This window comes from Pipistrellus kuhlii, unplaced genomic scaffold (assembly GCF_014108245.1).
Source record: "Pipistrellus kuhlii isolate mPipKuh1 unplaced genomic scaffold, mPipKuh1.p scaffold_m20_p_1, whole genome shotgun sequence".
Taxonomy (NCBI): domain Eukaryota; kingdom Metazoa; phylum Chordata; class Mammalia; order Chiroptera; family Vespertilionidae; genus Pipistrellus; species Pipistrellus kuhlii.
The window spans coordinates 86,915,530-86,987,618 of NW_023425404.1; the positions used below are offsets into that span (position 1 = coordinate 86,915,530).

A 72,089-nucleotide genomic window follows, 5' to 3' on the forward strand; every position below is an offset into this window, starting at 1 on the left:
CTCTGCGCACGAGTGTCTCCCTACTTCAGCGCTTTGCAGCTCCCAATCCGATCCGTGAGCCTCTCTCCTTTCTATTCAATAGTTGTAGATTTCCCACTCCACCAGCTTTCCTGTGTTTTTGGATGATGTCCGTTCTGTCTTTTAGTTGTTGTTTTGAAATTGTTTTGCGTGGCGGCAGCTTAGGTGCTTACCTAGGCCGCCATCTTGGTTTCTCTTTCTACCTTAGCTATTTTTAATTGCTATGCTACAAAAAAAATTTAAATATGCAATACCTAATTATTTAGTCAAGGGCATTAACCTCTCTTCCCTTAATTGTCAAATAAAAAATGACAACAGCCAATACACAGGGGTCCTCAAACTTTTTAAAGTGGGGGCCAGATCACGGTCCCTCAGAGAGCTGGAGGGCCGGACTATATGAACTACTAATTCCTACTGAAACACCTCAGCTGCGCTCACTGCCCAAAAAACCTGGCAGGCCGGATCAGACTCCTCTGCGGGCCGCATGTGGCCCGCGGGCCGTAGTTTGAAGACGCCTGCTACAACAATAGCCATCTGGTATGAATGAATCCAAATTATACTTTTTTTTGGTCAGAACAGCAAAAAATATAGTATATTTTTTGGTGTGCCAGAGAATTTTAGTAATTAGTTTATGTGTGCTATGAGATGAAAGAGGTTGAAAATCACTGTTCTATGTCATAAGGGACAAAACTATGGAAATGCTCCAGACTAAAGAAGAACAAAGAGCCATGACAACTAATCCGGAAGTGAAGGCAAAAAAAAAAAAAAAAAAAAAAAATGCTATAAAGGACTTTATACATTAATTGGAATAGGAAGGGTAAAGTATTGTATTAGTGTTAAATGTACTAAATTTGATAACTATACCATAGTTATTAGGGACTATTTTTAGGAAATACCTACTCAAATAGTAGGGATAAAGCATCATGAGATATGTGCAAAGAGAGACTGAGAGCACATGTAAGATCACAAATAACAAAATCAAATGAGGCAAAATGTTAATAGGTGAATCTAAGAAAAAGCAATTCAAGTTTTATATACACGATTCTTATTCTTGCAACTTTTCTGTAAGTTTGAAGTTATTTCCAAAGAAAATTAACTTTTTCAAAAGGCAATACGATATAGCAATGGTTCTCAGCCTTCATTGCGTCTGGAAGTACCCAGATATCTGCAGTTCTCCGTTTCCCAGATGACTCCAAAGTACAGACAAGGGTAGGAAACACTGACACAATGGGAGAGCTCGATCATTAAATTCAGACACAGCAAGTAGCTCTTCTACCCTCTGAAGAATAAGCACTGAAGGACAGGGAGTCAGAGTTATAAAGACTCCCAGTCTTAGCTCTGTGTGGAATGGCAGAAACTCTGGAGACATTAAACAGAAGTTGAATTTGTATGGAACTGGCCAACATGGACAGATTCCCATTCAGTGGTTCCCAAACAATGGAAAAAAGACATTTCCAGTACGATGGTAGGAATTATGCACAACTTAAAGCTGACAGAAACTAGAATGGTTTAACAGGCCCCAAAGTAACCATCTCTCATCTTTTTTGGCTTCACTGATAACATGGTCTATTTCAGTATGTAACTTTCAGAGCACAATGGAGGTAGCTGCTCTCTCACCAGGCAAGCAAAGAAGAATCAGTAAAGGAGGGATGTATGGAATTAGTCTCTTGAACAAGTTCAAGGAGCGAGCTAGCAATTGGCACATTTTCCCAAAGCACTTTCCTTCTCTAGAGGCTCAGTTCTGTCATGCAGAAATCACTGAGGGCAATCAACATCATAGTCCAAATACTGCTCACTTCAGCTCCACCCTGTGAGAGGATAGCCATGAAATGGTACATAATGAAACCTGGACGGGGGGGAAACAGGGCTGGGTGCAGAAGGTGGCTGTAAAAGATCAAAAGATAAGCAAAACATTCTTACCCACTGTGCAAGAGGTGGGATGGGTTAGTGGAACATATGAAATCTCCTATAGTTCTCAGAAATCATGAAAGTTTTAACTTCCACTCTGTCAATAGGAGTTAGAACAGGAGTTAGTTTGTTCTCCTCTCCTTTCTCACATCTTCTCCATTTTTCAGGCAGGACAAACTTGCGTGATATTTCAGTATCTCAAAACTGATAGGTCCAAACTGAATTTGAACTCATGCCCCTAGATGTGGTCCTTTCTTGCTCCCTACCTCTTGTGACCAATTCTGTTTTCTCAGTTGGCTGAACCAAAAACCTGGGATTCAACCTATACACCTTCCTTCCACTCCTTTCTCTCCCCCCCCCCCATCCAACTAATAATAAAATTCTGCCATTCTTCCTCAAATTCCCCAAACCCAGCCCCTCACTAGCTCCACCAGTAGTGCCTACTCCATGCTCTTCAGCTCTCTCCTGAATCATCCAATCCAACTCCCTGAAGCCCAGTCATATCCCCTCCAATTTGTCCTCCCCACCACAGCCATAGACACGGGGGTCTCTAAAACAGGTCCACTCATATCACATGACTGCCTCCACCCATAAGTAAAATCTGACTCTCAATGTCATGTAAGACTCCGGAGGACCCAGCCTTTGCCACTTCAACTTCTTTTCCCAGCCTTGTATTTTAAAATCCAGGCACAAGGATACTGGTATGTCCCTATACATTCTATCCCACTTCACACTCCTGGTACCTCCTCCCAAAAGCCTATCCAGCTACTAGGCTTGGCCTCTTCTCTAGAAAGTTGCCCTGACTTTATCTAGGTACCTCATTTAGGTTTCCATTCTTTTGTCACTACAAACACTGTATTGTATGAAAATTATCTGCTTAGGTGTATGTCTACTACACTAGGGCTCCACATACCTCGAAGGCAAGGCCAGCATAATGATTGTACCCCCAGCACCATGCACAAGTAGATTCTCCATATTTGTGAGATATAAGGAACTGAAAAGCATCTGTGCATTTTGAATATCAAGGACTTCAGAATTTGGCAAGAGATATAATTAAAATACATGCAAATTATGATGAACTGTAGATGGCACCAATATATAAATCATTGAAATCCCCCCAAATTATTAAAAACTACATGTTAAGGGATAATACAGAGTTTATTGAATTATATTTTTATATTTACAACTGAGATCACATCTACATACTATTTTGCTAGTCTATATGGTACATTATTTCTAACAAAATTAGACTTACATTGAATGGGCTCAATCATACAAACACACACTCTAATTGTTTTAAAACAGTAGTGCATACATTACATTATATTCCTCCTATAAAGCCAGCTTTAATTAAAAACCTCTAGTTTCAAAGATCAATCTGATTTTGAATATGAACTAAGTTGTACATTGTATAATTCTAAAATCTATTGTAGCCATTTTGTATAGTTGCTGTCTTATTGACTTATGGTATATAGTTTTTATAAGGACTCTGATGAGGGGTACCATCTCGTGTTAATTCCTCTTTCCTTCAAAAAAAAACCACACATTTGGCCAAGAGTTGTCCATTGTGGTACTCCGAGGACCCAGTGTTACTTCAGCAGCAGTCCCATTGCTGCGTGGAGGAAACAGAAGCAGTCTACATCCTCCTTTAATTCTACCACACCATACAACTTGCAAAAGGCTCTGAAATTAGAACATATACCACTTTACTTAAAAACATAGGGATGTGAAAAGTCAGTTAGAACAGGGGAAAAGGAAGTCTTAAATGGCTAGGAAAGTAAGTGGGCACATGAAGAACCAAGCAGCTCTGTCTGACATGTGTGCTTAAACTACATGAACTGTGGAGGCCAACAGCAGTAGACCTGCTCAATTCACCTTCCAAATTAGAACAAGACGAAAAAGCTCAGGCTTGAGTTTTCTACTATGCATAAGTTCCGCCAGTGATGAGGAGCTCATAAGCTGGATCTCTACTCCTTCTGCACAATACAATGCATGCACACAGCATGCCCAGCAGCTGTGGGAAGAAAATAACAATGGAAAAGAAAAGCTGAGAACCTTTATATGGCAAGTATATATTTCTTTGTTGGCAATGAAGTTGTTTCAAAGTCCAGAGACTTCAAATCATCAAAAAAGCAGTAACAAGAGTAAGAGAAGCAACATGTAATGAACACATTATTTTTTCAGAAACTAAGTACCAAGTTTTAGCTTCCCTCACTTACATCTAAGAACAATTTGTGAAGCTAGCCAAGAATCAAGGCTCTCCCTACTGCCATCCCCACTCCCAATCCAGAGCAATGCTGAAAAGGACTTTGTACAATAATAGAAACCTTCTCTATCTGAGCTGCCAAAACATGGTAGCCACTAGCCACTGCAACAAAAGAATTGTGTTTTTATTTTATTTAAATTAATTTAAAGTTAAAATATGTGACCACTAATTACCACATTGAATAAGAAAGTTCTAGAAAGTAGAATGATCAAGGCTATTTGTTGAGGAAATTTAATGGTGGTCTTTTCAGGCATATGGATTTGAAAGAGACAGGCTTTATAACAGTCCACAAATTTCAGTACATGTGAAGCCCAAAAGCTCTATGGCAGAACACCCCCCCTGGCCACCCCCCCAAATGTAATTTGCAGGTTTTGTTTCATTCACAATTATTTCTTATTTTTTAAACCCAGGTTTGACTCTGAGGTATTACATACATATTACTTTGTAAAGGTCACAACTCCATCATTTTATTTTAATAAGCCCTAATACTTCCGTAGTAGCAAATTGGAATAGTAATAAAGTCATGCCACATTATTTTGGATAAGCTAGATGATTAAATTGGATTAAGCAGAAAACTATTCTAGAATTTTGACCTCACAAAATATAAGGCATTTTTAAAAAATATATATTTTATTGATTTTTTACAAAGAGGGAGGGAGAGAGATAAAGTGTTAGAAACATCGATAAGAGAGAAACATTGATCAGCTGCCTCCTGCACACCCCTTACTGGAGATGTGCCCACAACCAAGGTACATGCCCTTGACTGAAATCGAACCTGGGACCTTTCAGTCCGCAGGCCGATGCTCTATCCACTGAGCCAAACCGGTTTTGGCAGCATGTGACTTTTTACAAAATATAAACTAACAAAAGATCTAAATATGAGTAAGTTAATTTCCTGTTCTACTTTTCATTGATACTGAAAGGTCTCAGTTATTTGGTTTTAAAAGCCCATCACAAGAGACAACAAAGGTCACTACAAAATACCCAGGTTGTGATATACTATAGTTGGGTAAAACATTATCACTGTAGGAAACTGCACAAAGCATATATGCACTCTGCACACTTCCAATATACCTGTCTAACAAAACTAAGTTTCAAATACAGAAGAAGTTAGAACCTGTTTTATTTTAAAGCCTTTTCTGTAAAAAAAAAAAAAAATATATATATATATATATATATATATATATATATATATATATATATAATTGCTCCTATTAATATAAGAAACTAGAGTTGCAGAACCAGACCTTGATTTATGTATATCCTACATAATAAAAGTATAGTATGCAAATTGTCCCCTCAACCGAAAGTTCGTCCAGGAGTTTGACCAGGGGGCAGGGCCAGTGGGGGAAAAGGAGGAAGGCCCAGGCCAACAGTGGCAGGTGGCTGGGGAAAGGGAGGGAGGCCCTGGCTGGTGGCGACAGGTGACCGCAGAAAGGGAGAGAGGCCCAGGCAGTGGCAGGTGGCCGGGGGAAGGGAGGGAGTACTTGGTTGGCAGCTGGCAGCCTCTAGGGACCCTATAGTGCACAAATTACATGCACTGGGCCTCTAGTCCTATCTAATAAAGAGGGAATATACTAATTGGCCCTCATACCATCACAAAAATGGCAGTGCCCACAGTCAATAAGAAGGGAATATGCTAATTGACTGCCATGCCCTCAAAGATGGCTGCGCCCAGTCTCCTCAGACTTGCCAGGGTGGCAGACGCGTGGCAAGGCAGGCCTGGCTGGTCCATGAACCTGCCTCTGGAGTCCCCAGTCCTCTCAGCCGCCCAGACCCTCAGGGCTGGCCCGAGGTGCAGACAAGCCTTGGATAATGGCTGCCCAGCCACTCAGGGCCGCCCGAGGCTCAGGTAACCAGGGCTGGCTGAGGCTTGTGCTGCTGGCAGTGGAAGCAGCAGAGGTGGGATGGGACATTGCCTTTCCCAATCTCTGGGTTGCTTCCTGCCCCTGAGGGCTCCAGGACTGTGAGAGGGGGCAGGCCAGGCTGAGGGACCCTCCCCCCCTCCAATGCATGAATTTTCATGCACCAGGCCTCTAGTAAACATATAGAACCCTTGAGAACAGAAAAATAATAACTGAAAGGAGAAAGATATTTTTAAAAGACTAAAACAAAGCTATTTCCAAACTGAAATAAAGCAATATATATATTTTTTTTAATTCTGTAAAGTTCTATTAAAATATCTCCAAGAACATACAGTTCGTATAATATTTTGAACAGCTCGCTCACTTAATCAAGTCAAGAAAATAAGGTGGCCCTAGCTGGTTTGGTTTGGTGGATAGAGTGTCAGCCTGAGGAATGAAGGGTCCTGGGTTCAATTCTGGCTAAGGGCACATGCCTGGGTTGTAGGCTTGACCCCCAATGAGGTCATGCAGGAAGCAGCCAATCAGTGATTCTCTCTTATCATTGATGTTTCTATCTCTCTCTCCCTCTTCCTTACCTCTGGTTTCTTGAAACCATTCTGGGCCTAGGACTACAAATGGAAATAGAAGATGTTGGAAACTGGTGCCTGGTATCTCAATCATTTTCACTTAGTGATTAAAACCCTTCAGGGCTGACATCAGAGAATCAATACACTCTGATCTTAACTGCTTGGCTAGCTGTGCTTACCTGAATAGCTGCAAATGCCAGTGCTGCCCAGATAACATGCATCATGATTTCTTGTAGCTTCTTCACAACTAGAGCCTCACACCCCTGAAACACAAAGTCATCCTTATTATATGTCTCTTTTAAAACTGAAAGCTACACAGTCACATACTACCACCCACTGGCAGAAATGGCAATGACAAAAACTAAAAGACAGAAAAAAGAAGGCCCATGTATTTAAAAATTATTTACAGTAAAATAAAATAGCTTGAAGGAGAAGCAGAAGTCATGGAGATGTAAACTACAACATATGGAATAGAGTCAATAATATTGTGATAACTACATATGGTGTCAGGTGGTTATTAGGCTTATTGGGGGAGATCACTTTGTAAGCTATAGAAATGTCTAACCTCCGTACTATACATCTGAAACTGATATAATATTGTATATCAACTATAATTGAAAAAAATTAATTTTTTATATTAAAAAAGCTATAACTATAATCTGTACATAATATAATTTAAATCCTTAAAGAAAAATAATTGAAAGGAAGGACTCAAAAGAATATCTGCATATCTATTTTCACAGCAACATTATTCACAATAGCCAAAAGGGCAAAGCAACTAAGTGTCCATCCATGAATGAATGGATAAGCAAAATGAAGTCTATCTATACAATGGAATATTATTCAGCCTTAAAAAATGGATGAAATTCTGGCTCTTGCTCCACATGGATGAATCTTGAAGACGTAGTTAGTAAAAAAAATAAGGCACAATATGACAAGTTTTATATGATTCCTTATATGAGGTACCTAAAATAATCAAAATCATAAGCAGAAAGTAGAATGGTGGTTGCCAGGGACTGGGGGAGGAGAACATGGAATGTTATTTAATGGGCATGGAGTTTCTGTGTGCAAGAGGGAAAGAGTTCTGCAGATGGGTAGTGGTGAATATATTCAATGCTACTAAGCTGTACACTTAAAAATGGTTAAGATGGCTTTTTAAAAAAAGACAAACAAAACAAGGCAGAAAAGAAGTTCCAGGTAGAGATGATTCAGAAAAAAACAGGTTATTAGGCTAGATTCAAATTTTAGCCAAGGAACTGAACTTACCTCAGCGTAGAGGTTGGAGGGATGGGCCAGACTGCCATTACAGCTGCTGGCAGTCTCTCTGCAGCAGCTAAGAGGGACACTCTGATTTTTGGTTTCTTTGAACCAGTCTGTATTTTCCCAGTCTGAGTAGTTGTGAATTCCACAACAGTGCAGCTATTGGAAAAGAGAATAGAGATATTACTCCTCACAAAATACATATACCTGTGTTGAACTTTAGAGTTCTGTGCTCTGCAGAACCTTAAGTTATTCTAGAACAGTGATATCACAATACAACTTTTTGCATTGTTATAAATGTTTTATGTCAGCATGTCCAACATGGTAGCCACTAGCCATATAAGGTTATTGAACACTTAGAATGTGGCTAGAGTGACTAAGGACCTGAGATTTTAATTTAAATTTAAATAGCTGCATATGGCTAGTGCCTCTAGGAATGTCAATATGAAGAGCACAATGCCCACAAGAGGTAGTTTATAGCTAAGAAAAATCTTCCTATCTTACATGTTAAATACCTGGTTCTGAGTTAAATACTATTTCCAATGACACAGTGTTCGAAATATTTTATCTAAAATGTCTGTGATTTGCTTTAAGATAATTTAGCAAAAGCTATGTGGGGGTAATAGATGAAACGATTACAAACAAAACACTGACAGTTTTGAAGATGGGTTTCTGAACATAAAAATCAACTATACTATTCTATTTCCATGTATGTTTCAAATTGTCCATAATTTTTTTTTTTTTTTTTTTTTTTGCAGTTTTGTCAGTTACTTTTTCTGGTCTTGCTTTTAAAAGACAGATAAGAAGATCTCCCACCTCCTCTTTAGTCCATCTGGACTCCCACCTTCCCTGTGGCACACACCTCTCTTCCATCCATCACCACCTCTTAGCTAATTAGTTTTTTTGGAGGAAAGTCTGATTCATTTTATCTTACTTTGACTAGGTTGTGATGGGAAACAACTTTTCAAGTGTGAAGATAAAAACATTGAACACATCATAAAGTTAACCATGACTGTGCAAGTACATGACTAATTTACATAGTAATAGCAGAGTAAGTTTCATGTTGACCCAACAGTGATTGGCCCTCAAAAACAAATTCACCTCAAGACTACTCACCTGTCTCTGTACATAATCGATAGCCCGGCTAGCAGCATCAGGATTGGTTCCATTATAGGTCTTATATACTTTCTGAATGCTGTGGTCAACCTCATTTTCCACCTGAATCAAAACAAACAATTTGGCCCCTCTAAAATACTAGTAAAAAATAATATTAGTCAAGGCTCTAACTAAGATGCATAAATGGCATATTTGCAAAATTGATAGACATCTCTGTAAATTTCTTATAAGAAGAAGTTTTATCCCTTCTTGGTTCTATACATATTCAGGTAAAGATTAAAGCATTTTATATCACATGATTAAGCTTCAAAGAAAAGATTGTGTGCAAAGTGTCAGGCTAACAATCCACTCAAAAGGGAAAAAGCAGTTGAGCCTTGAGACAGATGTTCTAAATAATAAATGGACTGCTGCCTCCTCCTCTTTTTTTAAATCCTCACCTGAAGGTATATTTTCCATTTAGAGAGAGTGGAAGTGAGGAAGAGGGGGAGGAGGGGGAGTGTAGGCAGGAGGGGGAGAGAAAGAGAGACAGAGACATTAATGTGAGAGGCAGGTGGACTGATTGCCTCCCACATACATCCCAAATCAAACCTGCAACTCCAGTCATGTGCCCTTTACTAGGAATTGAACATGCGACCTTCCAGTTTGTAGGCTGGCACTCTAACCACCGAGCTCACTGGCCAGGGCAACTGTCTTTTTATATATATATATATTGATTTTAGAGAGGAAGGGAGGAGAGAAACATCAATGATGAAAGAGAATCATTGATTGGCTACCTCCTTCTCCCCCCTCCTCCCTGCCCCCACACTGCGGATTGAGCCCACAACTCAGTCCTATACCCAGAATTGGAATTGAACCTGGAACCCTTCGGTCTGCAGGCCAACACTATATCCACTGAGCCAAACTGGCTAGAGCTGCCTTTTTTAAAATAAGTTTTCAGTGTAGTCTCAGAAGACCTAGGCATTTTCCTTTACTTAAGGAGGTTAAAAATAATGTAATTCAAAAAACACCACATGCCTGGCAAGAGTGGCTCAGTGACTGAGCAGTGAGCCATGACCCAGGAGTTCATCAGTTTGATTCCTGGACAGGGCACTTGCCTGAGTTGTAGGCTTGACCCACAGTAGGGGATGTGCAAGAGGCAGCCAATCAATGATTCTCTCCTATCATTGATGTTTCTATATCTCTATGAAATAAAAAAATAAAAATAAAAAACACATGGGGAGAAAAAAAACACAAAACACCACAAGATACTTTTGGGACAAATTATTAAACTTGGCCAAATATGCAAAAGTAATCAGCAGGTAAAAAAATGACACTTTCCTACTAATTACTGAAGAGTCACTTAACAAAGTTTGTACCTGATTCTCCTTACCCTTTGAAGATTATTAAACTTATTTGGTAATTTTATTACCGATGTCAGGATACTATAAAATTAATAACTAGATCATAGGTAGGAGCATAATCCACTGCATTCCTTTTTTTTTTATATAGTTGCTCAATACCTTATGTATCAATGATTTGAATATTAAATTAGAATATCGTACTTTTGATTTAAAACCATACGTTACAATGAGTCTATACCATGGCTCTAAAGTTATGCCCAAATTAATTAATTTAAAGAAACCCGTTTAGCCTTAAATGGTACTGTAAGTGGAAAGCAAAAGCAGGCAAAGTAGAAAGGAAAGAGGAAAGAAAATAAAAGAGAATGACAAGGAAAGAGGGACAAGAAGGGAGTGGCTGCAGCAGCTGCCTTGGTGTTCGAGTTGGCAGGTCACCTTGTTCCTTAGGATGAGGTAGAAGGTAGGATCACACAACTCACAATCATCTTTTTTTCTAAGGCATTTTTAAAAGAGGCAATGGAAAACAAAACAGAAATCAGGAAATTTGCATTTCCCCTCTTATATAGAGAATCTATGGGCAGAGGAAATTTGAACAAACTTCTTAGTTGACTAATTATTCATCTATAGCTCATTCTGAATAATTTAAAGAAAACTAAATATAAACAAACTAGAACATGAGTAGAATTAACACTTTGCTATATAAAACAAGACAAGAAATCTTGACATATGAACTTTAGATGTTTAATACAGTGGCTAAACTGAAGTATGGCAAAAGAAAATGTTTACTTTGATAAAATGAATTTGGCCTCTCTTAAACAACCTTTTAAAGCATATAAATTATAGTAGATAACATACCTTTGCTCTGTAAACATATCCCAAAACCACTACAACAACTTCTGTGACAAAAACTAAGAGTAGGATGATGACAAACTGCAAGGAAACATAGTCAAAAATTAAATACAAATAAAAATAGCACTAAATACTCTCTTGATAAAAAAATGATCTAAGATAACTGTTACAAGTTTAAGACAAGTGCTAATTCTATTCCAACAATAGGAACCAATCTATGGAGTTTCATGCTTAATTCAAAAGCAAATAACCCAAATGAAATATTCCCACATATTACGATGACACATCTGGTCAATGAAGTGCTGCTAACTTACCGTGGCCAATCCACAGCGGCTTTCCCGGATTGTGGCACAGCAGCCAATTAGCCCGATAATGAAAAGCAAAGCTCCTACAGCTATAATCACCACAGCAGGGATGAGAGTGTACACATCTTCAAAGAAGTGATCATAGTCATCGTAAGTGATGAAGACATAGGCTCCCACATAGCATAAAATGCCAGCTGCCCCCTGTGGAAAACAAGGGCAAAATGCTGGTAAGTTTCTAAGGGCTGCTGGTAAAATGTTCCAGTAGGTTATAATTCAGTGAGATTTTCCATCATTTTTAAATCTATCTGTATACTTTTTTTCAGAAACTGGAAAGTCTCCTATTATGCATTAGCAAGAATATTTACTTAAGTTGAAAAGTTTTTCAAACTCTATCTACTTTTCAATAATTGCTGATTTACTTAGAATAAGAAACTACAAATTTGGTAATAATGATGACAAGAATGAATCTCACAAACACCCCAAATGTTTATTTGTAGCTCAATTACAGTACCATATAAATCAAAGAAGGGGTAAGGAGGTGCCCTCAACAAATAAGGAAATTAGATCCAAGTTGCAGGGTCAGGATGTGACCCCAGCATTCTGACTCCAGAATCTGAATTTATTACCTACTAGAGATCCGGTGCATGAAATTCATGCACTGTGGGGCAGGACCCTCAGCCCAGCCTGCACCTTCTCACAGTCTGGGAGCCCTTGGGGGATGTCCAATTGATTGCTTAGGCCTGTTAGTCAGACATCCTTAGCGCTGCCCCAGGCAGGAGAGGCTGTGGCCACTGCCACTGTGCTTGCCAGCCGTGAGCTCGGCTTCTGGCTGAGCAGTGCCCCCCCTGTGGGAGTGCACTGACCACCAGGGGGAAGCTCCTACATTGAGCAGCTGCCCCCTAATAGTCAGTGTGTATCATAGCAACCAGTCATTCCATCATTCAGTCAATTTGCATATTAGCTTTTTATTATAGGATACCTATCCCTTTATGGGGAAAAAAATAATACCTAGTAACAATGATACCCATTACCAAAAAACCTGCTGTCCTAGTCAAGGTTGTGAAATGGTAAAGATTGAGGACTCATTTATAGCAAACTTTGCAAACCCTTAGGGTCTATTTAATCTTTAGAATAGTTCTCAAACTAATGTGAATAGGAATCATCTGAGGATCTTATTAAACTATGAGGCCTGGCACATGAAATTCATGCATGGGAACTGTCCCTAGGCCTGGCCTGCAATCAGGGCCATCTTCCCCAGCTGCCAGCAGCCGGCCCCACCACCCACCACCCCAGTTCCCTGTTCACTATCGGGTGATCAGAGCCTGCTGGCCAGGGGAAGGGACTGAGAGGTTGGCCAGCAGGCTCCAATCAGGTGATCATGGCTTTCGGGCTGAGGGCAGCTCCTGCATTGAGAATCCACCCCCTGGTGTTTAGTGAACATCACAGTGACTGGTCGTTCTGCTGTCTGGTCAATTTGCATATCACCCTTTTATTATATAGGATAGACTGATTTAGTAGGTCTAGGGTTGAGGCCTGAGATTCTGCATTTCCAACAAGTTTCCAAAGATGCTGATGTTGCTGATTCTTGGACTACACTTTGACTAAAAAGTTATAGAGCACCTGTAGGGAAAATGTTGCACTAAGTCAGAGAACGATATGCTGCTGCTCCAACCACCATTCTCCAGCTGCAGTTCTATATACATTCTCCTCTTGCATTATTGATTTTGCTATTATTATGTGCCAACTCACTGCTGACAGCCCAATACCACTTGCTTATGTGTGAATGACCAAATACAGTGTGAGGCTAAGTATTAAGACATTTGGTTTAATGAGTTATAATTTGTAAAGCACTTCGAGATTTTCACAGAAAAATAATTACTTCATCATCCTTTAAAATTTAACACCTAAATCATTAATTTTCCAACTACAAAATAGTCTCCACAATGACACAGGAAAATAATTCCTTTCAACCTGAAAACTTAGTTTATTTCTTAGGTCTATGGCACCCAGTAAGCTTGGGCATCATCAGTAAATTTTCTTACAATAGATCATTAGAATCATTATCAGCTCTGATAGAAAAAGACTACATTTATGTCAAGTGGAGAAAGTAACTTATGTTTTCTAAATAGCATGGACCTTTTTTAAAGACAACTAGAATAATGGAGGCAATTTTTAAAAAATATGTTATTTTTAGAGTTTCCATTCAAGATGATGGAATAGGTGTGGTCCATGACCACATCAAAATTACAACTAAATTATGGAACAATCAACCTGGAGAACCATTTGAAGACTAGCTAAACAAAAACCCTATAACTAAGAATAAACAGAAGTCATATTAAGACTAGTAGAAGGAGAAAGGAGACAAAATGGGCCAACTCCACATGCATGTGAGGCAGCTGAGAAACCAGAGGGATATCTCAGCTGCAAAGGTGTCCCCTAAGGAGCCAGGGGTCCCAGCCCTGAACTGGGGTCCCCAGCCCAGACCACAAGTGCTGGGAAGAGAAGCCCCCACAACATCTGGCTTTAAAAATCAGTGGGGTTTGGCTGGAGAGGGTCAGTGGCTGAGTGTTGACCTATGAACCAAGAGGCTGCAGTGTGATTCTGGGACAAGGCATATTTAGGTTTGATCCCCAGTGGGGGTCGTGCAGAAGGCAGGTGATCAATGATTCTCATCACTGATGTTTCTCTCTCTCTCCCTTCCTCTCTGAAGTCAATAAAAAAAAATTTTTTTTTAAATTTGTAGGGATTTTGTCCTTTTGGGTGAAGACTAGAAACCCAGCTATCCTCTTAAAGAGCCTCCACACAAACTCTTGCTCACAGACACTCACCTTGGACTTTGGTGTAGGGACAGTGGCACAGGGGATGCCAGATACATATAGGGAGAATCTGAGTTATGTGGTCAGGGCAAGTGCTGGAGGGATGGCCGCTATTGTCCCTGTGTTGAGCTCTCCTCCCTCATGGCCAATAGGCACCATCTTTCTTGTGTGGAGCACTCTCTCCACTTCAGCCAAATCTAAATCTCCTTTAGCCAAGTGAACACCACTCAATTCATCCTGACAACTCCCAGAAACCCTGCCCCACCACAAAGGTCCACAGGCCACAGGCAAGTGGCTGTTAGCCTTGGTGTACCATCACTTTTGCTAACTGGCATCAAGCTCTGCACTGACACCAAATCTAAATCTGCATGAACATCGTGAACACCACTCACCCCACCCTGCTGACTTCCTGAGACTCTACAACACCCAACTCATGATGTCCAAGGCTCTTTCAGAGGCTGACTGACGAACAGAGGATCAAATTAGTAATTTGGAAGACAAAGTATCAGACAACACCAAATCAGAAAGCAAAAAGTAATAATAAACGAGGGGAGTTTAAAGGACCTCTGGGATGACATCAAGCATAACAATATTCACATAATAGGGTTACCAGAAGCAGAAGAGAGAAAAACAAGAGATTTAGAACATATTTGAAAAAGTTATGAATGAAAACTTCCATATGCTGATGAAAGAAATAGATTTCCAAGTGCACGAGGTGCAGAGAACCTAAATAAGATGATCTAAACAGGTCCATACGAAGACAGATCATAATTAAAATGATGAAAAAATTAAAGACAAAAGAGAATCTTAAAAGCAGCACGAAAAAGTCAGTTAGCTACAAGGGAGCTCCCATAGACTGTCAGTTCATTTCACAACAGAAACTTTGCCAGGCCAAAAAGTAATTGGCACAAAATATTCAAAATTATGAAAAGCAAGGACCTATATCAAAGACTAATGATAACCAGCAAGGTTATCATTAAAATGAAAGGTGAGATAAAGAGCTTCCCAGACAAGAAAAAGTTAGAGTGGATCACCAACAAACCAGTATTACAATAAATATTAAAGAAACTTTTTTTAAGGGGGGAGGTAAAGAAACAAATATAAGTAATAAAATGGCAATGTATATATGTTACCTATCCTTAATCACTTTCAATGTAAATGAATTAAATCATGCAAACAAAAACATAGGCTAGCTGAATGGATAAGAAAACAAGACCCATATATAATCTGTCTATAAGAGATCCACTTCAGAAATACACGAACAGTAGGGAGATAAAAGGATATTTCATGCAACAAATTTTATATTTTATTGATTTTTTACAGCGAGGAAAGGAGAGGAATAGAGAGTTAGAAACATCGATGAGAGCAAATCATCGATCAGCTGCCTCTTGCACACCTACTACTGGGGATGTGCCCGCAACCAAGGTACCCAATGTACCCGCAACCATGCCCTTGACCGGAATCGAACCCGGGACCTTTCAGTCCACAGGCCATCGCTCAATCCACTGAGCCAAACCGGTTTCGGCAAAATATATTTTTAAAAATATATATTAGCAAATAGAATCTAGTAATATTATACATTAAAAGGATCATAAACAATGACCAAGTTGGATTTATTCCAGGGATACAGGGCTGGTACAACTTTTGCAAATCAATAAATATGTTATATCATATAAACAAAATGAAGGATTAAAATCACATGATTATTTCAATTAATGCAGATCATGAATTTTTGACCCACACTGCGGAGAATATGGAGCATGAGCAGAGGCTGGTTGAGCTTCAGTGTGGGAGACAAGCCAATTTGGGATCAGATTCGATCCAGCTTCATTCAACTACCAGCTATTTGATAATGACAGAACTCAATTAGGCGTAATTTACATCGGCACATCATTCCTTACATGGGAAGGACAGCAATTCCAGGGGAAAGCTGCCATTGTGGAGAAATTGTCTAGCCTTTAGTTCCAGAAAATCCAAGCACCAAAGTGCAGGACCATCAGCCCACACTAGATTAACTGCTCCTCAGCATGGCTGTGGGCCAGCTTAAAGCTGATGAAGACCCCATCATTGGATCCCATCAAATGTTCTTATTGAAGAACATCAAAGATGTTTGAGTTTGCACCAATGACATGTTCAGACTTGCCCTGCACAACTTTGGTTGACCTTCTCCCAGCCAGGCACTCATGCTGTTTCCTCCTCCCTCCTCTTCCAGATACTATTCACACTCCTCCAGGTGCTCCAAATAGCATATACAAATGAGCAGGACCAGGTGGGAAAGGGCATAGGGCACTGCTGCTACCTAGGTATTGTGCATGCTGTTTGGATGCTAGACTTACATCTGACAGAAGTTTGTGTTGAGCCAGTGCATGCCTTGGAAAGACTTACATAATACAAAAGGATGTCTTTTTTTTTTTAATCTAATGACAAGTTGCTCTAGTAACTCAAAGAAGTGAAGGAGAAAACAGCTGCCTCACTGTCCAGATATTGATTTGTTCAGATGCCTCAGGATACAATAAAATCACAAAAATTTTCTTAACAACAGCAACAACAAAAAAACATAGGCAGTAAAGTACCAGATATCTCATGTAGCAGTATTTTCAATGATGCTTCTTATAGGGCAAGAGAAACAAGAAAAAAGAAACAAATAGGACTATATCACACTACAAAGCATATACACAACAAAAAAAAGTATCATCAAAATGAAAAGAGAACTCACTGCTGGGCCACACAACCAACCAGCCTGAGGGTCCACCCCTCCCAATGTCTTGCCAATATTACTTGTGATAAGGGGTTAATTTCCAAAATATATAAAGAACTCATACAACTCAACAAAAGAAAGACAAACAATTCAAAGAGGACATACAGATGGCCAATAGACATATGAAAAATGCTCAAGGTCACTAATCATTTGAGAGATGCAAATTAAAACAACAATAAGGATACCATCTCACACCTGCCAGATTGGCTACTATCAATAAAGCAACAAACAAGTGCTCGTGAGGATGCGGAGAAAAGACAACCCTAGCACACTGATGGTGGGAATGCAGACTGGTGCAGCCATGGAAAACAGTATGGAGTTTCCTCAAAAATTTTAAAATGGAACTTCTTTTTGACCAGTGATTCCACTTCCAGGAATATATCTTAAGAATCCTGAAACACCAATCAGAAAGAATATAGAAAGAGGGGCAAGATGGCTGCAGCCCAATAGTATTTTACAGCTGAAATACTGTATGCTCACCTTGAAAAAAATAAGAGTATAGCTGACTGGACATATTTTGCCTAAGGTGCCCTGAAGAAGCAACACAGAGACTGGTAAGAAATGGGGAGTTGTGGAAAGATGGAGCCCGCCTAGAGCAAGTGCTCAGCTGAGAGGCCGAGTGATACTGGCTGAAAGCTCTCTCCCCTTGGGAGTATGGACCCCATCCCCATATAGGGATCCCAAACCCAGAGCAGCAGAGACTAGAAGGAGAGCTTGCATAGCATCAGGCAGAGAGATCCAGGGGAACTCTGTCTGAGTGGAAAGCTGGGTCTTCACCTTCTCAGTCAATGAGTACACCTACTGTTGGCAGCCCTAGAGGAAGTCATTCACCCTGGACTCTGACTATGGAGAAAGGCTGTGCTGTGGTGTTTGGCTCAAAAAAAAAAGGGGGGGGGGGGCGAGGGGGAGGGAGGGAAAGGAGTGGCTGAGGATTACACCCAGCAGTGACTCTTGAGTGACCCTGTTTTCCTGAAAGGCTTTGTGTAGACCCCAGACAGTGAATAAACTGTGTGGCGTGAGCAATGGGGAGAAGATTCTCCCACCTCCAATGAGGTCTCTCCCCCCACCTAGGGAACCACATGGACTCCTCCATCCTGTGGTGTTGGTTGCAGTGCAGATCGTGGATTTTGACCCACACTGTAGAAAACTTGGAGCACAAGCAGAGCTGGAAATCTCAGCCCCAGCTTTACTGAGACCAGATGTGCAGAGAGATCTGAGGCCTGCACGGGGCTGACTTTAAAACCCCTTCTGATTGAACTGGGCCCCCAATGATTGATTCCCCAAGACCCTAAACTAACCAACTTACAGGCATACCAACTTGCTTCCAGTGGCTGTTCCATAAAAATGGCCTGTCTTAGCTCATGCTGCTATAGACTTTCAAAATCTCTCAAAGGTTCATATACCCCAAACAAGCATCATCTGGCTTTGGGTTGTCCCATACTTTTTGTTAAGCAGACCCAAGACCAACACTAATGGCAGCAGGCCTCAATTCACAGCTTAGCTTCCCAAAGGAATATCCAAGCCCAGCACAAGTGGCAACCATCTGCAGATTACTTTGTTGCTCATACCACGTTGCATGAGACAGGGTACAGGCAGCAGCTGACCTTGGCCAGGACCAAGCCCCTACTAAGAGGCCCAGAACCAATAAACCTGGTGGCAAGCTTCAGAGAACACCACGATACCCAATATCTCCACAAACAACACACCCGAAGGGCAGACTCAGCAGGCACCAGAGTCCTGCTGTAGCAAAATCTTCTTCCATAGTGTTAGCTCCTGCACAAAAGCTACTCCACTGTAATCACTGCTGAGCCACACAACCAATCAGCTTGAGGGTACATCCCTCCCAATGACTTGCCAACAGCAATCAGGCTCAACTATGACAGGAAATTACACATAATCTATACAGGAATGCACCTGAAGCACCTGCCTCAGATGACTACAAAGATTGTGTCAATGGACACCACAGGACATCTACTACATCAAGGCACTTTACCAAGACTAGGAGTCATAGTACCTCTATCTAATTCATATAAACAAACACATGGAGGCAGCCAAAATGAGGAGATAGACACTTGTCCAAAATGAAAAACAGAACAAAACTCCAGAAAAAAAAAAATTTAAAACAAAATGGAGACAAGTAATCTACCCAATGCAGTTCAAAACACTGGTTATAAGGATGCTCAATGATCTGAGAGAACTTCAACAAAAAGATGGGCAACATATAAAGAGATATAGAAATATAAAAGAGAACTAGTGAGAAATGAAGAATACATTAGAGGGAATCAACAGATTATATGAAACAGATGACAAAATCAGCCATTTGGAAGACAAGGTAGTAGAAAACTCCTAGTCAGGATAGCAAAAAGAAAAAAAAAATCTAAATAATGATTATAGTTTAAGAGGCCTTTGAGACAATAGCAAGTGTACCACCATTCACATCATAAGGATACCAGAAAAAGGAGAACAAAAAAATTTTAAATTAACAGGAAGAAATAATGACAAATACTTCCCTAACCTTGTGAAAGAAATAGACATATAAGCCCAGAAAGCACAGATGTTCTCAGACAAGATGAACCAAAAGAAAGATACTCTAAGACACAGCATAAGAGGAAATCTTAAAAGCAGCAGGAAAAAGGCAGTTACATATAAAGGAGCTCTCATAAGACTTCCAGCTGATTTCTCAACAGAAATATTTCAGGCCAGACATGACTGGCACAAAATATTTAAAGTGATGAAGAACAAAGACTTACAACCAAACTTAGTCTACCAACCAAGGCTACTTTCAATGAGAAATAAAGAGCTTCCCAGACAAAAGAAAGCTAAAAGAGTTCATTGCCACCAAACCATATTATAAGAAATGTTAAAGGACTTCCTTTAAAGGAAGAAAAATAAGAGATAAAAATATGAATAATAAAGTAACAATGACAACGTATCTATTAACAATTAATTTAAATGTAAATGAGTTAAATGCTCAAATCAAAGACATACAATGGCTAAATAGAGAAAAAAGAAAGACCCTTACATATGCTGCATAGAAGACACCCACTTTAGATCAAAAGACACATACAATAAGGGATGGAGAATGATATTTCATGAAGTGAAAATAATAATTTTCACAAAGCTAGGGCAGCAATACTCAGATCAAAGTAGATTAAAGCAAAGGCTATAACAAGAGACAAAGAAGGACCCAGCAATTCTATTTCTGGGTATTTATTTAAAACAGTAATTTGAAAAAGACATATACATTCTGATGTTCACTACAATGTTTTTTACAATAGCCAAGATGTAGAAACAACCTAAGTGACATCCATAGATGAATGGATAAAGAAGTGGTATACAATGGAATATGACTCAGCCATAAAAAATAATGAAATCTTGACATCTGCAACAGGGTTTCATGCTAAGTGAAATAACAGGGAAAGACAAATACTACATGATCTCACTTATATGTGGAATCTAAAAGAACATAGTAAACGAACAAACAAAACAGACACAAACTCATAGATATAGAGAACATTTTGATGATTCCCAGATGGTAGGGGGCTTAAGAGGTTGGGTGAAAAGGGGGAAGGAATTAAGAGGTACAAATTGGTAGTTACAAAACACTCACAGTGATATAAAATACAGCAAAGAGAATATAGCAAAAAAAAAAAAAATTGTAATAACTATGTATGTTGTCAGATGGGTACTAGATTTATCAAGGTGGTCACTTTGTAAGTTATATAATTGTAATCATTACATTGCATACCTGAAACTAATATTGTGTGTCAACTGTAACTGAAAAGTAAAAATAAAATTATTTTAAAAGAGAAAAAAACAATGTTTGTGGTATATTGGAAGAAAAACACACACATATCATCACATACAGTCATTTAAAAACCCCACCAAAATAATGTTTAATCTCTGGGTGGTGAAATTATAATAATGTGGGGTGTTTTGTTGTTGTTTTTGTTTTTAATACTTTTTAATGTCTTCTTTAAAAAGTAAATAATTTGAAATTTTGGAAACATTAGCTGTGCTGTCAAGTTTGGAAAAACTATCCCAGTTGTACTGTGTTGGGTTGGCATTATACAGAAATTATCAGCTGTATCAGTCAAGAAATGTTCAACATAATTTTTTCCATTTGTATAGGAGTAACACACTGTTTTAAATATGTAAAGCCTTAATCTACATGGATTTGATTACAGAAACTAATATTCTTTAAATTATGAAAAAAGTAAATATATCACCTGCATAATCAGTAATGTTTAAAATTATGTCTGACACTGAGACCTTGCTATTCTCTCACAATAAATTCCTGTCTGTCCTTAACCATTTATACTAGTAAAAGGGTAATATGCTAATTAGACCGGGAGACATTCCGGACAAAGCCAGGGTGGTGGGGCCGAGGCCAAGGCCGAGGCAGTTAGGGGCGAGCAGGCCAACGGGGGAGAGGCAGTTGGGGGCAAGTAGGCTTGCATTGGGGAGGGGGGGGGGGGGCACTTGGGGGCGACCAGACCATCAGGCAGAGTGGTGAGGGCCAATCAGGCAGGCAGGCCGACAGGTGAGCAGTTAGGGCTAGTGGTCCCGGGTTGTGAGAGGAATGTCCAATTGCCAGTTTAGGCCCAAACATCCCCCAAGGGGTCCCTGATTGGAGAGAATGCAGGCTGGGTTGAGGGATTTACCCTCCCTCCCCCCTTGCACAAATTTCATGTACCAAGCCACTAGTCAGCATAAAATAGTCATCTGCTTAATCCTAAATATCAAGTATCTCTGTCAAACTGCTCGATTTATCACTTTTCTTGGGTCTATCTGGCTTTGATACATCTTTAGATGTTTTCTGATTATCTAACACAATTCTGATTCTTTCAATATACACTATCTTTTCTCCCCAGAAATTTTACCTTTCAAGGAAACAAGTAAAAAAAAAAAAAAATCCTACTTCTTGCCAAAACCGGTTTGGCTCAGTGGACTGAAAGGTCCCAGATTTGATTCCAGTCAAGGGCATGTACTTGGTTGCGGGCACATCCCCAGTGGGGGGTGTGCAAGAGACAGCTGATCGATGATTCTCTCATTGATGTTTCTAACTCTCTATCCCTCTCTCTTCCTCTCTGTAAAAAATCAATAAAATATTTTTTTAATCCTACTTCTGCCATCATTAGCAACATCATTATCATCATTATTGCCACTATTCTTTTTTTTTTCCTGAATGCACAATGGGGACTTGGACTAAGAATATTAAAATACAAACTCCCATTCAGAAAGGGAGGGGTAACTACATAGCAGTCTCTGGTGCATGGCACTGGAGCAGTCCTTCTTTTGGCCTGGATTGTGTGCTTTGTGAGGAACTCCCTAATCCACTGCTGCTTACAGTCCTTTGTCTTGACCACCTGGGAGGTTATTTTCTGTTTATTAGCCTTCAGGCCACACTATTGCTGAGCACTGGAAATATGCCCTCTCTAGGCCATATAGCTTTGAAACTACCTTGCTATTCTGCAAATTTTTTCCCCCTCATATTTCATTGTTTTTTAATATTTATTGTTCAGATTACAGATGTTCCTCTTCACTTAACCCATAACTCCCCTCCACCTAGTTCCTACCACACCCCATGCCCTCATTCCCCTCTACTGTCCAGGTCCATACGTTAAAGATTTTTGTCCAGTCTCTTCCCTTGCCCCCCGAGAATTGTCAGTCAGTTCCCTTTCTGTGCCCCTGATTCTATTACATTCACCAGTTTATTCTGTTCATTAGATTTTTTATTCACTTGATCTTTAGATTTGCTTGTTGATAGATATGTATTTGTTGTCACTTTGTTTTTCATAATTTTTTAAATGCTTCTTAATTTTTTTAAGCTTTTATTAAAATATATTTTATTGATTTTTTTACAAAGAGGAAGAGGGATAGAGAGTTAGAAACACCAATGAGAGAGAAATATTGATCAGCTGCCTCCTGCACGCCTGCTACTGGGGATGTGCTGGCAACCAAGGTATTATACATGCCCTTGATTGGAATCGAACCCATGAGTCCACAGGCCGATGCTCTAGCCACAGAGCCAAACCAGTTAGGACCATAACTTTTTATCTTCACCTTTTTCTTCTTCTTCTTCTTAAAGAATACCCTTCAGCATTTCATATAATACAGGTTTGGCAGTGATGAACTCCTTTAGCTTTTTCTTGTCTGTGAAGCTGTTTATCTGACCTTCAATTCTGAATGATAGCTTTGCTGGGTAGTTATTCTGGTTGTAGGTTCCTGCTATTCATCACTTTGAATATTTCTTGCCACTCCTTTCTGGCCTGCATAGTTTCTGTTGAGAATTCAGCTGACAGTCATATGGGTACTTCCTTGTAGGTAACTAACTGTTTTTCTCTTGCTGCTTTTAAAATTCTTTGTCTTTTGCCATTGGCATTTTAATTATGTGTCTTGGTCCTCTTTGGATTCCTCTTGTTTGGGGTTCTCTGCACTTCCTGGACTTGTAAGTCTATTTCTTTCACCAGGTAGGGGAAGTTTTCTGTCATTATTTCTTCAAATAGGTTTTCAATATCTTGCTCTCTCTCTTCTGACACCCCCATAATTCGAATGTTGGTATGCTTGAAGTTGTTCCAGAGGCTCCTTACACTATATTCATATTTTATGATTATTTTTTCTTTTTGCTCCTCTGTTTGGGTGTTTTTGCTTCCTTGTATTTCAAATCTTTTATTTGATTCTTGGGATACTCTAGTCTACTGTTGGATTTCTGTATATTATTATTTCAGTCAGTGTATGCTTAATCTCTGACTGGTCCTTTTCCTTTTTTTTTTTTTTTTTTTTTTTTGCATTCTCACTAAGATCCTTGAAGGTCTCACTAAGTTTCTCAGAGGTTTTTTAGAAGATTCTTGAGTAATCTAATAACTTTGGTTTTGAACTCTATATCCAGTAGTTTGCTTTCCTCCATTACTTTCACTCATGACATGTTTCTTTGTCTCTGCATTCTGGCTGTTTCCCTGCGTTGATAGAGTGGCCCTGTGTGGTAGGTGTCCCATGGGGCCCAGTGACTCAGCCTCCCCAATCACATGAGGTAGGAACTCTTGGTGCATCCCTTTGTAGGCTGTGTGCACAGTTTACTGTAGTTAAGCCCAGACTGCTGTTGGTATCAGGCCAGTTGGCTGCTATGATCAGCTGTGTCTACACTGGAAGTTCTGTTGCACAGGAGACACCTTTATGGGGCAGGACTTGCTTCAGTGGGGCTTTGGTGCTCACTGAGACTGCCACTTGAGTATGTTGCTTATGGATGTGAAGAGTTGTAATCCATTATGGTCTCACACTGACCCCTGGGAACACTGGCTCTTGGATCTCCAAGGTGCAAAGTCAGCCACTGCCTAAGGCCACCAGCAGGAGCAACAGAGAGATCTGCAGATTCCTCCTCTTTGTTTTGGGATTTGGAAGTGCCCAGATGAGGTCCAGCTGTGAAACAAGGCTGATTGCTGCTGTTGAGCCTTGGACCTTCTTTTGGAAGTTCTGGGGCTCTCTCACCCAGCAGCAGTTCGACAGGTTTTAAATGGGAAAAGGACAGGCCATTAATATGCAAAAGACGCTGCACACAGCTTGGGTGGGGTTGTAAATTGGGTGGGGTGAGGTCTCAGGGAATCACTGGGGAGAGCAAACAGCAATGGCTGCCAGTCAGCCCTGTACCAGAGAGATCCCTGTGTCTCCCCATCAGGCGCCCCCACGCAGGAACAATAATTTCTGAGAGAAAGCTGTCCTCAGGTTCTGGCCTGATGCCAGACAGGCCAGTTTCTCCCCGTACGAGTCTGGATCTCCAGAGCCTCGCCTGGGACTGGAGTTTAGAGCAATCAGGAGCTTGTATCTCCCTCCTGATTGAAAAAAATGCAACAATGCACCCTGTTGCCAGCCCTTTCCATGCCCACCTCTGCACCTCCTACCTGTCTCAATGTGCTTTTTTCTTTCCTTCTAGTTGTAGAACTTCCATTCAGCCAGCTTTCCCACGGTTCTGGACGATAGTTGTAGTTTTGATGTGGTTGTGAGAGGCAGCAAGTTCAGGTGTCTACTTATGCCGTCATCTTGGTTCTCTCTATTGTGCAAGTTTTAACACCTCAAAGATTTTATTAACAGACAAAGTCCTTTCATGTTAGCTCATGAATTCTTTTGCAGTACAATTACCTCAAAAACTTTGAGCTACTAACTGACTTGCTTCTTAGTTCCATGTGCCAGTAAATCAAACCCAAAGATCTTTACTAGAATTTGTCTATAAATATACTTTCTTTCTCATTTCCTCAAAGACATTTTTAAAGAGGATATTAAATCATTTATTGATTACACATGATGATGGATGATGCAGCAGGGGAAACTTTAACAATGCTTACTCTGCAGCAGAAAGGAGTGATCTAATGAATGTACCTCTCAAAGGCTTTTGTTATCTTATTTCCTGCTAAGACTAAAATCATCTTTGGATATTGACATCTTATACCCTGTGACCCTACCACAGACCTTGAAATCTACCATAGCCACCCACTGCAAAGGTCAAATCTTTGATCTTGTCTGTACCAAAGATTACCAGCCTTTGTAATCTCAATTTCAAACATCCCACTGTTTGATCATGACACTCTTTCTAACATTCCAATGATTTTTCTACCTCAACCAGGACCTACAAACCACTGACCCTAACCCCTTCAAAGTGCCCCTCAGTTCCCTCATGTTTTCTTTTCTTGTGTATGTGCGTGTGTGATTTTGAGAGTACATTTATAAAAGCTGGGGACAGTGAAACAAAAAAGGACCAAGGGTAGAAGAAGAAAGAAAAGAGAGACCAGAAATGTTATGGGAAACACATGAGAGCAAAGGCAGGGCTGCTGTCAGCCCCCTGGAGTCAGAGAAAAGGAGGCCTTGGAGACAGGTTCAGAGGGTTAGCCTGGAGAAGCTGCTGCTGCTGCCCATTGGTCCTCTGCTTGCAAGTCTCATGAAGTCCCTTGGAGTTTAGAAGATGCATGAGTGTGGGGTAAGAAGTGGGAAAAGGGAAAGGCCTGGGCGTACTTCTAAGAGGAGAATGCACTAGTTCCCTCATGTGTTCATCTCCCTCTTTCTCTGTATCAGATTCTGTGGTCTCTCTTCAAAAGCATGCCCTTATATAAACCCTCAATTCTTTTGTTCCCATAAATTAGTTGTACTTCCCTGGGAAAACTTAATCCCTAGCTAAATGTAGCTCTCTGCCTATTCTATCCTGAACCCAGGCAACTATTGTTTTTCCTTTAAATTTTTAAATTACAATTTACATTCAATTTTGTATTAATGGTCAGACAATCATACACTACACAACATTGCCAGTACTCACATGCGCCATACACAGTTATTACGTTACTGACTATATTCCCTATACTTTACATACCTGTGACTATTTTGTAACTAACAATTTATACTTCTTAATCCCTTCCCCTTTTTCATCCAGTCCCCTAAACTGCCTCCCCTCTGTTCTGATTACTATAACTTTGTAGTATAGTTTGATATCAGGTACTGCGATACCTACAATTTTGTTGTTTTTTAATCAAGACTGCTGTGGCTATTCTAGGTTTTTTTGTGGTTGCATATAAATTTTTTGAATCATTTGTTCTACCTCCAAATACTATTTGTATGTATAGAATTTTTCATATGAGCAAATGATAATTAGTAAAGGTGCCACATTCTAAAGCTGTTTCTAAAGCCAATTTAAAAGGTGTCTGACCTTCTTGTGGTGCTTCCTACTCATAGGAGTTTTCATGTTACTATTACCTCTTATACAGATGAAAAACAATAGCCTAAATAGATGTGCCAGAGCATAATTTCTACAAGCATGGACAAAGCTTTCTCTTGCAGTTCCTATAAAGTGTAAGAGACTTATGAGCAAAATTAATACTAGCCAATTGGTTTTTCACATAGGGTAGATTAAATAAAGGTAATTTTTATAACATGATTAAGTACTCAAATAACTTTACCCTGAATATTAAAAAGTACTGATTTAAACTTGCTTTAGATGAAGCCTCCTGGGTCATAGCAAGTGACCTACCCAAGTAAGAGTCCGGTATGACTTTGGTACAAAGGTGTAGTTTGTAACTGTTTCAACAGCATTCAATATTTAATCATGAACCAAACACTACTAATAATGCTCCATCGACCATCGTGGGTCTAGCACTAATATACTTACATTTTAAAGCTATGCCACTCCATAAAAACAAAGAGATCTAAGGTGTTCATCCTTTCCCTTGCCCAAAATTATCTTTCATGCCACAGCACTAATGATGAGGAACTCTGTTTCCACTGGACAACCTAGAGGATTTTAGGACCGGTTATGTCCCCTTTTATTGTGTGGCTTTCCACAGTGACTTTCTTAAGACTCCACTGTCCAAAATAACGTATCCTAAGTCAATGTAGTGTGGAGCCTACATATGTCAAGAACATACCATTTCCACATCACAGCTCACTGAACCAACTCCCAAATTAATTAGGATATCAAGATATTAAAAGGTGCAGTTTAAAGATCTTGCCAAAGCAATTAAGCGTTAATACTTAACCACAATCACCATTTCCACCTGATAGTGAGGAGCCAGTACACAAAGTTAAAAAGTTTCCCAAGGCAACCTAAAATAGCTTTTAATATGCCCTTTGCAGGGAATATTTGTTTTTTTCAATTATTCACTAAGGCCTTAAAAGGAGGGAGAGAGCCAGTATATAAGGATACACTTATTAAAACTGAAGAATACATTACAAATGTATTACTCCCTCATAATGGCCTAATTTTTTTAAATGACAAGTTAAATAGTGCATTTTAAATACTAGTATAGGTTCTATACAAAATTAAAATCAGTATGTTTTAGAGAAAGTGACTCTAACATAACCTAATAAGGTCCTTTCCCTTTCCAAATCTTTTGAAATCACTTTGCTCTAACACTCAGGGCTCTAAGTATAGAACAACTTGAGTTTGAACGCAGGCTCTGTTACCCCCTTAATGCCCTCAGGAACCCTTAATGCTTTCATCTGTAAAAAAATGTAATATTCCTGCCAGATTGATGTGCGAACACTCCATGTAAAGTGCGTATCACAGTGCCTAGGTGTAATAAGCACTCAAATGTTAGCTATCATTGCCATCATCAAATTCCAACGTCTGTCCCTAAACTAAACATCTGGGGGGAGACAAATCTAATAATACTGTTTTCTAATAAGTTAGGTTGCACTAATCTGCTCTATGCCATAATATTTTTCCCTGCATATCTGCTTAGCTTCCTTATCACAGCTCACAAAAGCTTTACTATCCTTCCTTGCTAACTTAGATAAAGGGTATTTTTACTACATAGTATAACTTTAGGCTTGGAATAACCCACTAAGAAATGCACAACATAACCTTTTTCACTGAAGAAAGGACCAAAAGTACATATGCTAGCACAATTTCCAAAGATTCCTAAGCAATCACTTAGAATTAACTGATATTTAAGAGTAAATAAAAATCTAATTATTTATTTAAAGAAAATGGCCCTGTATTTCCAATATTTGATTCCATTCCCTGAGGTTAAATAGCCTAGAATTCATCTGATTCTTCAAAATTAAAAGTCATGCCAATAAAAATCACAAGAAACTAACAGTTACAAAGTGAAGTCTCTCCCTAAGTATCTTATTAATAATAGAGTATTATTCGGGGATCCCTGAAAATACTTTTTAAAAAGGCTTGTAACTCAAACTAATGTATGAAAAACACTAATTAGAGAAGAAGAAATCATGAATGTAGTGATGGGAAGAGGGGAGTGGTATGGATGGAGGTGGATAAAAGGGACATCTGTAATAGTGTCAACAACAAAAAATCATGGAAACCCCAATGTCACGTGAGAGATTCTGAATAGGTACTATCAGTCAGGGCTCTTCCCATCACACCATAAATACCCAAAAAGACTATTACATTGCACATGTATGTATAAGTGCCTTATTATATATGCTACACTAGTGGGGATATAAAAAGTTTCCTCCTTGAGAGGAGAGGGGAAGATGGGAGTTGTAAGAAGAAAATATTTTTTTCCAAACTAGGTATGTGTGTGGCAAAAATTTGGGGACATACAAAGCATAGGAAGTTCGAATGTTCCAGGAGTATCATGGGACTGTGGAAAGAGAAGTCTGTCCAGGGCAGCAAGTGTTTAAGAATATGGCCAGTTATTGCCATTGCCGAAACCGGTTTGGCTCAGCGGTAGAGCTTCGGCCTGCGGACTGAAGGGTCCCAGGTTCGATTCCGGGCAGGGGCATGTACGTTGGTTGCAGGCACATCCTCGGTAGGGGGTGTGCAAGAGGCAGCTGGTCGATGTTTCTCTCTCACTGATGTTTCTAGCTCTCTATCTCTCTCCCTTCCTCTCTGTAAAAAATCAATAAAAAAAAATATTTAAAAAAAAAAAAGAATATGGCCAGTTATGGGGAAGGAAAGGTGTTTGAGGACATCAAGAGATTGAACCTTACTTTACTGCTAATGTTTTAGGGGCTTTGTTTGTTTTATAAATAAAGTGATGCAAGAGAAGAATGCTTAATAAGCTTTATCCAGGTGCAAAGGTCCAGAGGATTAGATTACAAAAGTAATCAATACAGGTTTTTACAAAAGTCCCTGGTGAGATAAGAACTTGAACTAGGATGAAGTGGCTATATACATGAGTTTGAGTGTGTTTAAAAAAAACTCATAAGCCACCATTTATTGAAAGAGAGCCCATGGATTTTTAAATCTTGTGACACCCGAGTCATATTTAACCAAGGTTTATAATCAGGTTTTCCACACCCATGACCCAAATAGTTTTATTTTCTTGGCCAAAGGGTTATTTGACTTAACAAGTCTAAGCCATTCGGTTTGGGGCTGCTAACCGGCAACCAGTTCTCCATTCACAAAGAGCTCTAAGTCCAAGTCCTCACCGAGTTGGCAGCGCCCCCGCTTGTGCGCACCGTTTGCTCACAAGCCTGGGCCCCGGAGCTGCAGGCCGACAAGGAGAGCGGAGCCTGGCCCTTTGGGGGATAAATAGCCTCTTTCCAGCCTGCGGTCCGGGAGGAATCCGCACGGAAAGCTCTCTGTCCGGCAGGCCGCTCCATGGAAGAACCTGAGGCCAGGCCGAGCCCCTCCGCGGGAAGCCCCCCGCCCAGGGGCAGCCAAGCGCTGAGGCCCGGACGCGGGGGCCGCCAGGAGCCCCTCAGGGTTTCCCTCCTCCGCCCTCCAGGCACAAGGCCTGGCGTCCCTCCGTCCTAGGCCGGGCACCCGACCCAGAGCGGCTGCTGCAGCCCCCCCAGACCGCTCAGTCCCCGCCGGACCCCTCAGACGCCTCCGCCGAGGCCTCGGCGCGGCACCCCGGCCGCCCCCGCCCACAGCCGCGCTCACCCAGAAGATGAGGTTGAGAAACACCAGGACGGTCTTGGAGGAGGTGATGCCGCACTGGCCCATGGCGCCCGCAGTCGCTGGGGCCCTGCTCCGGGAGCCGGATGCGCCCGCCCAGCGAGGCCTCAATGGCGAGGGCGCCTGCGGGCTGGGATCCGCACAGGCTGCTAGCGGCTCCCCCAGCCCCTGGCGGCCCTGCACGGCCCGGCCGCCAGCACCTGGCTCCTCTGCGCAGCCGCTCAGCGGGGTGGGGAGCGGAGGGGGAGGGACGCTGCTCCCTAGCAACCGAGTTGCACCGGAGGGGAAGCCTCCGCCAATCACTCCCTCTGCGGGCTGCAGGGAGGCCATGCCTCTTAAAGGAGCCGAACACTCAGCTACTTTTGGCCTCTGGCCACTCTTGGATGCAGATGTCTCATTAGGGAAGTCCTATGGGAGGAAAGTCACTCCTCATAGCGCCAGCCCACAGTAGATAGTCTTTGTCCTAGCCCCGCGGTCCGCAAACTGCGGCTCGAAAGCCACATGCGGCTCTTGGGCCCCTTGAGTGTGGCTCTTCCACAAAATACCACGGCCTGGGAGAGTCTATTTTGAAAAAGTGGCGTTAGAAGGAGTTTAATTTTTTTAAAATTGGCTCTCAAGAGAAATTTCAATCGTTGTACTGTTGATATTTGGCTCTGTTGACTAATGAGTTTGCCGAACAATATCATAGCCCATTTTCCCTGTCAACCCTCCGACCATGGTTATTGACATCAGTTCACCACCAATAGGAATCCCCAATTCGGGTTGCAGTGAAAAAGTGGGCTTTATTCAATGCCAACAGCTATCATGATACAGCACAGTTGTGGGACAGCATGACTATGGAGCAACTCAATAATGTTACAACTCAATTATGAAATAGCACTACTGTGAGGTTGATCCTGGCAAAAGGCTACCCTCGGGCAAGGCCCTTCTCTGGCTAGACAGCTCAGGTCGGAGCTGATTCAAGCTGGTCTGCTTCAACTCACCCTGCTGTGAGCTGCCCTGACAAGAGACCGATGGCGTTTCAGCTCCAATCAGAAAACCTCACCCTGCAGTATCCTTCGCATAAGAGAACTTGGGCTCTCACAGCCAATGGAAAACTGACATATAAAGAGAAGTCCCTGCCCCTGGCCACTGATTGGTTTGTTCTCATGTAAATAAGGACTCCAAATCCTCACTATATAATTGGTCCAAAAAGCACTGTCATGATTGGTTGTATGTAGCTTTTCTAATTGGTTAGTGAAGATGCTAATAAGGCTATAATAGTATGGCTCTGATTGGACAAAAGAAGTTTCAGTCTTATTGGTTGAAATACTATTCCAGGTACTCCTTTTTAAGGGCTGGCTCAGTTGGTGGAAACAGCTTAGGGAGGCAGATTAGTGCAGGTTTATCCCTGAGGTTGGTTTGCATGAGAGGCCCCTGTTTAGAAATGGCTGCTAGGCTCTATTTTTACATTTGAGACCAGTTAGTCACCAGGACTCCTTTTTGGTAAGCTATTTTCTTTCTCAATATTGACACCACATAAGGAGGTAGCAGACAGTAATCTCACCCACTCCACATTGAGATTTTTTTCTAAGCACTATTTGGGAAAAGTGCAATGAATATCAACAAATAGTTATAGATAATTTATTTGCCGTGTGCTAGGCTCTCAGAATAGACGTTGGAAAGGAGAAAAAGCTCGTGATGGAGCTGGCAAGGCAGAGACATGTTTGTGTGGGAGTATGGTTGGGGCAAGGTAACACATCAAGTCTATTCCCAGGAATGACATTTTGGACCCAGACTTAGAGAAATATATTTTTGCATTGGGTATTGAGGATTAGAAAGATGAACAAGCTAGCCTAGAGCCAAACAGAGTTCAGATTATTATAATTACTCCTCTTTTTTTTTTTTTTTTTTTTTTTTTTTTTTTTTTTTTTTTTTTTTTTTTTTTTTTTTACCATAGCTCCCCTCCACCTGGTACCCACCACATCCTCTGCCCTTACCCTCTCCTCCCCCACTGTCCTCATCCATAGGTGTACTAATTTTGTCCAGTCTCTTCCTGCACTCCCCACATCCCTTCCCCGCCGAGAATTGTCAATCCACTCCCTTTCTATGGCCCTGATTCTATTATATTCACCAGTTTATTCTGTTCATCAGATTGTTTATTTACTTGATTTTTAGGTTCACTCGTTGATAGATATATATTTGTTGTTCATAATTTTTATCTTTACCTTTTCTTTCTTCTTCCTCTTCTTAAAGAATACCTTTCAGCATTTCAAATAATACAGGTTTGGCAGTGATGAACTCCTTTAGCTTTTTCTTATCTGTGAAGCTCTTTATCTGACCTTCAATTCTGAATGATAGCTTTGCTGGGTAGAGTTACCTTGGTTGTAGGTTCTTGCTATTCATCACTTTGAATATTTCTTGCCACTCCTTTCTGGCCTGCATAGTTTCTGTTGAGAAATCAGCTGACAGTTGTATGAGTATGCCCTTGTAGATAACTGTTTTTCTCTTGCTGCTTTTAATATTCTCTCTTCGTCTTTTGCCCTTGGCATTTTAATTATGATGTGTGTTGGTGTGGTCCTCTTTGTATCCCCCTTGTTTGGAGTTTTCTGCATTTCATGGACTTCTAAGTCTATTTTTTTCACCAGGTGGTGGCAGTGTTTTAGGTGTCCTTTAGGGCCCAGTGGCTCAGCCTCCCCAGTTACCTAAGGTGGACACTCTTAGTGCACCCCTTTTGTGGGCTGTGTGCACAGTCTTGTTGTAGTTAAGCCTTGATTGTTGTTGGTATCACTGGGAAGAATTGACCTCCAGGCCATTGGCTATGCGGATCAGCTGTGACTAAATGGGAGCACTTCTGTGCTGGAGACACCCTTATGAGACAAGACTTGCTTCAGTGGAGCTTTGGTGCTCACTGAGTCTGCCCCCTGAGTGTGTCCCTTATGGATCTGAGGAGTTGTAATCTGGATGGTCTCACTCTGACCACTAGATACACTGGCTCTTGGATCTCCAAGGGAGTGATAATTTAGCCTCTTTCTAAGGCCACCCAGCAGGAGCTACAGCGAGATCTGCAGATTCCTCTTCTTTGTTTGGGATTTGAAGGTGCCCAGCTGAGGCCCAGCTGTGAAGCAGTGCAAGCAGCTGTGGGGCCTTAGGCCTTCTTTTGGATGTTCTGGGTCTCTCTGACCCAGGTGCAATTTGTTAGGTAATTTTAGTTCCAAAGGACCAGACCATTTATATGCAAAAACCTCTGACACATCTTGGGTGGGGTGGGGTCTCAGGGTGGATCAAACAGCAATGCTGATCCTCGGCCCTACTCTAGAGACCCCAGGTCTCAGTGTCTTGTGGTATTTACTGCAAGCACCTCTGAGAGAAAGCTGCCCTCATGTTCCACTTGATGCCAGACAGTCCATTTCCCTCCCATATGAATCTGAGTCTCCAAGGGTCTTGCCTGGAACTGGAGTTCAGAGCAGTCATGAGCTTGTGTCTCCCTCCAGATTGAAAAAGCCAGCTGTGTATTCAGTTGCCTGCCATTTCTGCATGCGCACCTCTGAACCTCTGTACTTTATTTCTGCAGCTCCTGTGAGCCTCAGTGTGCTTTTCTCTTTCCTTCTAGTTGTAGACTTTCCACTCAGCCAGCCTTCCTGTAGTTCTGGATGATGTCCGTTTTGTCTTTTAGTTGTGGTTTTGAAGTGGTTGTTCGAGGCAGCAATTTCAGGTGTTTACCTATGCTGCCATCTTGGTTTCTCCCTCTAAAGTTATTATTGATAGGTTCTAGTTTGTCAACATTTTTATTCTTTAACCCTGTGTTCCTTCTTTGCTTCCTATTCTTTCTTTCTTCCTTCCTTCCTTCCTTCCTTCCTTCCTTCCTTCCTTCCTTCCTTCCTTCCTTCCCTCCTCTCTCCCTCTCTGTTCTTTCTTTCTTTATTTATTTATTTCTCTTTCTTTCTTTCTTTCTTTCTTTCTTTCTTTCTTTCTAAGCAAACCCTTTAGCATTTCTTGCATTGTTTGTTTGGTGGTAATAAATTCCCTTTGTCCTTTTTTGCCTGTGAAGCTCTTGGTTTCACCTTCAGTTTTGATTGATAGCCTTGCTGGTTACAGTATTCTTGGATTCAGACTCTTACATTGCATGACTTTATATATTTCATTTCATTCCTTCCTGATCTGACTAGCTTCTGTTGAGAAATCAGTTGCTAATCTGATGAGGGTTCTTTTGTATGCAACTTTCTGTCTCTCTCTGGCCACTTTTAAGATTCTTTGTCATTGGTATTTGCCAATTTAGTTATAATGTGCCTTGGTGTCTATTTTTTGGGGTTCATTTTGCTTGGTCTCTGTAAGCTTCTTGGATTTGTGTGGGTTTTTCTTCCTTATATCAGGGAAGTTTTCTGTCATTATTTTTTCAAACAGGTTTTTATTCCTTGTTCAGTTTCCTCTCCTTCTTGCATCCCTATTATGCAGATTTTGTTCATTTTGTGTTGTCCCAAAGTTCCCTTAGGCTCTCCTCCCATTTTTTAAGTTTTTTGTTTTTGTTTTTGTTTTGTTTTGTTTTGTTTTTTCTAGATGCTACTCTGCTTGGGCATTTTTATCTACCTTGTCCTCTAGCTCACTGATGTGGTCCTCTGCTTCTTCTAGTCTACTGTTGATGCTTTCTATGGAGTTCTTTATAGCAGTGATGTTATTTTTTTTCCTTTCTTCTTGGTTTTTCTTCATTTCCTCTTGGTTCTTACACATATTGTTGAATTTGTCTTCCATTCTTTTCAGCCACCTTATGACTATTTCTCTGAATTCTTTCTCTGACATGTTTCTTGCCTCCTTTTCATTTACTTACTTTTCTAATGATGCCTTCTTTTCTTTCATATGTGGGCTGTTTCTTTGTCTCCCAATGATCTCTCTTCTCTGGGTATCTGCTTATGTAGCTTTCTCTCTCCTGCGTTGATTTAAAGGCACAAAATACAACACAACACACAAAGGCACTGAACACAAATAAAAGTCACTAATAACCCCAAATAAAAGTGACCACCAGAGAAAAGAGAATTAGGGATAAGAAAAGAAAAAGGAGTGCAAAAGTGATATTGAGAAAAGAAAAAACAGTAAGAGAAAAAATAAAGAGAATAATATTTTTTTATTTTATTAAAAATAAAAGGGGGAGAACTATTTATAGGGGGGGAGGGGAGAGAAAATCCAATAGAACAACTACTAATCCCCAAAAAATGCAGACAACTAACACCCAGAGATCAATGCCAACTACAAACAACAACTAATAACAAATGAGTAGAGGAAAAACAGAAGCAAAAACAAACAAACAAACAAAAAAACACAACACATAAAAACAAAGAAACAAGAAAACAAAAAGAGAAACAATTTCATAAACAAGCACAAGAAAAAACCAATTTATTCAATAATCAAGCAAACAACAACAATAGGACAGAGATAAAGCAAGACAAAATAAAACAAACAAGCAAAAAACAATAACACCAGCAAAAAAACAACCAAGCATACAAAGAAAGGGGCAGAGAGGAAAAAAATTGGGTAGTGAAGAAAGAGAGAGAGGTGTATAAACTTAGAGCAGGGAATCGGGAATTAGATATGAGTAGGGTGAATTTTTAACAGGGAGTAAAGAGAAGAAATAGGGAAAATCTAAATCAGAAATAGAGTAAGAGAAACAGGACAAAAAAAGGGAAAAGTAAGGAAGAGAGTGTTGGCATAAAGGTAAAGTTGAGATATAAAGAGAAAATGAAAGTAGAATATAGAACACTAATCCAAAAATAAAATAAAGAGAAAATAAAATGAAACTTTGAAAAATGTAAAATAGTAGTATTAATACTGATTATAAATACAAATATAATAAAGAGATAAAAGCAAGTGTGGGGAAAAATAGTTTCTTAAGTAAACGATGAAAAAATAAGCATGTATAATAGTGAAGGTCATTCACTTCCTCTACTGTTCTGTTTGGCACGCCTGTTTCCTGTATGGTAGTCAGGACAGTACAGAAGTCCCCTGCATTCCACTCCTCCTTTTGTTGTAAGCCACAGTCCTGATTTTCCAGCAGGCATTATTTCTTTTTTTCTTAGACTCCTTTACACAAGAGTCAATTTGTGATTCAACCCCTGGGTGGCAGTGTTTCTGGATTGACCTCCAGGGCTATAAGTCCTCTCTAGCCAGTATTTAGATTTTGTTTTCCCTGTTGCACTTAATACTGGTTTGGGAGAATGGAGTGCCCCAGAGCTGGTTCTCTGATCATTACACCCTGCTCTGATCCCCAGGTTCCACAAAAACAACTTTCCCCTGCAGTCCCTTGGAGTGTCACCAATTGGGTCATCCTATGTACTGTTCTTAGTAATCAAAAGCAAGGATTTAAAGAGAAAAAAAGAGCCAGAGTAAGTGTGTGAACTTGTTACTTTTACCCTCAGGCACTCAGTGCAACTCTGTAAACGTCTCTGTGCACTTCCTTTTTCCCCTGATACTAGGCAGTGGGCACACTGATAAATTTTCGGGCTGCCTTTTTGAGCCCAGTCCAGCTATGGGTTGATTTTTAGAGTTCCCCTCTGCTAGCTGCCCTGCAGATCCCCTTTCACATTTGCAGATCACATTAGCCCCAACAGCTGCAGATTTTATGAGGCGCAGACTTCCCCTGAACCTCTAGTTCTTGTTGTGCACATTTCTCTCTCCAGCCTGGATCACAGATTTCACATTTTCCTAGTTGAAATCTGATATTTCTGTGAGAAGGTGCAGAGCTCATCCAAGTCCATGAATTCACACTGCTTGAGAGCTGGTGTTCCTGGGTTCACAGCTGTTCCCTGGGTGTTGTGGTTGTAGTGTCCCAGGGATAATAGGCTTCCAATAATAGCCACTCACCCCTTCAAGATGGTGAGGTCTCCGCAGCATAGCTGGTTGCTCTGGGAGAGATTTCAGCAGCAGTGGAGCCTGCCTGGTCAGGGGAGCCTATTCCAGCAGTCCCCAACACTTCCTTGGAGTATAGCTGTCCTTCACCCACAAATATATACTCCCCATATTTCCCCACACTCTCCTTTCGTTCTCTCATTCACACACCATCTTGCAGTCTGCCTTCCTGTTGGCAGCCATCTTCCTTCCCCTCGAGATTTTCCTTCCATTGCTTTTTAACTTAAAAAGTCCTTTATCAATAAGAAGTAAAACAGATACTGACTTAGCATTCTTCCTAGTTCTTAGGGTTTTTTTTTTTGTCAATGTAAGAAATGGTCAAAACCTGTAAGAATTTTTATGAGTTTATTTGAGCCAGAGTGATTTCAATTGCTGGGAAGTAAAACCTCAAGAGATTGAGAAAATGCTACACAAAAGGACATTTTGCACCTTATTTTATACATTACAATCAAAAGAGGAGGTGTAAACTCAGCCAGCATGGCTCAGTGGTTGAGCATCAATCTGTAAACCAGGAGGAGGTCATGGTTTGATTCCTGGTTGGAGCAAAAGGCCAGGGTTGTGGGCTTGATCCCTGTTGGGGGCATGCAGGAAGAAGCCAATCAATGATTCTCTCTCATTGATGTTTTTATATCTCCCTCTCTGAAATCAATAAAAATATATTTAAATCAATATTCTTATGACACACCATTTCTTTTACCTAGGTGGGCATAGGATAATTAACAGTCAACAATTAACACAATAACAATAACAATGAGAGGGATTTGTGGTCTTTGCATGTTTGTATTTTGAATGGTCCTGAGGGATCCAGAAAAAAGAAAATTACTTTGTTATTATGAAGACATTTTATCAATATATTATCTTAGATGCAAAAAGACAGATATGCTCAGTTAAGATTGACCTTTGTTAGAGCAAAGTACTGCCCTAGGACATGAATGCCTGCCATGAATAGCTTTTAGTTAGAAAGTTTTAATTTCAGACCATCCTATGTGGTTACTTTCTGTCTCTGAGTTTGTAAGGCAACCATGCAGCCTCCCCTGAACTTGTTGGGTTTAATATTTGGCCTTTTTCATCCACATTTTCTTTTTTCTTTCCTTTGCAGCATGTAGCTTTTTGATCATGTTTGGATTTGTTTTATAGTGTGATTAATTACTTTCCAAATAGCTAACCAATTGTACCAGCACATTTTATTGCATAAGACTTGCCTTTCCATACAGTGATTTTTTTTTAATTGATCTTTTTTTTTTTTCTTTTCTTTTTTTTCTGAGAGGAAGAGAGAGGGATAGAGAGTTAGAAACATCGATGAGAGAGAATCACTGATCAGCTGCCTCTTGCACACCCCCTACTGGGGATGTGCCCGCAACCAAGGAACATGCCCTTGACTGGAATTGAACCTGGGACCTTTCAGCCTGCAGACTGACGCTCTATCCACTGAGCCAAACCGGTTTCAGCTTATTCTATATTTTTATAGATATTTTATTTTTAGGTTATGTTTACCCCAGGAAGGAATATTCCTGCCAAAAAGGACTCCTTGAAGTTAACTGGGTCCAAAATCATAACCAGAGACTCCTAGCCCTTGCTTAGGTGCTTAATTTCTAAGAAAAGCCACACACTGAGCTGCCAGGTTGCTGCATTATGCTCCAGCTGAGCCCACCCTTATTAAAGAGTACTTTGTAGCATATTTTGACCAATGGGCTGAGACCTGCCCTGTCCAATTAGAAATACAGAGCTATGTGTTAATTTGCATCTTGCTGACCAATCAGAACAGTTCTATAACAACCAACCAGAATGTATAATTTTTACTAATCTGGGCAGTGCTATTTGCATTCCTCATTTGCATAGAAATGGGCCAATCAGGGACCTAGGGTGGGAATTTTCTCTAGAAAAGCACATTTTCAGTTTTCCCTTCAGGCTGCCCTTACCCCAGTTTGCAAACAGTTCTCTTGAGTAAAGTTTCTCCCTTTACTGCTCCCCAAATTGGGAACTGCTGTTGGCATTGGATTGGGAGAAAGAAACCTTTGCTGAGTTACCTCTACTGTTACATTGACATTCCCCACCCTTCATACCCATATCTCATATGTTTAGATAACTTCTCAGTTTCAACAATTTCTGGGTTTCTTTCCCTTATTCATTCTTCATGACTTTGAGAACCATTTTGTGAAAGTGAAAAAAAAACCACAACACATTAAGATTTTTAATTCAAATTTCATTAAAATATTTGAGAAAACAACATGGTCTTTCTACATAGCCTGATAGCTCATCTCTCTTTTATAGCTTTTGGGAAAATTTTATATTTTCTCATATTTAATTGTTTAACCACTCCTACAAGTATGTGACAGGTGCCCAGAAAAGTAGAAATAATAAATGTACATATGTGTACGTTATATAATACTATCATTTTTAGTGAAAGAAGCTGCCCTTTAAGAAGTGCTATGGCTATGGTGTCTATTGGGGTCAGCCTTTAAATTAATTACATGAGTAAAACAATTTACATAGTATTTACAGTTGAATGTATAAGTTTTGTGTATATTCGCACAAGCATGAAGCCTGGGTTGAGTGCTTTACAATCTTGATTACTATGACAGGGTGGAAGTGGAAGGATTGAAAAGCATATTATTAACACACACACACACACACACACACACACACACACAAAAGGAAGGAGAAGAAAGTTGGCAGTTACTTCTATGGTATCTGGTGGTCTCTCAGTTGCCTCTTTAGCTCCAGAAACAGTTCTGAGGGATGACCTAGTAGGGTTATGCTGGGTGGGTGGAGCTGGAGTTTTCTAATTTGACAAATTTAATGTTCCTTACCTGAAGGGTTGGGATGTAGGGAGGCAAATCTGCTCTAGGGCCACTTGAGGGAAAGCTTTTGAAGGCAGATAATGCCTCCCTCTCCTCATCTGATGCCCTACTCCTGGTCAGCTGTCCTCCAGGGAGTCAGGGATCAGACTGCTTATTCTTGCACATCCTTCCCTTCCCCACTTTTCTTGCATCAGGAAGCCTTCCGTTGCTGCCCTCATCTGTCATGGTTGGAGGGATTGCCCATAGGACCCAGACCTATCTATTGGCACAAAAACAAACAAACAAACAAACAAACAAACAAACAACAACAATAAAACAGGCAATATACAAAGGCTTGTGAAGTGATGGGAGAGTCAGCCAAGCTAGGTTTGAATCTCAGCCCTACCACTTACTAGCTGTGCAGCCTTGGCCATGTTCCTTACCTATTCTCAGCTTCCATTTCCTCATCTGTATTATTGATATAGGACTATAGTATTATATGTGGGAAAGCCTACCCCACAAAACCTGTCTTGCTTGTTTTCCCATCAGTAAAATGGAGATAATTCTAGAACCTAGCTCACAGAATTGTTGTGAAGATAAAATTCAGCTGATTCATAAGAAGCTCCCCTTGGCTGGCTTTCTAGAGAAGACAGAATCCTTCACTCTCAGAAATTCAATGCATTCAATATTGACCTTTCTCTGGGGCCTGGTGACTTTGACCTCCAGAGTGTCCCTTGATGTCTTATTCAGACAGACCCCTGATGAGCCACCAGGACACAAGTACTCAGAGGGGACCCCCATCCAAGAGCTCAGGCTGGAACTCTTGTCCACTGTGCAAGGCAGAAAGAATTCGCCTGAAGTTGGTTGGAGGTCTCCAGAGTGGGCAGAATCATGGGTGCAAATGCTGGAGGTGGAGCCAGCAGGGCCTTGCCCTTCAAACATCATCCCTTCAAAACAACTTTTCCTTCATTCTTCTAGGGCTAGATAAAACTTCTCAGTTTTATCTGAACCATCTAATGCTTTCTTCTTTCCCCAACTTCTTTCTGAATGCATCGGGTGTGCTCAGCTTTTTAACAATGCAATCTAAAAATTTGCACAAATTTTACCCCACTGATTCTTCCTTCTGGCTACCTGTTGAGGAGTTGGCAGACAAGACCCCATTCTATAGATGAATAGAGTTCACAGAAGTTGAGAAATCTGTTCAAAATTCCTTCAAATCTGGTTTCTGGCTTCCTGGAGGCAAGCAGTGGATATGGGTAGTTCACACTGGTGGCCTTTCTGACCCTGCCTAACGTGTCAAGGCTCCAGCATCTGTAGGGCTATAGAGCATCTTTGGGCCCAGAGTGGGTTTCCAAAGGCCTTTGCCTTTGCCTGCAGGGTAAATAGTTGTTTGGCCCAGCCGATGGGACCAAAGTTCATTTATTTTAAACCATTCCCCAGGCACATAGCAGGCAGGAACCTTTGCACCTTGCTCCCCTTCCAGCTGGCACCCTCTGGAGTTGGGGCAGGACTCTGCTGGCTTTGCCCAACAATGGGTTCCAAGCAATTGGTAGTTAAGCATGATAGCACACTGCAGGAAATGCTTCCTCTCCCTCAATGCTCTATAACTATCTTAGGAAGAAGTTCTTTTCTGCTCTCCCTTGAGCTCCTATAGTACTCCCAGTGTCCTTGCCACACATTGGTGGCAGAATGGAGTGGAGAGTAATGGACAAGAAGTCATATAGGGTTCAAACTCTGGCTCTCATAGGATTCAAACTCTGGCTCTGATTATTTCAGTAAAAAAAAAAAAATGGCAGAATGGAGCCATCTTATAGGTTGGTAGTGAGGATGAAGTGAGACTGGGTCGAAAGGAGCACTAACCGTTGTTAGCACTCACTCAGAAGGCTACCCTGACCTTCTGGGGCAGGCTGAGGTGCAGGGAGGTTGAGGAGAAAGAGTCTGAGGGAGAAGCTGAGCAACTTCAAGCCCTAGGTGTTGAGGGAGGGAGGCCTGCAGAGCATGATGCTTCAAGGTTGAGTTCTGTTCCCAGCATTAGGTAGCATTAGTGGCCCAGGCAGCCTGGGGCTGGAAAGACTATGCAGCAGGATTGGAGTAGTTTCAGACATGCCCCTGGGTCTCTGCTAGAATGTGGGCAGGGAGAAAAGGCATTTGGGATGAGAGGGATTGGAAGATGGAACTGTCATGAGCTTTGCAGTTTTAACTCTGTCTCTGAGTTCTAGGACTTCAGCTCAAGTGTGGGCTGGTGAGTGATAGGTAGACCCACAGAGTTTAGAGGTCTGTCCCTTTGGTAGAGATCCAGAGTCCCTTTACTCCTGGGGCCCCTGGTAGCCTCCAACCCCCTTATAGGTTTCCCAGGAGTCCAGCACCTCTCCTAAGCCCACTGTGATTCTTAAGCCGAGACAAGACTGGTGGCCAACACTGCACTATCTTCTGGTTATTTCCATGCACTTTCCAGAGCATGTGGTGAGTTATCTGAGGTCTCCAGTGCTCAGGCATCCTGTTTCATCTAGAAGTTTGTAACTTTGAGAGAACTGAATGTTGACAACTTTCTCCTGCCCTCCACCCAGTGTAAAATTCAATTTTTAAGTTTCAGCTGTAATTGCCTTGAGCCCTTCTTAACTTGTGCCCTGCCAAATGCAGTTCTTGGCTCTTAAGGTACTAATGAAATCCCTACCCTCACAGAACACAGGCTCACTTAGAAGGAAGCAGATGTTCTGGGCTTTGGAGGGCAAAGAGCTCCTGGAGTAAATGGTCCACACTCACAACCCCAGGCTTGCGGAGGACTCCTCTTACCGGTTCATTCCAGGTAGGAGAGATCTACATTCTCCGTGGCCTGGGTTAAAAGAAGCCAGGTACAAGGAAGCTAAAAACCTTATCCAAATGTCAGTGATCCATCACCTCTGGACAATCCAGAGTTAAAGAGAAGGATGATCTTGCTGAGAACCCACCAATGGAATCCCCAGAAATGTATTCCATGCTGGGTGAAGTGATGGATGGGAAACAGGATAATTTCTCTCCAGGCTTTCTAGTTATACCAAAGAATAAAATGACCCCATTGGAAGAACACAAAGTGTATTTCTCTGCAGTCTGACAAGGGCAGTGGTCGACAAACTGCAGCTCAAGAGCCACATGTGGCTCTTTGGTGCCTTGAATCTGGCTCTTCCACAAAATACCAAGTGTGAGCACGCACGTACAGGGAGATTGAAATTTCATGGCCCATGCACAGAAGTTGGTTTTCGGCCTGGGAGAGTCTATTTTGAAGAAGTGGTTCTTACGCCGAGCCACACTCAAGGAGCCAGAGAGCCGCATGTAGCTTGTGAGACACGGTTTGCCGATCACTGGATTAGGGCAAACCTGAACAGATCCGATCGTGCAGACTCATATCCTTCCAGGGCTCCAGGTTGGCCATCCATGCCAGCAGAGCATTAGACAGCAATCCATGCCTAGTGCACTCCATCTCTGTGACCTCTCAGCCATGACTGCCTGCTTCTCTTTTGTTCCTTTCCCCAGGAAAGGCAGATCCCTAGGCTCCTTTCCAGAGAGCAGGCTGAGAACCTCAGGCAGAGCCTGTGTCCCTGGGAGCTGTCTCTTGGGGTCTGTTGCTAACCTTTTCTCCCAGGCCCAGGCAATACAGAGAAAGCTTAGAGGCCTACACTGAAATGGGTTTGCTTACTTAGTAACACGGAACTCGAGTCTAGTAATCACTTTTCTGAAATATGCCTTAAATAGCATGTGTGCAAAGTCCAGAGTGCTTGCTTGTGGAGAAGATCAGAAATGCTGGGCTGGACACAGTGCCCAGTGGAAGGGGCTTAGAACTCTAAAATCTGGTCTAAATTTAGAGTTTGGATGTTTGCACTTTCATCCATACTCCTCTTAATCATATGGCAGCTATTGCTACCATTGCCAACTGCTGACTCTTCCTGCCTAAGCCAGGTGGTCTCTCTGCTACATTAATTAGCTTGTTGGCCAATGTCGTTCTGTTGATTGAGCTTTGTCCTGAGCACCAAAAGGGGTAGGTCCCTAGTCAAGGAATGTGTAGGAGGTAACCAACTGATGTTTCTTTTTCTCCCTTCCTCTCTCTCTCTCTCTAAAAAAAATAAAAATCAATAAAAACATAAAAATTAGCTAGTCTGCCTTTGTATATGGAATCTGTGAGACCATATACCTTAAGGCATGTGAATTCTGTAGCAGATGATGATACTCTACAAAGCCCTAACCATGCTCATACTGTCTGCCCAGCTTGGAGATTTCTACTGGGGTCAGCCAGAGCCAGCTAACCAAGCCTCCAAACACACAGTACAAATCCAGGAAGGCTGTACTGTGACTGGCCACCAGGGAGCAATCTCACACAGCAAAGCTGCAGTCTTCTGAGCTCTGGGGAAAGTAGGCGGCTGTCACTTTCTTCCCCCAGGACTAGTTTTCTCAGATTAGGAAGGGAATGAACAAAAATTATGGTCCAGATTAACATCGATTATAAAATACAAGAGGGCATGCATCCTAGGGGGTGAAGACATAACTGTGTCCACAATCAAATCCTTCCCAGCATGTCAGAATGGGAGAAGCAATGAAAGGACCCACAGAGTCCTACTCTGGTTTTTAGCATATTTTAAAATGAATTTATTTACATAGTAACATGATGTCACAGAGAACACAGCCAAGTACCACAGCAAACCAAAGGGCAGCACCACCTGGTGACAGAAGGGGGCTTTCAGTGGTAGATTTATACAATTCTAAAATAAGTAGAAAGGTGAGGCTTCAGGAAAGAGCAATAGAAACAACATTTTCAAATATAAAGTATAGGCAGAGCAATGGGGGGTGAAAAAGATTGGAATGCAGACTGTCATGATTCAAATTACTGTGAAAGACGACATCTTGCTTCTGCCCTGATGTCGCACACAAATGCCATGCATATCAATAGAAAGTCCCAAACCAGTGTGTCCACACACAGCATTCTTTAAACTTGGTAAGGGAAGGGATAAATGACTGGTATCTGGAGTAAGTTTTCTGAAGCAGTGTGGTATATCTTTTAAAAATGCTAACCTAAAGACTAGGGCTCATTCAGCATTCAAGTTATCATGGATACAGACACATACACTTTCCACACACCATTAGGGCAAAGTGACTTGTTCATAATACAATAATATTCATAGCAAAATATATGACTCTCTACTTCTGCTACATTAAAAAATTTCCAACCTTTTTTGATTCCCTGAAAGTTTCTTAAAGAAAACATGGATGTCGGAATGCAGGCCCCTGCAGTCCACCTAGGTGGCTGATGCAAAAACGTATTCTAATTTCAAACAGCGGCAGAGAGGATGTGTTTAACAGCTGTATAGCACCTTGTACATTCTGGGCACTTAAAATACTAAATAACAGTGATGATGAGTGGTAATCACCTCTGTAGGAAGGTTTATAAAAGCTATAATATGTTAAGAAATTTCTCAAGAGTTTTTTAAACCAGCCTATTGAAACTACCATCTCCTTTAAAAAAAACTCTCAGCCTCAGTATCACATGGATATGAATGATGTTTCCAGGCTGAAGTTCATGCAAGACACAGTCATGACAAGGGGAGAGGGAATAGTTTCTTCTCCTTAAATACTAAGGAACTTCATAGGCTGCCCAATGCTTTCCTCCGTATCAGCTCCTTCCTCTTTTTGCCCCCTAACATACAACATGACTTGTAAAAAAGATTCTTTGAGGATGGATTGCTTTATTAGCCAAATACCTTCGATGTATGTGAATTCTCCTTCCATTGCATGCCATAACTCAACCTCATCACTTCAGAAACATCAGGACAAAAAGACCCAAAATAAAAAATCTTTGGTACAATTTCTATGTAGCCTCTGCACTGCAGCTCTTTTGCTTCCTTCATGGCACATTTATGGAATCCCCACTTTTGGCGCTGCTGTAAGAATGGACAGCTTAACCTGGGTGCAGACTTCAGGAAGAGCAGCACTTGAATTTGTCTTGGAACAGCACTTTGGGCCTTTGAGAATATGAACTTCAATGAGGTAAATCTAATAACCCGGTTTCGTGGGCAGCCATTCTGTTCACTCATTAGGCTGGGCCAGAATTTTCAAACCTTTATCAACTAGTGAGGGGAATAAAAACATGTCAGACTTAGCCTAGGGAGTCAAGTTCCCCTCTTCCCTCTCCAAGTACATTCATACTTTATTTATACATCTAGAAAAATTTGGGATATAGTATCATAAGCCCATTCCAATTTCTAAGACTAAGCTGTATTTTTTTCCCTCCAGATCACTTCTGGTAAAATCTAGAGGGAAATTCTAGTAGCAGGTTACTTCCTAGCACCAAAGTATTCTTAATACCAATTTGGGAAGATGAGCGCAATCCTTCTATATCCTACTAGGCTTCAAAGATCTTTTATAGGAATCCTGTAACACTAAAAACTGAAATACAATTTTAGGTAGTTTTACTCCCAGATATTTTATGAATATTTCTAGAGATTTAACTCTCAAACTTATTCTGAATTTGGAAACAAAACTGATCTTCACTTAAATCTACAATGAAAAGCTACTCAGACTCTTAAAATCCTAACAAATCTATTTTAATTTTAGGTCCCTAACATCAGTAGTGTGAGAGTTTGTGTCCCCTTCTATACCTGACCCAGTTCATTTTCAGAGGGCAAAACTTGAAACCCAAGGCCATACTCCTGCCTTCCAATTTTAACTTAGCTAGGGATTGGTGGACCTATTCATGATTCTTTTTTTTTTTTTTTAAACCCTCACTCAACGATATTTTTTCCATTGATTTTTAGAGAGTGAAAGGGAGAAGAGAGAGACACATTGATTGGCTGCCTCCTGCACACACCCCCGGGAATTGAACCTGTGACCCTTTGGTCTGCAGGCTGATGTTCTAACCACTGAGCACAAACACCCAGGGCTCATGATTCTTCAGTGTTGATTCCACATATTACAACTGCTCTTTTCCCCATCCTGCTGTTCTTCATGAACTAGTGCCTGGGCATCGCATTACTGTGCATATACCAAAGGGGCTCTTCTCAGACTAGCATGGGAGATCTCTCGTAGTCCTAGTCCTTTGTGGGACATCTGCTTCTCTTCCTTCCTGGACTGGGTTATCACTCTGCTATACATTCAGTTTTGGTCTTGGCTATTCCAGCCATTGTCCTGTTGCTCCAGCACCAAAATGTGTCAGAGAGATTGTTCTTGCTCATGTGGCTTAAGGAAAAGTTTCAATAGCAGCTTTATTGTCTGAACTCTCAAAATAAATGGAAGAAACTATAGTATAGACTTCAGTAGAAAAGAAAGTAAATTTCCAATCACTATTAAAGACTTGAAGTACTTAAAAAACTTAAAGTGCTATACTTGTTACAGTCCCAAACTCATACTAGTACTGTCTGTGTCTGAGAATAGGGTTTCTTTTCTCTGATGAATTCAGAGTTCCTATTACAATTAAAGTAGAAATGCATTATTTGAGATACTAGATTAACTGAATTACATTATTTTGGAAAAATAGTCTGAGGATCAATGTTGAGTACTTTTTGCCCAGACATAAGTTACTTTGTCTGTTTGGTTCTAACCTGTAACACCACCTTCCCTTTTCACCCTCACATTGTTCTGCCATCACTCAGAGAAAATTAATGTAGCCCCTTGTCTCTGAGAAGCCTGAGGCCCTTCTATGATAGTTGGCATTTATCTTTTATACTTAACAAATCTGAATATAAAAACAGTACTAAATATCTGATATAAAGGGGTGCCATTGTTATATTATAATGATAGAGGGTGTCCATGCTTATTGTACTACAGAGTTAAAATGAGGAAGACTGGATCCAAGTCAAAACAGAAAGAAAAAGAAAAGAGAAGAAAAAATACTTAGAGAACAGGTTGGGGAACTAGGAGACTTTTGTCATTAAATAGGAAATCTCATTAAGTAGTCAACATTAAAATTTACATGGGCAAGGCACAAGAGTGACATTGAGAAAGTGTCTCAATATGCAAATCATCAGGGAATGGGGTTAGGGGGAAGGAGGCTGGGAAGGGAATGTGCTGGTTGACACGGTCAGTGGTCGGCATGCTGCTACGTCAGTGTATAATTAGGCAAGGAGTTATGTGCATGTGGCCATGCTTAAGTGAACCAAACCCCAGTCTATGAGGCAAAGCACAGCCATGCCGCAGGACAGGAGTGGACTGCTAGCCTGCAGTGGCATGCCCTCTCTGTGGCCATTTTTAGGGGGCAGAGCCCTGCACTCCGACTAGAGGAGGCAACACTCATTGTGAGCCACCTAGCTCTCTCCTTTTGGAGTCCTGTACTGCTGGCAGGAGAACATGGACAGCCTACAAATAGAGCTCCATGCCCCATTATCTTAAAAGAAGGAGGAGGAGGAGGAGAAAAAGAAGAACAATAAAATACATTCTTTTCTGTTCTTGACACTCTTTGATATAGGTGAATCACATGAAAGGCTGTTAAAATGTTAAAAACATAAATTTTAAAAGGCAACTAATGTGCTATCTAATACTGCACAGCTATTACTGACTTTAAGAAACCCTACACTAGGAGTTGAGGGTCCCAAAAGCTCTGTCACTGACAGGATGCAGAGAACATGTCTATCAAGGCTGCCACAGGTTGTTCTCCCAGAAGCCAGGCCCCTCTCTACTTCTATCATGCATGTGCACACACATAGGCACACATGTGTATGGATACTCACATTGTCCAAGTGACTTCTGGGATTGCAAGACTGAAATAAACAGATACTTCTAGTTTTGAATAAAACAAGCATACACACACTCACACCCTCCCATGGAAGGTGTCTCTTAGCGCAAATATGTGCCGGGGAAGAAGAGAAAGATTTCTATAGATTCTGCTTCACGTAAAGCTGCAACATAAATACTGTAATACACAGCTAAAAAAATACATATAAAAATTGCACATTTATCCATAGGAAAGGAGCATAGACCTCACATACTGTAAACAGCTTTCAGCCACACCCCTCAGCAATAAAAATTCCCTGTCAGCTGTGCTCCAGAACCGTTTCAGAATCATAAGGAGCAATGTGCCAGGGCAACTGTTAGGCAGTCTCTCCAGAAAAGGTCAGCATCCTGAGGTGGTCAGCAGCAGTCTTATCCGTGACCTTCTTCCCTTCTCCTGCCTCTGGCAATTATAATAGCCATCTGTGCCATGCCCTCTAAGGAAATTTTGTAGGTGGACCGACAACTGTTTCATTCAGGGCAGTTATCTATAGTATTTGGTAGACTAGTTAATACTGGTTACTGATAGAAGGAAGCTGGCCAATTAATGCTTGAGAAAAAAAGCTATAATCTGGGCACCACTAGCCCTGGCTGTCAACTTTGACAGTAATCAAAGAACAGTACTTTAAACTCTATTCTTCAATGGTCCCTAGAGAACTGCACATGCAGAAAAATCATCTCCTTCTGTATTGCCAGCTCTTTACAAGATCTAAACTGCACTCCACTCTGATGAGGAATGGGTGACAGCACTGTGGGTCAGCTCTGTAATTAACCACAGTGGCCAATAAACCCCAACTTCATTGGCAACTGGGGGCAGAGTAGTGGTGAAGGAGAATCAGGCAGTAGCAGCAGAGGGGAAATTGTTAGGGCCATCCTTCATGCAGTATACCTCCTTATTGATAATAGAAATGAAAATGGGTCCATGATCCAAGGGCTGGGTTCTCTCCTTGTCCTTCTACTCTCCACTGGAACAAAGAATATAGTCCTAGGAACCAAAATTGGGTAGACACTAAGGATGGCAGTTCTGCCTGGTAATGGAGGGAAAAAGTATGCTGTGAGAGCTTAGTGCATGATAGTAAGAATTGGCCAAATCTATCTACTGCTAGAGAGAATAAATACTTGATGTTAAAAAGACAGGTAAAATTCAGAATTATGGAGCAACTGGATATAACTTACTGAGTTTATACCAAAGGAGCTGTCCTTTCAAAAATGTTCATTTTCATTTTTTATCTGCATTTGCGTTATAATTAGGGTGAACAGTGCTCCAATGGAAAATAAGCTGAATGTTTGTGCAGTTGAAATTCTGTGAAGTTAAGACAGACTCAGCTTATTACTTGATTTGAAGCTGTGGATAACCTTCTGAGTAAATGCATTTGTTCGTGGACAGGAATGAACAGTTTGTCTCTTTTCTTTCCTTGAATTCTGTGTACTAGGAAGTGAAAGTGTGTGGGTGACTTGAAGAAGGAGAAAATAAAATAAAAGCAGCAACCAGGATACATTAACGGTGTTGCAGGATTTTTACAATACAACTGAGGGAATCTGGAGTGGCAAAAGCCAAATACTGAGCACATAACCAGTCCTCAAGGCTGATCCCACCCACTCTATCCAGGGACTTTTCAGCAAACTTGATCATCAGCAATGTTCGCTTGATGTCCAGCCAGTTTTGGAGCAGGGCATTCCTCTGCACTGGGCTGGAGGCAGTGGTGAAAGCCTGGAAGAGATCTTCCCGGGGGCCCCAGAGCAGACACTGGAGGATACCTCTAGCATCTGAAATGAGAATACGCTCAGAAGGGTTGGGGTTTAGGAGGCAGCTGGCCAGCTGCTGAAGGCCCCAAGAATAAGGAGAGCGGAGTGGGATTTGAGGCAGATCTGCTCGAGTGTACTCCTTCTCCTTCAGTTCTGGGTTCTCATCAAACGGGTTGGGCAGGTGTAGCATCTCATAGATGAGGATCCCTGTCTGGAACTCATCACACTTTTTGTACTGGGTGGCTGTTATGATCTCTGGGGCAAGGCGGGACTGGTCACGGAGGATCTCAGGATCCACCAGGTGGCTCTTCTGCTTGGCCTGAGAGAAGTTGCTTACTATAAGCCTTGTGAGACAAGATGAGGTGGGATTAAGTTCTTTAGGCCCAAGGCCCTGGTTGGTTCCCCCTAGCTGGTAGTGGACAAGCAGCAGGTTTTCCAGACGTAGATCGCAGTGAGTGACGTGGTAGGGTTTGAGGTGTTCAAGGCCGGAGCACAGCTGTAACAGCAGCAAACACACTTGCCTCTCATACAAATCAGGGCTTTTCCCATGCTGGATTAGAGAGTCCTGCACAAAATCAGCCACGGTGAGATAGGGGACTTCTCTGGTGATGACTACAACGTGACTTCTCTGCTTCTTGCTAGTGACTCCCTCGTTTTCTTTCTGGGATGACTCTATTTCAAAGCAGGACTCTGGGCTTTTCCCACCAATTTCTTCTTTCATTTCTTCTTCATTCTCCTGTATTTCATTCTCTTCCTCTTCAGGGGCATCAGGATCCTCCCAGGGAAGCAGACGCTTAGGGACTTCAGCAAGGAAATGACCACAGTCCTGTTGGATATTAAAATGGACGGCCAGACTCTGCCGAACAGCTAAGCTGTGATAATACTGCTGAGATTCTTTAGCTTTGCTCTTGCAGATCTGAAAAAAGAAAGCAAATAATACAATTTAAAATATACACACTTTCATAACCAGGCTTACTATGTGTAAAGGAGGATTAATGGGAAGGTGACTGGTTAGGAATTAAGTGTTATAGTGCAGTCTTCAGAAAGGGTAGTCCTGTACTGAATGATAGTAATAATGACTGTCTACAAGCTTAGTACTTTATGTGTATTATCTACATCCTCTCCAATCTGTGACCCCTTGAGGGATGTCCGACTGTCCGTTTAAATGGGCAGTCGGACATTCCTCTCATAATCCAGGACTGGCTCCCAACTGCTTGCCTGCTTCTGCCTGATTGCCCCTAGCCACTTTTGCCTACAATCCTGATCACCCCCTAACCACCTCCTGCCAGCCTGTTCGACATCTAATTGCTCCCTGGCCGGCCCGATTGCCCCTAACTGCCCTCCCATGCTGGCCCAATCATCCCTAACTGCCCATCCCTGCAGGCCTGGTCACTCCTAACTTCCCTCCTCTGCAGGCCTGGCTCCCCCACAACTGTCCACCCCTGTAGGCCTGGGCCCCTCTCCCTCCAACTGTCCTCCCCTTTAGGCCGGGTCCTCCCCTTCCAACTGTCCTACATTGCAGGCCTGGTCCCCTCCCCAACTGCCCTCCTTTGCGGGCCTGGTCACCCCTAACTGCTCACAACTGCCTTCCCCTGAAGACCATCTTGTGGCAGCTATCTTGTGTTCACATGGGGGCAGCCATGTTTGAACACACGGGGGTGGCCATCTTGTGTCTTGGAGTGACAGTCAATTTGCATATTACTTTTATTAAATAGAATTAATCATGCTCTATTAACCATGTTTGTTCTGTTCTGATTAGAGAAAGCACATTCTAACCTGGCTGAGAGTTTTATGCCCTGGAACATGTGAGCTAACATCAAAATGCAGTCCATCCTCCTTTTCTGAGAACTGCCTATCATTATGGGAAGATTTATAACCTCATGGCTGAAACAATCTGGTCCTGGAGGCACCCACCCTCTGTACCCTCCCCTCCAGCCCACATACCGTGTAATTCCTACTTTCCCACATAATCTCTGTCCTTCCACCCAATATAAGCAGCTGGATTATGGGGAGGGGTAAAACAGATTGGTGGTCAGTACACGTCATAATTACAGGTCAGAATGTCTGCCCCTGGTGATCATTGAGTGTTGGACATTTGGACGATCACTTAGTCTTTTATATATATATATATGTTTATAGTAGTCAAGATATGAATGCAACCCAAATGCCCACCAATATGGATAAAGAAGTGGGACATATGTACAATGGATTATTACTTAGCTATAAAAAAGAATGATGACATGATTGGACCTAAAGGGTGTTTTGCTAAATGAAATGTGTCAGACAGGAAAAGGATTGTTTTGTTCTGATTAAAGAAAGCACATTCTAACCTGACTGGGAATTGCTGAAGGACCTGGGAGCTCACCTGGAAATGCGGCCCATACTCCCCATCAGGGAGTTGCCTATTATGAATGGAAAGATTAACAACCATGTTGCAGAAACCAGAGGCACCAGCCATTTGCAAACCCCAGCCCACACTGTCTATAAACTGTAACCATTATACCCATTTTGCATACTATTCTTAATCCTTTTGCCTATTTCACCATGTAATCTTTGTCTTTGTACCTCATATATGCAGATGGCTTACAGGGGTGGAGAGCAGATTTCTGTGGATGACCTGCTGCACTCCCATACTGCAGGCATTACTGGAATAAATGCTCATATATGATTCAACCCTGTTTCTGCTAAATTGGCTCAAGTAGTGGCAGGCAGCCCACCAGTTTCACAACCACTGAGCAAAACTGTTCAGGTGTAAGAGAACTTTGGACAAACTTTTCTTCATTAGCATACTAAAAATCATGAACATGGGTGGAGATTCAACATTAAAATTAACATACTTTGAGATGTATAGCTAGGTGTGTTCCAAGAACATTTAAGAACTGTACATGATGTTTTGCAATCTGAAAATTCTCTACCCTTTCTCAGGAACCTAAACCCGCCTATCTTCCCTATCCCCAGCCTATAAGACTTTCCTAATTCCCCCAATTCAGGGAGAAAATATCATAGTTAATCCTCCATTCTTTGGCCAAAGAATAAAGTTTCTGACTTGCTTTATCAAATACTGTCTCATCCTATTGGTGTGAGCAACACCAGGTAAAAGGACCACAATCTACAGTATGTGGCCCTTAGGAGTCAGTGAAAATCACTTTGTAAGGCATATAAAAGTTTAATCACCTGTTGTACAGCTGAAACAAATTAATATTGTATTCAACTGTAATTGAAAAATAAATTTACAAAAGAAAGCCATACTAGTTAGCCTATTCTAGATTCCTTTGGTATGGGAGGGCATATCTTAATACATTGCAGACAGATCACGAGAATTCTCGTTTCGTATTACACAGTGTTTTACAAAGTATCATACTTTAAAAAGATATCAGCTTGTAAGAACATGTAATAAATAACTTCAAAATACAATGGGTATTTAATTTTAAAGTGTGTCTTTAACATTTTTTGTACTCATTCAATAGAAACTTATCTGGCCACTGGATAAAGCTAGCAATAAAACTACTGGTCCACATGTGTTAAGAAGACAAACAATAAAAAGTTGTGTGAGCCAACCACTAGTCTGTTTTGTTTATCTCTGCAAAAGAAGAGCTCACAGTGTCCTAGTAGTTTCTCTCTCTAGGGTTGTTGAGTTTTGGCCCAAATAGTTTTCAATGAGACATTACATTCACCATTTAGTGTAAGACATTATTTTCCAAATATGTCTTACATATGTACCCGCATATCACCACTTGCCACCTGTTTTTTGGACATTGCTCTTGCATCATTATAAGCAGAGATATATACCAGATCATTCATTTGGGAAAAAGACAAGACTGCATTGCAATAATACATAAGTTAGTCCAGCCCTACTTCTCAATTGTTTTAAAATAACACATGTTCCTTTCTGAAATAGGTACTTTGTCTTATAGCAACAAAGGCCCAAGATAGATGAGGCCCCTTATAATAGCTCTTAAAAAAAAAAAAATATATATATATATATATACATATACATATACATACATATATATATACATATACATACACACACACACACACACACACACACACACACACACACACATATATATATATATATATATATATATATATATATATATTCTATATAATAAAAGTTTAATAGGCAAATTGTCCCCTCAGGAGTTTGACCGATTAGGAGTTTGACTGCCCACTATGACATGCACTGACCACCTGGGGGTGACACAGAATGAAGGAAGGCCCCAGCCAGTAGCTGGCAGCCGGCAGCTGGGGGAAGGAAGGCCCTGATTAGCCCTAATTGCCGGCCAGGCCTAGAAACCCTACTCATGCATGAATTTTGTGCACAGTACCTCTAGTATATGTATGTGTGTGTGTGTGTGTGTGTGTGTGTGTGTGTGTGTGTATATATATATATATATATATATATATATATATTAGAAGTATATATATGTTTATTGATTTCAGAGAGAAGAAGGGAGAGAAAGAGATAGGAACATCAATGATGAAAGAGAATCAATGATCAACTGTCCCTTGAAAGCCCCCTACTGGGGATCTAGTCTGAAACCCGGGTACGTGCCCTGACCACTGGGAATCAAACCAATGACCTATTTCAGAGCTCAATGCTCAACCTCTGAGCCAAACTGGCTGGGCTATAATAGCTCTTGAGTGCTATCCAGAATCTCAAAATGCCTTTTCAGATACCATAGTAATATGTTAACTTGAATCCAGATTCTCTCTCTATAGTTTACCTCTCAGTTTAAAAAGTGTGGGTCAAGACCCAGAGTCACCCTGTCATTGGCACCAGACAGTTCCAAGGTGTAGGTGCTACTATTGCAGATGACAGCTAGTTAAAAGCCTAGTCCAGGTGTACATTCTGTCTTGACAGACAGAGAAGGCCAGTAACTTAGATATTAGTTTACTAAGACACCATCTAGTCTTTCTAAGCTAAATTATCGCTCAGAAGTCATTTGGGTATGTTAACTGATTTTGAACCAGTGTATAGAATCAGTAAAAACGAATTATGGAAATATAGAACTTTACCTTGAGTTTACATAGAACTTGTGTTTTTAAAAACTCTCACATGCATTATCTCACTTGACAATAACATCAGTCCCACAAAGTAGATGTATTATCACTGAAAACACTTGAAAGATAAAAAACTGAGGCTCACTACTGCCACTCTATTAAAGTAACATCTGAAGAAACTAAGAGACAGTCAAAGAAATAAGCACTCATCAGGAACATTTTGTTCTCTTTTAGCCAAACAGTACTATAAATACCATTACTATCCCTTTTTAAAGCTGAGGAAGTTTAAAGCTGAGGAAGTTAAAGAGTAGCAACTTGTGATAAAGCTACTAAGTGGCAGAGCCAGGATCTGAACCCAGATCTTTTGGACCACAAAGACCATGCTTTATTTATTACAAGATGAAGCCTTAGACAGTAAATTTGTTTCAGTGAATGTAATAGGACAAGAATGCTTGATGTTGAGTTTTAGCCCTTTTAAAAGTGGGTTGTCTGGAATGAGCAATATACATTATGAAATTAATATGTGACATAATGGACAAAGTATAGACCGTGGAGTCAGAGAGATTGGTAATTAAGTGCAGCTTTACTAATTTCTAGCTGTGTGAGCTTAAGAAAATTAGATCACCACTCTGAGCTTTATTTTCCTCATCTGACAAATGGATAAAAACAATCTTAACTTCAGAAAAATTGATGTGAAGATTGAATTATAACACTAACACAGTTAATGGCACATTAACAAATATTATCTTCCTTTATAAAAATATTTATGGAGGAAGCAGAGAAGTTTCAGAGCAGGGAAAGACAATGGTCTCTTATTTGCTAGAGAATAAAGAAAAATGGAGTGGAAAGCACGTAATAACAGACTTCATTTGTATAGCAGCCTTAGACTTCTTTGACCTTTAGAGCTTAGGTCCTTCTAAATTCCTAAGAATGGTGTTTACCCTTATCTTATCATTCAGTATCTGTGTTGCAGGCCTGTCTCTTTGTTTTATCCTCTAGATAAGGCTCCTGCTTATTATAATATTTGGTATGAGGTAGATGCTCAAAAACCTTTGCTGATGGGAAGAATGGAAGAAAGAGCAAAGCCATCCCAATAAAAGTGTGTTGAAGATTAGAATCAGATTTATATTTTCTTACCTTGACTGCGTAACTACTAAGTGGATCTTTTGCATATGAAGCTGTGTAGTAAACTGCATCACCTGCCTCACAACATGGCTTGTCACTGGTTAGCCTGAAGTCTGACCAGCTGTCCATCCCAAAACGGAGTTTGTCTTTCTGCCCAGCCATAAAGAGGTCTTCACATTTAATAGCCAATTTCTTTAAGGCATCTGTATGAAGGCTTCGGATTTTTCCCACCACTTCTTCCCGATTCTCAAGTCCTCGATAAAGTGCATGTCTCTGTGGCTTCAGGATGCCTTGGCCCTGTCTCCAAGAGGGACCTCGTTGACTGGACAGGGACTCCATACTGTTGGAAAACCTATCCTTAATATTGAGAGTGGTTAAACTGGAGATGCTGTTTGCTGCTGGTCGCTCCTTCTGTAAAGGTCTCTCTAAGGATTCGTAAGATTCAGTGTCCAGTCCCTTGAGTTCATAACTGATGGAAGAGCCAGCACTGCTGGCATCCCAGTTGGGATCGATATCATAGGTGGGATTAGCCATGACACAAAGACTAGTTTCCATGAATTTTTGGAGGTCTTTGGAGATTGGCTCTGTGTTGGCTCTTAAGATCATTTTCTTTGGCAGTGGGGGTGGTTCAGCTTGGGAAGCATTAGGTGCTTCTTGGTCTGTTTTCCCACCAAAGGTTATGGCATCATCCAAAGTCCCCTTAGGCTGCCGTGGATGCTTGGGAGGTATCATAGCTGCTCTAGATTGCCCTGAATTGTTTTAAAACAAACAAAGAAAAAAGAATAAGTAAACTTTTCATTACTGTTACATAATTAAAACTTAAGCAAAAAGAAGTACCCTAAGAATATAAAAAGTCAATGTCTTAATTTAAAATAATAGAATAACGCAACCAAATAAGCAACTGGTTAAATATTAAAGGCAGAGCTCAATTCTTGGTGGGAGCAATAAATGTGAATAATGTCTCAGTATTACTGTGTGAGAGGAATAGGGTGATGGTCTTTGTTTTAAAAAAGGAATCCAGATTCTCCACTCCTGCACCCAAGAGTGCTGTATTTACCTAGGATACTAAGGAGTCAAAGACACTAAAATAATTGCATTGTGGAAGAGTAGATAATAGAATTTATAAGTAAAATAATACTGGGGAGCATTATTAAAAACAATTGAAACTATCAAGGAGACCTCTAAACTGGTGCTCAGAAGATAGTAATCTGTACTTTCAACTTTGTCCCAAAGTTATCTTATGTTCTGTACACTTGTCATTTTTAATCTAACACATATGAATACAATTTCATAAACCACGTTCTTTTATTTCAGTACAGTGATGGATTCTGGTACTGCTTAAACTGGTCTATGTATAAGAGTCCAGTGATTGTGGTATATATAAGCAATCAACAGCTGTTCCAAATGTCATTCACACACTCTTATGTAATTCTGTTTTATTGGGGAGAGGGGGAGACCATAAACTGTGATTTGAAAGATGCTACTTTTGAACATGTCTGACAAGTCCTAGTTACAGAACCAATCATTTCTGATTTCTTTCCAACATTTATGCTTAGAAGAAGGTAAAACAGACATGTGTGATCAATGACATCTTTGGAGCTTATTGTATACGGGAGAAGGAGCATTATCATTTTTTAAGACAGAAATATACCATGAAACTTTCATTAAAAACTATTAAAATTAGTAATGTTACTAAAGCCTCAACTTAATATCTCATAGTTAGAGCATAGTGCTATATTACAGGTTTAATTATGTCTCTTCTCTCAAAATATGTTGAAATCCTAATACCTGGTACCTGTGAATGTAACCTCATTTGGAAATAGAGTACTTTTAGAGGTAATGAAATTAAGATGAGGTCATTACAGTGAGTCCCAATCCAATATGACTGGTATCCTTATAAGAGGCAAAATGATAGATGAAAATAGACACATAGGGAGAACACTAGTAATGATAGAAGCAGAAATTGGAGTAATTTATCTGCAAGCCAAGAACTCCAAAGATTGATGGCTACCACAAGATACTAGGAAGAGATAAAGGATTCTACCCAGAGTCCTAGCGGGAACATGGCCTTGAAAGCACCTTGATTTCAGACTCCTAGCTCCAGAACTGTGAGAGAATAAATTCCTCTTATTTTAGGCGACTCAGTTTGTGGTACTTTGTTACAGCAGTCCTATGAAACTAATACATGTTCTTACTGATGATCAGACAGAATAGAAAGCACTGATGGTCCTAGGATGATAATGAACTAAAATGGTGGTTTGGCCGAAACCGGTTTGGCTCAGTGGATAGAGCGTCAGTCTGCGGACTCAAGGGTACCAGGTTCGATTCCAGTCAAGGGTATGTACCTTGATTGCGGGCACATCCCCAGTAGGGGGTGTGCAGGAGGCAGCTGGTTGATGTTTCTCTCTCATCGATGTTTCTAGATCTCTATCCCTCTCTCTGTAAAAAAAATCAATAAGACAAAAATTATGAACAAGAAATACATAACTATCAACAAGTGAGTCTAAAAACCAAAGGAATTAAAAAATCTGATGAACAGTATTAACTGGTGAATATAATAGAATCAGAGGTATAGAAAGAGAGTGGACTGACGATTCTCAGGGAAAAGGGGAATGGGGGGTGTGGGAAGAGACTGAACAAAAATTGTACACCTATGGATGAGGACAATGGGGGGTGGGAAAAGGGCAGAGGGTGGGGTAGGAACCTGGTGGAGAGGAGCAATGGAGGGAAAAAAGAGGAACAATTGTAATAATCTGAACAATAAAGATTTATTAAAAAAATAAAATAAGAGAGGAAACCAAGATGATGGCATAGGTAACCGCCTAACTGCAGCCCCACACAACAATTTCAAAAAATACAACTAAAATATAAAGTGGACATTATACAGAACTATAATTGACTGGCTGGAAATTCTACAACGAGAAGGAAAGAGAAAACCAGAAGGAAAATGAGAGGAGCTGTAAAAGCCTAAGGTACGGAGACACGTTGCATGTGCTGAGAGGACAGAGCCAGAGAGGAGGGGGAGGTTGAGTGCCTGGCTGGTGTTCCCTAGTGGGAAGGAGATAAAAGCTCCGGACTGTGCTGAACCCCAGTTCCGACAGCACTGAACCCAAATTCTGGGGGAGACCCTCGGGCCCCAGGCTCATACAGAGGGAATCTGGGCTGTAAGGAGGAAGCTCAGGGGAGCGGCGAAAGGCAGAGCCCCGGAGTTGCACACATTGCGCGCAGAAGACAGACTGCTGACTGTGCCGCGGGATTGCCCTAGCTGGAAGGAGACATAAGCTCCGGATTGCTCTTAACCCCACTTCCAACTGCACTGAACCCCAGTTGCGGGCTAAATGGGGGAGAGACTAGACTGTCTGGTAGTGGGTGAAACTCCTTTCTCTCAGAGGTGCTTGCAGCGAGTACCAAAGGACACTGAGGAACACTGAGACTCAGGAACCTCATAGGGCGGGGCTGACAGGAAGCCAAGGTTGTAGGCTCCACCCTGAAACTCCCCTCCATCCAAGCTAAGCACAGAGGCTCTTGCAGTTTTCCAAGTCTAGTCGAATAAGGCTGTCTCCTGGCACAGATACAACTGATCCTCCCACCCTACCAACTCAGGGAAGCAGCGAAAATGCCGAGACAAAAAAACAGATCACAAACGAAAGAAATGGAGGACAAAAAGCGACTGGATTTAGAGTTCAAAACCATGCTTATAAGGTTTTTCAAGAATCTCCTAGAAAAGGCCGATAAAATAAACAAGACCTATGAAGATATGAAAAGGGATCAACTAGAAATAATAAAAGATCAACTAGAAATAATAAGGGATCAACAAGAAATAAAGAATACATTCTCTGAAATAAAAAATATTATACAGAGTCCTAAAAACAGAATGGAATATCACAAGAATCAAGTCAAAGATTTGGAACATAAAGAGCCAGAGGACACTCCTCCGGCAGAAGCAAGAAGACAAGAAAATCCAGAAAGTTGAAGATAATGTAAGAAATCTCTGGGACAACTGCAAGCGAACCAACATCAGAATTATGGGGGGTCCCAGAAGAGAGAGAGCAAGATATTGAAAACATATTGGAAGAAATCGTGACAGAAAACTTTATTTAAAAATAAAATAAAATAAAATGGTGGTTTGTTTAATTAAAAATATGTCCTTGTAGCAATGCCAAAGGTAAGCACCAATATAAACTGTTATTGTAATAACAATATATTTCACTTCCTATGCATGCAACTCTGCTCAAGAATTTAAGAGTTTATACAAACTACTAAATGCCCGGTGCATGAAATTTGTGTACGGAGGTGTGTGTCCCTCAGCCCAGCCTGCACCCTCTACAATCTGGGACCCTTCTCACAATCCAGGACTGCTGGCTCCCAACTGCTTGCCTGCCTGCCTTCCTGATTGCCCCTAACTGCTTCTGCCTGATAGCCTGATCACCCCCTATCCACTCCCATGCCAGCCTGATTGATGTTTAACTGCTCCCCTGCCAGCCTGTTTGCCCCCAACTTCCTTCCTCTGCCGGCCTGGTCACCCCTAACTGCCCTCCCTTCAGGGTTGATCACTCCCAACTGCCCTCCCTTGCAGGCCTGGTGCCTCCCAACTGCCATCCCCTGCTGGCCATCTTGTCGTGGCCATCTTGTGTCCACATGGGGGCACCCATCTTGATCTTGTGTGTTGGAGTGATGGTCAACCTGCATATTACTCTTTTATTAGATAGGCTAGAGGCCTGGTGCATGGGTGGGAGCCAGCTGGTTTGCCCTGAAGGGTGTCCCAGATCAGGGTGGGGGTTCCCTTGGGGTGTGGGACAGCCTTGGTGAGGGGCCTGTGGTGGTTTGCAGGCTGCCCCCTCCCCCCCCCCCCCCCCCAAGTGGAGGCCCTGGTATCGGGGATTTATTTATCTTCTACAATTGAAACTTTGTAGCCTAGAGCAGAGCCAAGCCTTCTGCTCACTCCGGGATGGCAGCCATTTCTGTTGGGATCTATTTATGTTATATAATTGAAACTTTGTAGCCTTATAGGAGGCCTGGGCCAGCTAAGGCAGGCGGAAAGCTTGGCTTCCTCTGAGGATACCCAAGCCTCCCTCCTGCTCTCAAAGTGGCTGCAGCCACCTTGGTTGGGTTAATTTGCATACTCATTCCATATTGTCTGGTGGGCATGGCTGGTGTGTGTAGCAGAGTGGTAATTAATTTACATATTAGTCTTTTATTAGATAGGATGGCATTTGCACTTACCTAAGTTGCTGTATATTGCACTACAGGGATTCAGGTCTGTAGGATCTGAAATGTCTTCTTTTTCCTCTTCCCTTTCCAGTTCAGGTAGGGGCTGTGCTGGTGTGCAGCCTCCACCATCTTGCTTCACAACAACAGTTCTTGGATCCCAAGGAGAAAAATCCTCTGTCACTTCATGGGTCACATGACTGAAATAAATCAGACCACTGTCACAATGGTATTTAAAGGTCTTGCTAACAAAATGAACTGACCAACAAAAAAAGACCCAAAGCATGGAGGGATGGAATAGACTGATATACCTCAATATGGGATGGGAGGATGGGGACAGATAACCAAAAGAACTTATATACAGTGGTGCCTCGCATAAAGAACGCCTCGCACAGCGAACACTGCACACAACGAACTTCATTTCATGATTCATACAACAAACTTCGTTTCACACAACGAAGTCGCCCGAGCTTCCACGACCGCTTTGCCCGAGCTTCCACGACTGCTTCGCCCGAGCTTCCACGATCGCTGCCGATGTATTGCATCCTTCCGCGCAGGCACTGCAGGCAGTCGTCAGTCACTGCGCTTAACTTAAGCACGTATCGCGGCAATCGTTCTTCATTACGAATTAAATCACGCACGTATCACAGCAGTCGTCCTTTTAAGTTAAACTCAATATTTTTTTTATATCATGGCTTCTAAAAAAAGCAGGAAGGTGATTTCTGTTGAAATGAAACAGGACAATGCTCAAAGGGAAGCGTCATCTGATAACGAGGAGCAACAATCAATCAACCAATCCCAACTGCTGACATCAAGAACATCCTGGTCAAATGGAAAGCAGTTCAGGAGTTTACCAATGCCCACTATCCAGATTCAGCTGAAGCAAACAGGATCAACGATCTTTACTCCGATACTCTTGTCCGTTATTTCCGGCAGATGTTGGAGAAAAGAGAAAAACAAACGACTTTGGACAGGTTTTTCATGAAACCATCGGCCAAAAAGCAGAAAATGGATGAAGATGTGCAAGATTCGGTAGACTCTACTTAGTCTGTCTTAAAATTAAAAAAATGTGTGTTTTTTTTTTAAAAAAAATTATGTTTTTAGATGTATCTAAATAAAAATAATAACAAAAAATTTATCTTTTTTTATGTCATCTTAGCATATTTTATGCTACAGAACGAATTATTTTTTTTAACATGTATTGTTATGGGAAAACTCGTTTCACATAACAAACTTTTCGCATAACAAACTTGCTCCTGGAACGAATTAAGTTCGTTGTGTGAGGCACCACTGTATATAGCCCATGGATACAGACAATAGGTTGATGAAGACTTGGGAGGGGGTGTGGATATGGGCTGGTCAGAGAGGGTAGGAAATGGGAGAAATGTGTAATACTGTCAAGAATGAAATAAATGTAACAATATAAATAAATAAAGAATATCTCTACGTCTAAAAAACAAATTAATAAAAATAAAGGTCTTGCTAAAATTTAGATTTATGGATGGCATACACTTGCCATAAATATAAATAACTGGCCCAATAATCCAGCAATGGGTCATAAGCCACAACATGCTTGTGTGAATATAAGGCAGTCCTTCATATAGACTTATACTTCTATTTATCTTGATTCATATGTATTGATCATTCAGTTTGGTAGAGGAAGTATGATAATCTCAGAAGGAAGCTGGAGGATAGCAGGTAAGAACTGGAATACATTTTTTTTAAGGTAGGAGGTGGCAATTACAGTGGTGATAGAGAGAGTTGAATGCTTTATTGATTAAAGACAAATATACTCAAGTATTGAACATATTTGCTATATGATAGTACTACAATATTAAAGTATACATCAAACACTTTACTATTTAGTATATAGAATTTATTGCACATTAAAGTATTTAGTATGATATTCAGTAAAGAATCAGAAATAAAACTGAGATTAGACTACAGGGGAACCTACCTTCTCGAACTTAATTTATTCCCAAAGGCTGTTAGAGAAGTGATTTGTTCAAAAACCAGATTGTTTCTTCCCATTAGAAATAATATAAATATAATTAATCCATTCCAAACCCCTAAATGATTCCCTGTTTTAACCTTTCTTATATACAGTACATAATAGTCTAATGTACTACCAATCTATATATATAAAAAGCCAGTGACCATAATGGCCAAAATGATCATAATGACTGGTAACTATGACGCCACTGTGGGCAGCAAATCAGCCTATCAGGGGGTGGGGCTGGCCAGCCAACCTTGCAGCCCCTCCCTGCTGCCGGCCTGGCCCTGATTGGACTCTCCCATCCCGATAAAGGGTAGGACGGCAAGCCAAATGCCCCTTTCCTTCCCTCCAATGCCAGTCCCACCCCCAATCATCCAGCCCCAGCACAATAGGCCTGCAGCTCCTCCCCTGGCTGGCCCACCCCTGATTGCACCCCCACCCCAATAGGGGGCGGGTATGGCCAGCCAACCTCCTGTACTCCTCCTTCCGCCTGGCCACAACACTGATGAGCCCCCACCACCCTGATTTGCCCACAGCCCCTCCCCCCAGCCAGCCTTGCCCCTGATCACCACCCACCCCAATAGGGGGCAGAGCTGGATGGCCAACCTCCTGCAGCCCCTCCCCCACCCAGCCCAACCCCAAATTGGCCCCACACACCATCAGGGGTGGAGCTGGCTGGCCCCACCCCCAATCGGCCCCCAACCACAATCAGGGGAGGGTCCCACCAGCCAAATGCCTTTGGCCCCTTCCCTCAGCCGGGCCTGCCGTGATTGGGCCCCAGTCAGGGTGGGCGGCCAGCCAACCTCTCGCCATGTCCTCCTCCTGACAGGCCCAGCCTCATCCTCCCCAATTGGGGCCAGGCAAGCCAGCCCACACACGTGTATGAATTAGTGCACTGGGCCTTTAGTTTATAAAGACTTACTTTCTTAAATTTATAAAACCACTCCAAAGTAGCTGAATTTTTCATAATTCACTACCTGGGAAATGCTATCACTGGCTAATTGCTTTTTGTTTATCCAATCAACAGAAATTTTTCTACCTATTCAGATGCCTGAGAATGTTCTTTTGTGAGCACTTTCACACCCAAAGCAACATTAGCACTCTTCATGTTTTAAAATTGTGCTAAACTTTGATTTTGCCAGCAATAAAAGCATTCTCTATTTTGTTTGTTCCCAAAGACACTTTCTGTTACATTGAGGTTGTCAGTCAGGTAGATAACTGAAGTTTTGGTTGAGAACCAAATTGTTTGAGATGGGAGACGTTCAAGAAACGAGGTTTTGAGAAGACGAGGTGGAAAAAAATAACCGAGCCCACAAGCAACTGGAAGAAAACAAACTTAAAAGGCAGGAGGAGAGAGTCAAAAGGAAATGAAACATCTGCAATAATAGGGGCGCCAGAAGGAGAGGAAACAGCAAAGAATAGAAAACCTGTTTGAAGGAATAATTACAGAAAACTTCCCTGATTTTGGGAAGAAAAAAGTCATAGAAGTCCAGGAAGCACACAGTCCCAAATAAGACGAACCCAAAAAGACTGACATCAAGACACATCATATTTAAATTGGCAAATACCAATGACAAAGTAAGAATCTTAAAGGCTGCCAGAGAGAGACAGAAAGTCACCTACAAGGTATCTCCCATTAGACTATCAACTTATTTCTCAATAGAAACACATCAGGTGAGAAGAGAAAGCAATGAAATATACAAAGAGAGAGAATGAATTCAAGAAAAATATACTCAGCAAGGATATCATTAAAAACTGAAGGTGAATTTGGGAGCTTCACATACAAAAAAAGGCTAAGGCAGTTTATTACGACTAAGCCAGTAATGCAAAAAATGCTAAAGAGACTGCTATTAAAAAAAAAAAAAAAAAAAAAAAAAAAAAAAAAAAAAAAGAAATAGAAAGGGAAGAAGGAACACAGGCATAAAAAATAAAAATGGTGACAAACAAGTACCTGTCAATAATAACCTTAAACATAAATGGATTAAATGCTCCAAACAAAAGACATAGGGTAGCTAAATAAGAAAACATAACTCATATACTGTATTTGCTGTCTAAAAGAGACCCCCCCTCAGAACAAAGGACCCACACAGACTGATAGTAAAAGGATGATAAATTTTTTTTCAGGCAAATGGAAAAAAAAAAAAAAAAAGCTGGGATACAAATAGTAGCTGACAAAATAGACCTCAAAGTGAAGGCCATAACAAGAGATAAGGAGGGCCATGTCATAATACTAAAGGGAGCAATTCAACAAGAGGATGTAACTCTGGTAAACATATTCACACCCAATACAGGAGCACTCAAGTACATAAAAAGAACTTCTTGAAGATATCAAGGGAGAGTCTGACAGCAATACAATCGTAGTAGGGGACTGTAATATCCCATTGATACCACTGGATAAATCCTCTAAACAAAAAACCAGCAAAGAATGTCCCAACTACAGATTTTAAGTTCTGTTTATCTGTTGGATAAACAGAAAGCAATGTCCCTAAATGTCCCACTAAATCAGATGGAACTAATTGACATCTTCAGAACATTTCATCCCAAAGTTATAGAATATACATTCTTCTTAAGTGCACACAGGACATTTTCAAAGATAGACCACATATTAGGACATAGATAAAGTCTCCTTAAATTCAAGATGACAGAAGTCATATCAAGCATCTTCTCAGATCACAATGGCATAAAATTAGAAATCAACTATAATAAAAACAATGAAAGAAAGATCAAATACCTGGAGGCTAAATAGTATGTTATTAAACAACTAGAGACCCAGTGCATGAAAGTCGTGCATTGAGGAGGGAGGATATCCCTCAGCCCAGCCTGCATTCTCTCCAACCTGGAACCCCTTGGGGGATATCCAACTGCCGGTTTAGACCCGATCCCACAAGGACTGCTGGTACCCAGCTGGCCTGCCAGACTGATCACCTCCTAACCACTCCCCAGCTAGCCTGAACAACACCAAACTGCTCTTGTGCCAGCATGATTGCCTCCAACTGCCCTCCCCTCTGGCCTGATTGCCTTAAAAAATATATAATAATAATAATAATCCTGGTAACAAATGACAATGGAAATGCACAACAATCCAAAATCTATGGGACACAGTGAAAGCAGTCCTGAGAGGGATGTTCATAGCTCTTTAGGCCTACCTTAAAAAACAAGAAAAAATGGTAATAAATTATCTAACCCCACAACTGAAAGAATTAAAGAAAAACAAGAAAAGATAAGAATAAGCAGAAGGAAGGAAATAAATGACATAGAGACAAAAAACAAACCACCACCACCACCAACAACAAACACCAATACAAAAGATCAATAAAACCAAGAACTGGTTCTTTGAAAAGATAAAATAAAATTGATGAACCTCTCGCCAGGCTCACCAAGAAACAAAAAGATAGGACTCAAATAAACAAAATCAGAAATGAAAGAGATGAAGTAAAAACTGACCCCACAGAAATTCAAAGGATTGTAAAAGATATTATGAACAAGTCTACTCCAACAAACTGACAACATAGGGAAATGGACATAGTCTTAGAAAAATACAAGCTTCCAAAACTCAATCAGGAAGAATAACAAAACCTGAATAGGCCTATAACTAGTGATAAAATTGAAGCAGTAATAAAAAATCTTCCAGTAAACAAAAGCCATGGTCCAGACAGCTTTACAGGGGAGTTCTACCAAACATTCAAAGAAGAACTGAAACTTATCCTCCTCAGGCTATGCTAAAAAAATTCAAGAGGCAGGCACACCCCCAAGCTCTTTCTATGAAGCCAGCATTACCCTAATCCCAAAATCAGATAAAAACATTAGAAAGAAAGAAAACTAGAGGCCAATATCCCTGATGAACATAGATGCTAAAATCCTCAACAAAATTCTAGCAAATCAGATCTGGCATTACTTTTGAAAGATCATACACCATGACCAAGTGGGATTTATTCTGGGGATGCAAGGATGGCACAATATCCGAAAATCAATAAATGTGATACATCACATAAACTAACTGAGAGACAAAAATCATATAATCATATCAACGGATGCAGAAAAAGCATTTGACAAAATCCAACACCCTTTCTTGATAAAAACTATCAACAAAGTGGGAATAGAGGGATCATACCTCAACATAATAAAAACCTTATATGACAAACCTACAGCCAACATCATAGTCAATAGGCAAAACCAAAACCATTTCTCCTAAGAACAGGAACAAAACAGGGATGACCACTCTCACCACTCCTGTTAGACATTGTACTGGAAGTGCTAGCCATAGCGATCTGGCAGTAAGAAGAAATAAAAGGTATCCAAATTGGAATGAGGAAGTAAAACTGTCATTATTCGCAGATGAGATGATATTGTAAATAGAAAACCCTAAAGACTCCATCAAAAAATGACTAGAACTAATAAATGAATTCGGCAATGTAGCAGGATACAAAATAATGCCCAGAAATCTATAACTTTTTTATACACCAATAAAGAACTCACAGAAAGAGAAACTCAAAAACAATCCCATTTTCTCTTGCAACAACAAAAAAATAAGATACATAGGAATAAATTAACTAAGGAGATAAATGACCTGCACTTGGAAAACTACAGAACATTGAAAAAAGAGATAGAGGAAGATATAAATAAATGGAAGAATATATCATGTTCATGGATTGGTAGAATCAACATCGTTAAAATATCAATATTGCCCAAAGCAATCTATAGATTCAAGCTATCCCCATTAAAATACCAACGGAATATTTCACAGACCTAGAACAAACTCTCCAAAAATTCATATGAAATAAAAAAAAAGACCCCGAATACCACAGCAATCCTGAGAAAGAAGAACAAAGTTGGAAAGATCTCAATACCAAATATCAAGCTATATTACAAAGCCACTCTCAAAACTGCTTGGTACTGGCACAAGAACAGACATATAGACCAATGGAACAGAATAGTGAACCCAGAAGTCGACACAAGCCATTATGTTCAATTAATATTTGACAAAAAAGGCAAGAGCATACAATGGAGTCAAGACACTCTCTTCAATAAATGGTCATTGGGAAAATTAGGCAGATATATGCAAAAAATGAAACTAGATCACCAACTTACACACTACACAAAAATAAACTCAAAATGGATAAAGGATTTAAACGTAAGATGAGAAAGCATAAAAATCTTCAAAAGCTCTACAGGTAGCAAAATATCAGGCACATGTCATAGTAATATCATTACTGATACAGTTCCTAAGAGAATGGAAGCTAAGAACAAAATAAACAAATGGGACCATATCAAAATAAAAAACTTCTGCACAGCAAAAGAAACAATCAACAAACTAACAAGAAAGCCCCCTGCATGGGAGAACATATCTGCCAATGTTACTATGTCCGATAAGGGTTTAATCTCCAAAATTTACAGGGAATTCATACAACTTAACAAAAGAAAGATAAACAATCCAAATAAAAAAAAAATGGGCAAGGAACCTAAATAGACACCTTTAAAAAGAAGACATACAGAAGGCCAAGAGACTTAAGAAAACTGGTCAAAATCACTAATCATCCAAGAGATGCAAGTCAAAGCGACAATGAAGTAACCTTTCACACCTGTCAGAATGGCTGTCATCAACAAATCAACAAGTGCTGGTGAGGATGTGGAGAAAAAAGAACCCTAGAGCACTGCTGGTGGGAATGCAGACTGGTGCAGCCACTGTGGAAGACAGTATAGAGATTCCTCAAAAAATTAAAAATGGAACTCCCATTTGACCCCATAATCCCACTTCTAAGAATATATCCCAAGGAATAAGAAACACCAATCAGAAAGGATATATGTTCACAGGTGCACAATTTACAATAGCTAAGAGTTGGAAATAGCCTAAGTGCCCATCAGCAGGTGAGTGGATTAAAAACCTGTGGTACATCTACGCAATGGAATACCAGGCTGCTGTAAAAAAAGAAGGAACTTTTACCATTTGTAACAGTGTGGATGGACCTGGAGAGCATTATGCTAAGCAAAACAAGCCGATTGCAGAAAGATAAATATCTCATTTGTGGAATATTCTGGTAATGAACAACATAATGAACAACTGATGAACCAAAATAGAGCTAGAGACACAGAAGCATCAGACCATCCAACCTTAGAGGGAAGGTGGGGGTTAGGGGGTCAACCAGAGGACTTGTATGCATGCATATGAGCACAACCAATGGACAAAGAGAATAGTGAGGTGTGGGCATTTTCTGGGGGATGGGAGTGGCTGTGGAGAGGTCAATGGGGGAAAAGGGAGACTTATGTAATACATTAAACAATAAAGAATTTAAATAAAAAAAACACACACAGTGAAGTGAGGTTTTGACCGTATTTTAAAAGGAAGTTAAGGCATTGTTTTAATAGATAAATTAAGGCCAAGAAGGTCTTGTTTCCAAGAGGACAGAGTATTAACTTATTCTTACATACATGCAACAGACAAGGCAAATGAAAAAGAATTTTGCATTCTAGTTACTCTTATTTAACTAGAAATGAACCATTTTGTTGGCCACATACCAGAGTATGGTCAGCCATAATGCTTTGTGTTCTCAATCTTATTTCACTTTCTGCCTGTTCATTTGCTTATAGCTAACTATTCTAATCTTCACCACTCCTTGCCCTGCCCAAACTGTCAATTCTGTTTTTACAAAGTATAAGAGGGGATGAAAAGGTCAATAAATATTGGTGGAGAAAACTGTCTTAGTTAGAAGATTTTAATGGGGTGGCCAATGAAATAAATTCAAAATCAGGCATCTTTAATAGTTTTTGGGTCCAGGGAAAGGGTTCCTAGACTCACACTCATCAGCTCTTCTTCCTATTTTTAATTTTTTTAATGGACAAAGAGAAAGAAGAAAAGGAAACATATTATTACATGTTATTTCTGGATTTTTCAATGGACAGTGAGTCATGGTGACATTCACACATTGCTTTAAAAGAGGCACTGTTTGATCATATGTCATCATAACATCTGTCACCTGGGGATCTGAAGGAAAAGGAGCACCTTCTTATCAATTTTTCATCATGGAAATCATGCATGTAGCTGAACAGAAAAAAAACACCTTGAAATCTGCTGGATATATAACCTTAAAAATATCCCTTCAAAGCTGGCAAAGTGAAAGGTCTTTCTATACTGGGAATGAGCAATGAGACGAAGGTCCCATTATGGGATGTGGCTCTTGGGGATAGGGTGAGGTGGGCAGGAACCACGCCACTAGCAGCCAACAGGGTAATTTATATAAAGAAAACCTCACATAGTAAAGCTGCCTCTTCTTAATGGGCTGCCTTTGGGTCATCAACATGGAAGTAGGGGTCCAAACAAAGGTGCTCACTCCTACTTTGAAACATTGTAAAACTGAGGTAACAAGAGGGCTCTATACACTATCAAAGACAAAACAAGGTGACACTTCTAAGACTCTCTGAGACACCATTTAGTATTACGATTATTGATCAGTGAATAGTCATTAACATGGTACAGGAGAGGGAAAATGGTCTTTGATAGCAATCCTAATATATAAAAAGCCAGAGGCCATCACGACCTAAACAAATAGACAGATGACCAAACAGCAGGCTGCATGGGGCGACAAGGCCGGCAGGGGGGTTAGTGAGGGACGACCAAACAACTGAATAGCAGGCTGTGTAGGGAAACCAGGCTGGCGGGGGGAGGGGGGGCAGGAAGAGATAACCAGGCTGGTTGGGGAGGGGCAGCTGGGGGAAGACTATGCCAGGAGAGGGGGGCAGTAGGCAGTTGGGGGTGACCAAGTTGGCAGGGAGGGGAAGTTAGGGGCAACCAGGCCGACAGGCAGAAGTGGTTAGGGGTGATCAGGCTGGTAGTGGAGGCAGTTAGGGGCGATCAGGCAGGTAAGCAGGTGAGCAGTTAGGAGCCAGCAGTCCTGGTTTGTGAGAGGAATGTCTAACTGCCGGTTTCGGCCTGGGATCAGACCTAAAACGGCAGTTGGACATCCCCCAAGGGGTCCCGGATTGGAGAGAGTGCAGGCTGGGCTGAGGGGACCACCCCATCCCATGCATGAATTTCATGTATTGGGCCTCTAGTAGTTAATATAAGCCATTTCTGATTTCAAAGCTACATAATAACTATATACAAGAAATATATAAATATATTTAAATATAAGGTGTTCCCTCCAAAGTGTATATATACTTTGAATAATTATAAAAGCAGTGTTTATTAAAATACATTTCATTTTTTAAAACTGAGCTA

At 40.9% G+C, this 72,089-nt stretch overlaps 2 protein-coding genes and 1 pseudogene across 7 annotated transcripts in view; 1 reads left to right on the top strand and 2 right to left on the bottom strand.

The window, feature by feature from the left end:
- Positions 1-3,050: 3,050 nt before the first annotated feature.
- TSPAN3 (tetraspanin 3) lies at positions 3,051-30,672 on the bottom strand. Of its 2 annotated transcripts, XM_045586499.1 has the most exons (8): positions 30,398-30,672; positions 11,500-11,691; positions 11,192-11,266; positions 9,000-9,101; positions 7,890-8,042; positions 6,803-6,886; positions 3,802-3,940; positions 3,051-3,609 (listed from the first exon to the last, which is right to left on the bottom strand). In XM_045586499.1, the coding sequence occupies exons 1-7, from the start codon at positions 30,458-30,460 to the stop codon at positions 3,848-3,850; spliced, it is 762 nt and encodes a 253-aa protein (XP_045442455.1). In that variant the 5' UTR covers positions 30,461-30,672; the 3' UTR covers positions 3,051-3,609; positions 3,802-3,847. The 2 variants fall into 2 exon arrangements, with proteins under 2 accessions (XP_045442455.1, XP_036310766.1); XM_036454873.2 differs by having other exon boundaries at positions 3,051-3,940; positions 30,398-30,671.
- Positions 16,067-16,567, top strand: LOC118705259 (annotated as a pseudogene).
- A 15,651-nt stretch (positions 30,673-46,323) lies between the features above and the next one.
- Positions 46,324-72,089, bottom strand: part of PEAK1 (pseudopodium enriched atypical kinase 1) — a 715,824-nt gene continuing 690,058 nt past the window's right edge. For 4 of the 5 annotated variants that reach the window (XM_036454672.2, XM_036454643.2, XM_036454662.2 and 1 more), the window contains exons 3-5: positions 61,897-62,081; positions 56,686-57,422; positions 46,324-51,457 (exon numbers count right to left, since the gene is read on the bottom strand). In XM_036454672.2, the coding sequence (XP_036310565.1) occupies positions 50,294-51,457; positions 56,686-57,422; positions 61,897-62,081 (2,086 nt within the window). In that variant the 3' untranslated portion in view covers positions 46,324-50,293. Of the gene's footprint in view, positions 51,458-56,685; positions 57,423-61,896; positions 62,082-72,089 lie in introns of those variants that run through there. The other variant, XM_036454704.2, reaches the window with a different exon arrangement.

Bases quoted from the DNA above. Each gene is read 5' to 3' on its own strand.
- TSPAN3 (XM_045586499.1), bottom strand. From the start codon at position 30,460: ATGGGCCAGTGCGGCATCACCTCCTCCAAGACCGTCCTGGTGTTTCTC. The intron at 9,102-11,191 runs GTATGTTATCTA...GTTTTGATTCAG, and splicing joins GATATGTTTACAGAGCAAAG to GTGGAAAATGAGGTTGACCA. The intron at 3,941-6,802 runs GTAAGCACAGCT...TTCTTCCCACAG, and splicing joins TGGCATTTGCAGCTATTCAG to CTGCTGGGCATGCTGTGTGC.